This window comes from Vigna umbellata, chromosome 3, assembly GCF_029865625.1.
Source record: "Vigna umbellata cultivar VRB3 chromosome 3, Vumbellata_1.0, whole genome shotgun sequence".
Classification (NCBI taxonomy): domain Eukaryota; kingdom Viridiplantae; phylum Streptophyta; class Magnoliopsida; order Fabales; family Fabaceae; genus Vigna; species Vigna umbellata.
In genome coordinates this window covers 32,603,469-32,674,416 of record NC_142167.1, presented here as the reverse complement: position 1 = coordinate 32,674,416, position 70,948 = coordinate 32,603,469, and the positions used below count along the sequence as shown (strand labels likewise).

The following is a 70,948-nucleotide window of genomic DNA, read 5'->3' as shown; positions in this document are numbered from 1 at the left end:
CACGTACCTAGTAGGGCAACAGCTAGTCTTGGTTGTGTAATATATGATTATGCAAATACGTCATTAAGGGAAATATGAGTTTTAACTATTTTTTATAAATACCTTTAAGAGGAAAACATAGTAAAACTTAAATGATTTTTTTTATAATATAAATTAGTCTACATAAATTATTATGTAAAAAACTAAATCAAATTTCTTTTAAAAAAAAATTGTTAACTTGTATTTTAACATATAAAATAACAGCTTGAAGTTTAAGTAATAAACATGTCCAACCATTGTTTAAGAAATCCAACATTATCGCTGAGGCGGACTTTATAATCAGAAGAAATCCGTGTGAAATTTTATTAAAAATATGTGAGACTTATGTCTTACAAGAATTAATTTTAGTTAAAAGAATTATTAAATGGTGTGAAAGAACTTCTTTTTTCAAAAACAAAGTTACACGTCTTAAAGTATAGTCGGTAGCTTTTTTCATATCAATACTTGACAGTTACTTTTTTTTTTCTTTATTCCTATATTTCACAAGTTTTCATACAATTCCCAGCGAATTATAATTGTAAGAATCTATAAGAACGATACATACATAATTACATATTAAAAATAAATTAAAACTTTTGGAGTGCATTAATTTAAAACGTATGCAGATTATTAGGTGAGTTGTCTTTTTCTCATTCAGATTATTACAGTTTTCTTAAGTTAAACCTGAAAAGTATGCATATTGGAAGGAAGAGAAAGAGACCGCGGTAGATGTAGGGAATGGTGGTGTAAATGTTGGTGTAGAAAAGGGAAAAAGGGAAACCAAGGACAAGGAGGTGGCACTGATGTTAATGTTGGTGGAGGAAACGGTGGAGTGATTGTACACACTGAACCAAAGGGAAATTTCCTCTTCTTGCCATAACACAGAAAGAAGAAGCTTGAGCGATGATAAAAAGAAAAAGAAAACCGTGAAGGGGAAATTTCCTCTTATTGCCGTCGTGAATGATTCTCCAAACCCTAGTGCGTTTGAAGTTCTTGAAAACGCTTCTAAAGAGGCGGTACTTCCTCTTCTCCTCCTTGTGCACGCAACCCGGCCAGTCGCAAACGTACAGGATATCATTGCGGAACTGCCTCCCGAGCAGCTTGCTCCCCTGCTCCCGGCTCAGGCTCCAGCTCCCCGACGCCAGGTGCGACCGCCACGATCGCGATACCTTCCGCTTCTTGCACACGCCATTCGAAACGACGTCCGCGCTCACGAAGTGATTAACTAACTTAATCTCAGTTCAAACACTTAAACATCCAACGTGGCAGACAGAGAATAGAGCAGATCAGTGATCACGTGGCAACGCCGTTTGCCACATCCACTGAAACTTAACACCGTCCAATTTTAAGGACTATTACTCAGAGTTTCAAAACAATAAGGACTAAAAACCATCAAAGTTCTAAGTAGGGACTAAAACCAAAATCGCTTGATAGTTCAGGGACTAAAAACATATTTAACCCTTATTATTATAATATAATTCATAAATTTATGACAGTTATATTACATGATTGTGATAACCTATAAACTATACATGTTAGAATGTCATACTCTATAAAAATTGGAGTGTATATCTGTGATATACATTTTTAATTTTTTATCATGATTTCAAATTATTACTAATTAAATACTAATGATAATACGTTAAAGTTCAAATTAAATAAAAAAAAATTAAGAATAGTTATGAAGGTGATCTCTATTGCATTAGAATAAATATAACAAATACACAAAATTATTGCTTAAAATTTAAATTAGACACGCTTCATCTCTAATGCTTAAAATGACTTGTTTCAATTTCTAATACTTAAAAGAAAAATAGCTGCAAAATATATTAGTTAATTAAAGAAAACTTACGACATACGTTTCAAAACTAAAAAAATAATAATTTTATTAGTGCTGTAAATTCAATACCCATGCACCATCAAGCACGCAACATAATTTAATACTTATGTTCAAGAAATATAAAATTACAAATTTTATCCTTTTAAAATTTTCCTCAATTTTTTATTTTTTTAATTTTGATCTATATATTTTGAAAATATTTAATTTTATATACATTATATTTTATTATAGTTAAAATATAAACCTAGTATACACGATTAAGATTAGATAAAAGATAATTTAACAGTTAAAATAAAAATAAAAATATTAAATATTAGAGATTAGAGTAAAATTATGATTCTTTAAATTTTGAATTATATTTTAATAAAAAAACAAGGCTGCAAGTCAGTGTTGGATGGCCAACCTTCCTGTGGCCGGTAACCTGATTTAGAAAATAATTTTAGTTTATTAAAATAAAAAATAGAACAGTTATTTTAAATCTAGTACTTTCTAGTTAAATAATTAGATTCACATGCTTTCACGGGGGTATGGCAATTCTTTCAAAGTAAGGTTTTACATGTTTACCTACTTTATTGCCATTGATTTATTTTTTCTCTATTATTATTATTATTATTATTATTATTATTATTATTATTATTATTATTATTATTATTATTAGTATAATTTGTGATAACTACGGTTAAAGGAAACTTAAATACGGTCTTTTAAATCTTTCAAAATTTTCGTGTAAAATTAATAAATATACATATTATTGAAAATCTACGATAGAAATATACTAAAATCATTAAATATTATATGTTTTAAACTTTATTATCTTAAAAATATAATAATTGTTGTTGTTATTATTATTATAATTATTATTATTTTAATTGCAGCATTTATTTGGAGCTTTACTATATTTTCCCATTAAAATATTTTCAACTTTCATTGAAGCAGCTTTGGAAAACCCATCCAGCCAACAGGTTTTTTCCAACTCTTGAAATTTTCAAGTTGTTTTAAATTTTCGGAGCAAACGGTTTTTCACTTTTTCTCTGCTCTTTTTTCTTTTTCCGTGTTTCATTTTTCATTTTCCTTTTAATTTTCACTTTCTGGGTTGAGTGAGCAAGTTAAGTTCTGGAAAGAGCTGAAAAAAAATCTTAATACAATATTGCAGCTTCAGAAGAGTCTTGCTGAAGTGTGTGGAATCTTTGTGACTGGGCATGATCTTTGCATTCTGAACAGTATTCAGTTTTATGTTGGTATGTAAAAAAAAACCATATTTTTTTATTATTTTAAATTTTTTGTGAACTGAATTTTTTCTTCAGTTTCAGCTTTCTGTCTTTTAAAAGTTTAGGTAAATGCTTGGTACGAAGCAGGTTTATGCAAAAGGGTGCTTTTCATATGTTTTATAAAGTCATTTTAGTATATTTGGTCGGTTTTGTTTTGTTTTGAGTTCGGAGCTAACAAATATTAGAAGTAAATGATTGATTTTTTAACCAAAATTTGCATGATGTTTTAGTTTGAGTTTGTTATTTTCAAGCATGTTTTCACAGTTATCTTACCTGTATTTGTTTCAAAATTGTATTAACATAGCCAAATAGTCACTGTTTTTTCTTTTCCATTTCTTTTAATGGCTATTTCATCGTCCTTTATGTTACAAATCGAATTTCTGGTTTCAGTACTTGAAAGTTGAATAATTGATAACTGAGCAAGTACCCATTTTTCCTACATGGAAACAGAAAAGGAAAAAAAAAAACCTTGTAAGGAAATAACTGCATATTTTTTCATATGATGTTCTTCTACTCAAACCAAGCGTACTGTGAATTCATGGCTAAAGTTCTGAATGGATCTGCTAATTCATCTGAACAACTTCTAAAGAAACCAAAGTCTTGTCTTTTGTTTTTCTTTTCCCTAGTTTGTTGGAATCCTTTGATGGGTTTTCACTTTGGCTTCCTAGCATGTTCAAGAAGGTTCAAATTTTTGGTTTTGCTAAAGACTCCAACATTTGCAATTGCATGTTCTCTCTAATGGGCCATTTTGAATTCTGACATGCAGATGCTGGTTTGATTGAAGGGACTAAGGAAAGGGAAGTGTTTGATATATGCATGGAAGGAAGAGAAGGGATGAGTTCTGGGGTTACAGTGATAGGAGCAGAAGCTCCATCAGCCTATCACATGGCACCAAGGAGTGAAGCTCCGAGTCAGGGTGGTCCTCCGGTGCCTGAAGCACCAGCTGCAGCTATTGGTGTGTCACCAGTGAGTGTGGCATTTGATGGAACATCAGTTAAGAAGAAAAGGGGCAGACCAAGAAAATATGGACCAGATGGGTTGGTGAATATGGCATTGTCACCAATGCCAATCTCATCTTCAGCACCATTTTCTAATAACTTTTCATCTGGGAAGCGGGGGAGACCAAAGGGGATGGATTACAAGCTGCCAAAGAAAGTTGGAGTGCATTATCTTGGTAATGAGATTTGATACTTGTTCTTAGCCTTAACATTTGGTAGTTTCTTTCTTTGTTTGACAGGGAAATTACTTTTCTTGCTTCTTCAAGTTTGATTCTGATAAAACTTAGACAAAACCTTAATATTCTGCTGTCTGCAACACATTAGCCACCATGCTTGAATACATGGAAAATGTCTGTCTTTTTTTTATTTGCAAATACTTGAAAGAACTCATCCTTTTCGTTCTGTGGACTTTTTTTGAAAGAGGTGAAATAATTTGTTTCCATGAATAGAAAGGTGTTTTCTACGTTAGTAAGGGAGTGTTGAATTGCTGTCTGACCACAGTATTAAGGTTTTGTTGGTTGCTATAACTACATGAGCTGCATTTGCCTCTATTCTTAAGGTTTTAGAAGTCTCCTCATAGTTCATAATGTATGTATCCTGGAACAAATATGTATTGTTCTTACATACTATATTATTTGACTGCTATTTTTGAAATTTATAACTAATTAATTACTTAAAGTTTCAACTAATTTCGACTAACATCTATTGCTGCTACTTCTGTAGGTGGCTCTGATGGTACAAGCTTTATGCCCCATATCATTACTGTCAATAGTGGCGAGGTATGCTTTGAGGGAAGGGAAAAAATAATATTCTATCTTCATTTGAAACATGAGTTTGTTTAAATTTCTCTCTTAAACTACCATATATTTCATAACTTTGAGTGTCTGAATTGAAATATATACGTTTTAGATTTCTGTCATTAACTCACCCTGCATATAAGGATATTGTGGCTCGAGGAATCATGTTTTGTTTCCTTGATCTATTTGTTTATATGGAATGCAAGGATGACGTGGCTTGAATTTTTGTTTTTCTCTGATACCATATTTATGTTTGCTATAGAAAGTGATTGGGAGAAAATAAATTCCGTTAATAGTGTAAAATGAATTCACCCCAACTTTAACAGAATTACATCATGTGCTTACCAAGATCTAAGTAACTGATAAACTGTGAGTAACTTACAAAACTGACTAACTCTCGTAGTAACTAACAATGTTATATATTTGAACAGACTAATCTAATGCTATACAAGGTAAAATAAAATGAGAAAACTATACTCCAATAGTTATATACAAGTTTTTTGTGCTTATGCTGATAATTGTTGTTGCATAGTATATTGGTGTTTGGGATGTTGCACGCTTATATTACTTTGTTATGAAGTGCGTTTTCTTCTCAAAAGGATTATATTATTTTGTTCATTAGTTAAATTAGGTGTATAATATTGAACAAGGACGAAGTAAAAGATCTATATTGGGGCCTTAAAACATTTTTCGGAAGTGCAAAACATGCAGTGTGGTTTGTTTTCAACCCATTTTCTTTTGTCAAGGATTTTAGCTCAAGTGTAATGTATTTGTTGCTACACTTCGGTTCTAGATCTGCAGTATGGCACGATGAACAAACAATAGTTGTATGTGGTTCTATTTCATCATGTGAAGTCAATACAAATTTAGCTGTATTTATTAAATTTCAAAACAAAAACTGATCAAAAGAGATAAGTTTCAAGTGTTTTTGCATTCCTATCTCTATTCAACAGGGAAAACCCTGTATTTTGATATTCCCTTAACGTGCATTGTACACTGTAATGTTTCCTGCAGAATAGACAATTGAATACTGTTATTTGTTTTGCACTATTGTTGTTTCAGGACATAGCAATGAAGGTCATATCTTTTTCTCAACAAGGACCGCGTGCTATATGCATCTTATCTGCTAGTGGTGTAATTTCAAATGTTACACTTCGTCAGCCTGATTCTTCTGGGGGAACTTTGACCTATGAGGTGCTGCTGTTAATCGTCTAATTAGTACATGTTTTGTATTTTATTTGAGTTTAAACTTGCCTTTCTGTAACTCAGTTCTGAATTTGTTTCTGTCTCACATATCATGCTTTTGGAAATTAGGAATGAAGTAGGCATACCCTTTTGTAATACTAGAATTAAAATAGCTGCTCTGGTAAGGACTTTTGAAATAGGAGAAGCAAAACCTTTGGTGTATAATTATGTCTTGTTGGCAATTTGCAAATTGTAATATTGTATATGATCATCATTCACTTAGAAATTGTACTTAGCCATTTGATTTCTGATACTAGGTTCATCATGAAGATGAAGGGTGCTGTTAATCGTATGTTTACTTTTCTTTTTCCTTTTCTGTAGGGCCGTTTTGAGATACTTTCCTTGTCTGGATCATTCATGCCTACTGAAAACCAAGGAACAAGAAGCAGGTCTGGAGGAATGAGTGTTTCATTGTCAGGTCCAGATGGTCGTGTTGTAGGTGGTGGAGTGGCTGGTCTACTTGTAGCAGCAGGTCCTGTGCAGGTGAACATTCCTCACTCAATGTTATTCCCAATGATGAATGTGATCATGTGTATGGTTTGAGTGCTAAGGACTAATGTTGAATTCAAAAAGTCTTCAACATACCATATTTTCTGTGTTGTCGAAAGCTTCATCAAGAAGTTAGACATAGCATTTCATTCCTCAAGGCTCAAATGAAGGATCACTTGGATGCCTTTATGTTATCAGGTGGTGGTGGGAAGTTTTTTGCCATGCAGCCAGCAAGATCTGAAGCCAAAGAAGCCAAAGTCTGATCATGCACCTGCTACTGTTACCCCTTCCATTGCAGTGTCTTCTGGACCACCACCCTCTACCAATGGTGGTGAAAAGGAGGTTGTCATGGGTGGACACATACTGCACAACTCAGGAGCAACGCTTAACACAAACCTATCTCCTCCCTCGGCCTTTCGCCGGGAAAACTGGGTTAACATGCACTCGATGACAGACTCAATGAAGTCAGCCACTGATATCAACATATCCTTGCCTGATAGTTAAGTAGATGATCAACCTGCAGTTGCAGATTCTCTTGTGTTGCTGACAACATTCATGACTGAGCTATTTATTTAATGTTTCCAAAGTTGTTCTCTGTGCGTAGTTTCCACTTGTTTCAAAACCTATTATCTGTTGTTTATGACCATAGGATGAAATAGTTGACTAGCAGTGTAAGTTGCAGCTAGGTTTCTACAATTTTCTTTGCCTATCAGAGCATCTGATTCCTCGGCTGATTAGGTAGATGCTGCATTGTGCAGTATTATGAGTAGGCTAATTCGGATGTAATCAAAATTAATTTGCTTATTTTACAACTCAATTTGTTGGAACTTTTATGTTCATCTATCTAGTCACTTGATGTTATGACTATACTTGCTTTTAATAAGTTTAATGTTGTATATATTTGAAATTTCTAGACTTGGAAAGAATGCGTAAATGTAGACTGATGTAGGTAAGTGTTGGTATTTTCATATGGGAAGATATCAAACTGTATTTATGACAGCACTTTCTCATAAGAAATAAATAGGAAAACTGAGAATTGTTATAAATAGAAGTTGGTTGAAAGAAATAAATGGAAGAACTGAGGCAATAATGAATACAACTTTAAACATTCAACAAAGATGACAATCTTCCTGTCTGCATCTTTGGTTCAGAATTTTAGATAGTTAACCAATATGATCCTGCCACCTGTAGAAAATAACTGAGTTTTTGCACATTGGATACGTTTAAGTAGACTAGTTCCTAAAGTTACCCATTTTTCTTTTGAAAATGATATCAGTTAGACATTTTGGTTCAAATGTTAAGAGTTCATAATTTGAACTTTTCTCATTGTCCTTTATTTGAACTGAATTCGGTATGCATATATTAATTTGGCCTTTGACTTTGGTTTACATTAGTAGGTTTGATTTCTTGGATAAAATTGACTGATTTTGTATTGTTAAAAATCGAATTGATCTTCATTAATGAAAATGTTTCGTTACATATAATAGTTTTATATCGTTTAAAAGTTAAAATCAAGTATAATTTAATATATTTTTCTTCTTTTTAACTTTCTAATGTGTTTTTAAAAGATAAAATGTTACAAAAGTTATAAGTTTCAAAATAGAAAATATCTTAAATACAATTTGTTTTTTTATAAAAGTTATAAGTTTTAAAATGGACAATATCTTGAATATTTAACAAGAATAATTAATAATTAAACTTTGTATTTGTATTTTTAGTTATTTCATAGCTCATTCAAGTTTTAAAAATATATAAAGATGAATTTGTCAGGTTAAAAACTAGAATTGACATATAAATGAATGAGCAAGCATATGAAAATCTTCTTTACATCTTGCAACTCTATTCATATACATGTTTATACTAAATAGATTAAAATGAAGATTGAAATTCATGTTTAAGATAAAAGCCATATTTAAACTTCTTATTTAAAAGTATGTCGGAAGAAGCCCTATGATTCTAGTGTGAAGTGACTGTTTACTATTTAAAGTAGTTTAAATCAAATTTTACCAAGACAAGCAAATTATCAAAACAAAAAAAGTAACATTCCACAAATTTTAAGCATACCTAATCTGAAATCATCCTCCAATTAGTGACTTTCTACTATGATGTTAAATAAATGTGTTTAAATGGAAGTTCTTCCCATTGTTGGTATCTTTGAAAATTAGTAGCTAAACTTTTTATTCAATTGCTTTATTCTAGGTCTCATTCTCCATTCATTTTCAAACTAAAATATATTTTGTATAGAGCAATCTTCATTGCTTGAAGTACTAAAACACTAAAAAAGTCGTGTTTATGTTTTAATAAAACAAACCCTTGGATAAATACTAACCATGAATTATTAAAGTTGAGGTCATCCCTTCAACATAAATTTATATAAATAATATTTTTTGAAAAATTCATCACATGTATTATAATATTATCTCATTTAAATTGATATGTCAAAATAAATTAATTATTTATCATCACATAAAAATATTATTAAAAAAATAACAAAAGAAAAACACATAAAACCAAACTAAACTTACATATATAACAATTTTTTTTTTCAAAAGAAGTTAAATAACAAAAAATTTATATCTATTGTGAAAGAAATAACCATGTTTATGAAAAGTAAAATAAAAAGGTTAGGTTGAGTTGAAATAGAAGTGTTGCATTTAAAAGAATTAAAGAAAAGATGATATGTTTTTAGGTATAAAAAAAGAGTGAAAATAAGATAGGATAGAGTAGAGGTTGCTTTTGTGTTCCCTAGAAGTTAAGCTAGTTATGGAAGGAAGGTTTATAGGAAAAGAAGAAAAGTGTAAAGTGTAGTTCACTTTTTCACAAGAATAAATGTTACATACGTCAAACACTTTGATTGTCACCCACTCCCTATCAAGAAATTTGTGCCTTAGCAAATGAGTAATAGCATTAATGTCTTCATTTAATTTCACTTTCTTTCTTCAACCATAATCAATGCACAACTCTAATTCTTTCATAATTTTTTGTACCAAACCTTAAAAGAATTCGTCCTTTCGTCTAAAAATGTAATTGAAGGTTTTTTATATAAATAAAAAATAAAAAATTCAACAAAACTTTTAGGGTTAAATATGTTTTTAAGTCCCTAAACTATTGGCCGTTTCTGGTTTTCGTCCCTCTTTCAAAATAAGGTACAATTTGGTCCTCTTTCTTTTCGAAAACGTTCGTTTTAGTCCTCGAAAACTAACACCGTTAAAAATTTGGTCCTATTTTGTCATCAAAATGAGGACTAAAACCAAAGTTTCGAGGACTAAAACGAACGTTTTCGAGAAGAAAAAGGACCAAATTGTACCTTATTTTGAAAGAGGGACGAAAACCAGAAACGACCAATAGTTTAGGGACTAAAAAGATATTTAACCCAAACTTTTATTTCCTTTTCTTTCTTTTATCTTTTTTTAATTAGCTTCCTACGCCCAAATTTTTATAGACCCGTTTCACACAGCCTCCTATTGGGAAATGTACCTAGAAGAAGACAAAAAATATAGGCATTGGATAAAATGATATCCAATGGTTGAAAACAATTGGCTAGTTTGTGCATAATATTTATTACTATAAATAATAATGAAGACAGTAAAATATTTCAAATTCATTAATATACATATTTTTTTGTTCCTTTTGTTGTTATAATTAAAATGATTGAATTCTCCTTTTTTTTTTTCCCACAAAGACTCTAAATATTTGAATCAATTCATTTTGATTTTCTTTATATCAGAATTTACTGATAAAGAATGTTATATTTTAACTCAAATTTTGGGTCCCAATTTTTCTGTCTTCAAAATCTTACCTCCCATCACGAAATCTTAATAATTATAAAAGGAGGAAAATATAAAGAATAAAGTGAAGTTATTTAAACTAGATTGAATTTGAGTTACAAAATGTAATAAACCAAACAAGATAATGTTTTTTTAAACCTACGCTATTATTTTTTCTCAACATTCGTGAGTCCAAACCGTTTGTTAATTTTTGTTTTTTTTTTCAATTGTAAACTTCAAATTATTTAAGTAAAAAATTGTTGTAAATAATAGGTTTAATTAAAAAATTAAACTAAATTTGAGTAAAATAATAGGTTTAATTACATTTTTAATTCTAAAATATAGGATAAATATATTTTTAGTTTCTCAATTTTTAAAAAATATATTTCATTTTAGTCCTTCAAAATTTAGTAAAAGGTAGTTTTAGTCCCTAAATACTAAATTTCAACAACTTTAAAACAGTTTTAAGAAAATCATTTTAGTCCCTCAAATTTATTATTTAAGGAAACTCGTGCTCTTTTCTTTCCATTTTATTGGAGTAAAATAAGTTTTCTTTTTTAGTTTAGTGGACCACAACAAAAACCATTATAAATTTCAAGATGTAAAAACATAATTAACAAAGAATTATATCAAAATCAAATATTAACTTCTTTGATGTATCTCTAGTTGTACAAAAGGTAGCACAATGTAAAAACTTAGAAAATAGAAAAGTGATAAGTGTTTTAAAATAATAAAATCGAGTATTTTATTTTAAAATAATTCAATAATATAAATAAAATTTCTTAAACTCGTCTCATTACTTAAAACAACAACTTTTCTCTAAAAGTTTGTTCCTTGATGTTTTCTATCTTCTCTCTAAGATATTTGACTCCTAAATCATATGTTTGACAATCAAAAAGTGCCTAGGAGATCACAACAGAATAATCTACATTTCTATTCGATCAATTTCTGGTTTAGAGCAAGTAAGTTTCTACCTCTTTTTTCTTTTAGTTTTCTATTCATGATCATGCTTATGAACTCCTTCGCATGTGTCATTGGTCTTCTATTTCTCGTTCTTTGTTAATTTGAGGTCCTAAGGACTCACTTCAATCACAATTTGATTATTTGTAGGCGTTTCTAGAGTTCCTTGCGTTTGAAGCAACGAGTGTGCATGTTTAGAATGTGGTAGCGTTTCTGTTTAAGGTAAGGAGAGCTAGTAACCTTTATTAATGTTATTTCCAATTCATGAGTTTAGTTAGGTTGTGTTGAATTCGGTTAAAATAAGAATTTTGCATGCTATTGTGTAAATTGTTATTGGAATGGTTTAAAATAGTTAAATTGATTTCTTGTTACTATGATGAATATGTTTGGAATGAATCTTGATTGTGAATTAGTTATGCTTGTGAAGTTGGTATGTAATGGTATTGGATTAAGAAGTTGGGAAGAGAAGGATAAGCTAGGTGGTAAGTCAAATTTGGGTCTACAAATGATGTTTTACTAGATGACTTTTTGAAATAATGGTATAATGAAGAGATGGTGATTTAGGAACTATTTGGTGTTATTTGAAACTTGGTTGGGAGATGAATGTGCAAAGGAATTGGTTTAGAAATGTAAAGTAAACAATAAATGGTGTCTTGAAATGGAGTTTTGGTGTATTTTAGAGGTTTTGGATAGTGATATTTTGAATTAGAGGTTCTGGGTCAAAATGGAGAGTATTGATTAGTCATTTCTGACTTGTTAGAGTTCCTAAGTTGGTTAAAAATGAGCTGGAACTTGTGGAATTGAATTTTGGTTTCCAAGATAAGGATTTAGTTGTTTTTGAGTTAATACCTTGTTGTAAACAATTGGTAATTAGTTTAAGATAGGTTATACACATTTGTTTAAGTCTATAGTAGTTTAGAATCCAATCTAGGATTGTTAGAAGTTGGTAAAAATGGTTAGGACAGCTCATGAGTGTTTTAGGGGTGTTATTTATGCAGATTTCGTGATGCACAATTATGCAACAAGGCTAGGCGAGCAAGAGGGGTTCGTTAGGCGAGTTTAAGTGAGTTTTGGCATTAAGTTCCAGTGACTAGGTGAGTTAGCTAGCTGGGCTCTTAGAGCTTGTTGTTTTGGTTCTCGCTGGAAGAGTGGGGACTACTCGTTGGGTGAGTTTTTAAGGTTTTAGGCAATGAAGTTTAGGAGCTAGGCGAGATCCCTTGTTGGGCTTGGGAAGCTCCGTGTTTGGGTTCTCGCTGGGCGAGCAGTTTGTTGCGAGCAATTTGTGCTTGTTGAGCGAGCGGGTTTGGGCTATTTTGAGTATTTTGTTTTCTGTTCTCTTTTATGCCTGGTTTCAGATGTTGGAATGTTTTGCATGATGCTCAGTGATGCGATTTAAAATGATATGATGGTTTGAAAATGTGATTGAACTCTAAATGGTTTGGAAAGAATTTCTAGGATGAAATTCTCAATGGTGGTTTCAAGTAAGTGATGTTTTGATGTAGGGACTCAATCTTAGAAGTTATCCTAACGCTTTAATAATCGCACCATCTTAGATAGAGAAGGGGATTATGTGGTGAGGAGTAGCAGAAGATACTAGTCTATGGTTTGGTGTTCTTTGTCCATAAGTGGTAGAGAAATTAACCTTGTGTGATAGCTTGGAGGGCAGCTGTTTCACCACTACAAGTGTTAAACTTGTCATAGTTTGATATCAATACATCTATCCACATAAGTTTGTCTAGGTCAATAACATGATTAGAATGTTTGATTTTTTTTGAATGAAATGGAATGTATAACATGAATCTTAATATGCAATAATTTTTTACTCTTTTTATTATTAGCTCACCCTTCTTTTATATTCTTTGTTGTTTGATTCAATGTGTTGATTTTTTTGTGATGATGATCATCTGATGAGTATGATCAAAGGTGAGGATGTGTCTCTGGTGCAAGTCTTGAGTAGAGATAGTATTGATATATAGATAATATAATACTTATATGTTTTTTCTTTTAGTTGTATTTGAGGATCTTTCTACATAATTTTGAACTAGAATTTTGTATATAAAGTTTAATTTATAATTATGTTTGGATAACTATATTTATACTTTATATGTCTTGTTAACTCTGTCATGTTAGACTTGTAATAATTCCTTAATAATATTTTACACTATTTATTTTGGATGTTACAACATATGTAATAATGGATATATTTGGAATACAACTTCAGTGCATACTTTTTACCAAGTATAACATTTATTTAAAAGGTATAACAATCGTCAAAACTTTATTTGCTCTTAGATATTACAACTTAAACAATGATTATGAATTTGGAACAGCACAAAAGGTTTTAAGCCGAGATAAAATGTATGTCAGTCACACTCTTACAGTTACATGCAGAGGAAGCAAACGTGACAGTATAAATATACATATTAGGCAAAAAATGTTTATGTTTATGTTCTACTATGAACTCAGATAACTTTCTTTTTTCAATCTTGAGCAATCTGACTCAGATATTAGGAGAACCAATCCTTCTGAAGCTTCTCACATGTTCCCTCCTCCATGGAGATCAGTTCATATTTGCTCTCACCATGGCTCTTGCCACATTGCATTGAATCTATCAGCCTGCAACTTCTTTGATATTTTCAAGGATTTAATTAGCTGATATGTTTATAGAAGGATAAATCACCATTTTTGTCCCTAAATGTATAAATCGAGGACAATTTAATCTCTGAAAGAACAAAAATTCTGATTTAATGAAACTGATGTACCCTTTACACATTCAGAAACAAAATTAGAACTTAAGTTATTTCTGGGTACTGAATTCCATATTTGCACATTCAAGAACCAAAATATGACCCTCATGCAAATGGGTAAATGAAACTTACATCAGGCATGGAAGGCGAGCCACCAATTAATTCACATCATCGGTAAGGGTCCACACCAAGCTAAAACATTTAAGATGAGAACAAAGTCACCAATTTTCCTTTGAAATAGTACAGGATAATTCACAAAAAAAGAGTGCATTTCTACTGTAATACCTTACTACAGCGATCACAAATACTGCAACAAGATATGCAACTTTGAACAGCAGCTTCTTTCTCTCAGAATTCAGCTTATTGTATATTTCGGTAACATCTGCTAAGTGTTCTCTTCTACTGTACCTGATATTAGGTTCCATGTCATTTGTAATAATATATATCAAATAATGTGCATAGGTGATAACAGCACATGTTTTAGACAGATAAAAATGATTGAAATTCAATGCTTTCTGGATTCCATTTATCATCTCATGCAGGATTGAACTGTGCCACAACTGCCCAGTTTAATGCCAAGATTTTGAACTCAATTGCAATCTAATTATCGATATTTCAGACCATACTTGAATGTAAATTTTACGCTCAAGATATTTTTATGGATGGCAATGCGGACTATTTTACAGATAAGAAGCAAACTCAAGGCAGAAGGATTAAATTTCATGTCAAAAGTGTTCCAACTTCTAACATTATCTAAACTGCGATGCATTTTCAACTAGGCAACTCAAATTTTGATAGTCCTTCATTACATAAGCTTTTAATCATGTCTTGTAACTTATTCGCTGACAGTCTTCTTGTTTCGCCATATTATGTGCCAAAAACTCAGGTATTTGAGTGTTTGCTCAACAGTTTCAGTTTCAAGGATATCACTCAGATTACAACATTGGAAACTTGAACAACCACTTGAAGTTCATTCTTCTTTAGTTTTTCAAATGCAAGCCTAAAAGGTCTGAATACATCTCATTCAAATCTTGCAATCAGTACCATATTAGTCGTTGTTGTTTGTGAGCCACCAAAACACAATGTTTTGAACCAAAATCAGAGACACACATTCATTCCATTCTATTGAGTTTTGCTTCAAGGTGATCAACATTTTCAACCACTAAATAAACACAAATTTTCCCAATAAGAAGATTGAGAAGCTTAGTGAAACAAATACAACAATTTCAAATTAACAACAACACAACTATATTAAAAGGGCACCAAAAGTCATGGTATGTAAGGTTCTGGTGATAAAATTGATTCAGTTTCAATTTAAATGCTGCAATTTATGTTTCATGTGAAAGAACTAAAGCATAGCTATTTCATCTTTACACCAAACTTTATGGTCTACAATATCATATAAAACAAGATTGGCTCCCTTACTTTAATCCTACCTTGTATAGATATAAGATCCAGCAGTTTTAACAAGACAAAATCAATAACGCACAAAGTTATTGAGAAGGAAAGCAAAAGAAAACTTACGATCTCACATTGTAATACAGGGAAGGGAGAGATATGAAGAATATAAGCCAATGTCCAGCTATAAGATTTACGAAGCATAAGATTCCTTGAACAATAAACTCTGGCACCACAACCTGGTTTATCTGAGATGTTGAATCATATGGATTGATATAATCAAACTCCAAGTCCACCAATAACAGAAGCTGCATAAAAGTTTCAAGGAATGAGACAATTTTTCATAAATAGTAAGCAGCGTTTTTATTTTCACTTCATCAATGTAATTGGTTGTAGTTTTGTAGGTAAAAATATTCATTTCACTTCTAGTACATTACACTATCTTTATAGACTAGAAAAATATAGAAGAACAACTTGGAAGGAACTAGGAATTAATACACATGAGAACTAGGACATTGCAGAGCTCCACCTATTTGGAATGGCCAAATACAATTCAAATTGAACTAAAAACAAAAAGGTTCTTTAATCTTTTTGCACACAGAAACTACAAAGAAGCCTTTCAAATAAGGTAAAAGCCAAAACAAAAAGGTGAAATAAAGAATAATTATGGTGTGATTCCTACCAATGTATTTTCATCTTACCTTAAGGAAAATATTGCTTAGTTTTCAAACTTTTGTAAGACAAATGTTGAAAATAACCAATTACCTCCCAAAATTTAATATACAAACATTAATTTTTTCAATAAATGACTAACCGCCAGAACGTTGTTCTAAAATCTGAAAGGCTCTCCACCCAAGACAAAAAAAATTAACCACATAATTATATAGAAAAGTTGATACAATTATTTTACCACCCCCACAGAAAAAAAAAACAGCTTTTCCTTCCTCTCCTATTTTGAAAAATTAATTATGAAAATATACCGAGGAAAAACAATGACAACTGCATTATGAAGATTAAACCAGAATTAAAATAATGAAATGCTGCTCAGGATCAATAATTTCTGCTTCTTCATTACAGTTATTATACAAAAATCAATATAGGGCAACAACAAACAAAAACCTTGAAAAGAAACAAAAAAAAAGGAATCTTCTAAAAACAAACAGAAAAAGAAATTGAATGATAAAGAAGAAAAAGGAAAGAATGAGATGTAATAGTAAAATACCTCGTAACCAAGGATACAAAGATGGGTCAAAATGAGGACAAACGTTGAGATCCAATACAGCACCTCCGCCATAACGCCCACCACTGCATGCCGTTTTCTTTTTCTTTTTTTATCTCTTCCTTGTACAGTGTTTTTCTAAAACGGGATTCCTTGGAAATCAAATTTTACCCTCAATTTTTACGAATTTTCCTTTACATAAAAAGAGTGATTCCTTTTTTGGGTAATAATTACAATCATTACCGAAAAAGTTGGGCTGGGAGAAAGTTTTGCTAATAATTTTTTTAAAACTAAAATTTATGCATTTTAAAAAAATAAACAATAGTTATCAACTTACAATAAATTATCCTGTATTTCATAAATTAAAGCACCAGTTATATAAAAAATAAGTATGTTACGTAAACATAAAATATTAATTTATATTTACCTAAATGTTATTTACCATCATTATAAAAAAGAAACTTTAGAATTTTCATAAATGTTCATCCGTTTTAAAATCACCCAGTAAATAGTGATATTTTCGTAATTATTTCATATAACCAGATGCTAAATTTTTCTTAAACAGATATTTATTTTAAAATTGACGTTAATTAGGTTTAGAACTAATGCTAATTGACGTCTATTAGTCTTAACTCTAATATTATATGTTGGAGAGAGTTCAATGTTCAGTATGTAAAATTTCACTTTGTGATTTTTCTTCAATTTTATTGTCATTGATGCTTTGATCCTCGTTTTCACCAAATAATTCATTCTAACTTATTCATTTTCGCATTAAGGTTAGTTTTCCCATCTGAACGCGAGCCTTCATTGGAGAAAGGCGATAACAACGATGAGCACTGGCGTGCAGTTGAGGTCCATTACACTCCTTTTCACTTCATTTTCCTCCCATTAACACTTGTGGTGCTTGTTTTCTCCAAAGGATTCATTGTATTGAATTGGTCTTCGCATTAAGGTTAGTTTTCTTCAATTTTGCATTATCATTTCTCTCTTGTCTTGAATGTACGATGACATTGGTTATTCCTGGTTGATTGCATGTGTATACTCTTGTATTATATTTGTGCGAGAGCTTTTTTGTTGTAATGGTTTTATTCCTTTCCATCATGGTTTTATGCTTTTAGAATGATATTAGTTTAATATGAATATTTATTTTGGATAAGTTATTTTTATCTTAGTTTTGGCACAATGTGTTATCATCTATTCATCTGTGGTATAGTGATAAGTTATACATTTTAAATTTGACATGAAGAAGTTTCACACAAGCCTATGACGTCACGAGGAAATTATATGAGCGAATGAATGAGTGATTATTTAGAAGACATGACACGTGATGTTGGGAAAGAAAATTTTAGAAGAACTCATTTATATGATTCTTTTAAGTTCGATTCAGAGGAATAGTTGTACCCAAAATGCGCTAACTTTACATGACATTCGAAAACTTTGAAATTGTTCAATTTAAAAGCAAGGAATGAATGGACAAAAAGGTTTCACAAAATTGTTGTAGTTTTTGAAGAATATGTTTTCAGAAAATAACACATTACCTATCCGTAATTACGACGTGAAGAAAACTTTATGTCGAATGGGTTTGAAATACCAAAATACACATGCATGTCTCAATGATTATATATTATACAGAGACGAGTTTACTTCACTGAAGGCATGTCAAACATGTGGTTTATCATGTTTTAGAAAGAAAATTGATAAAAATAATGGTGATGAAGACAAATGTGGTCCACCTCCTAAGGTGGGAATGATTTTTTGCCATTAAAGAAGATGTGAAGAACCTTAAGTAGTACATTGATGGAAAAAAGTGTGATAATTTTCTTCGACACCTAGATAATTATTCAGAATGGAAGAAAATTGATGAAACATTTTATAAATTTGGTGTAAAGTCAACAAACTTAAGATTTGGAAGTGCTATAGCTGGTATGAATCTTTATGAGAACTTAAGTAGCAAACATAGTTCATGGCCAATTTTGTTGATGATTTACAACCTATCTCCTTTGTTGTGCATGAAGAGAAAATATATAAGTTGTCTATGACGATATCAGGTCTTAGACAACCTGGAAATGACATGGATGTGTATACCTAACCTGTTACACTATTTCTAAAAATGAAAAATGTATTTTTTCAGTGTTTAAGCAGTGTAAAAGTTTCACAAGGTTATTATTCAAATATTAGTAGCCTTGTTTTTATGTAAGATTTAAAGTTAGATGGTTTAAAGTCTCAAAATTGTCGTGTTGATGCAACAACTTTTACTAGTAGCTATTTGAGCCATCTTACCTACTTTTGTTAGAGGTATTCTAACAAGTTTGAATATGTTCTTTAATTCCATGTGTGGGAAAGTTATTAACCTTTAAGTGTTAGATGATTTGGAAAATGGGGTCATCAGACTATTGTGTCAATTGGAAATGTATTTTCACCCTTATTTTCTATATCATGGTGATGAATGCATATTTATGCCCACATTTTAGATTTAATTTCAAAATTTAAGTGGAATAATTATGCTTAAATGATTGATTTAAAGTGAATTTATGATGATTGGGTTTATTGGGTTTGGAAATCCTTAAAATGTGATTCTTAGTTGCATAAATTATTTTGGATGTTCTAATGTTTATTTGTGCAACTGAAGTTAGAATTTTATTCTTTTAAAATAATGAAATTGAATGGTCAAAACTGGTCAAATCAGGGTTCGTATGAAATTTTGAAAAGAAAGAGAAGACTAAAGTGCAATTAAAGAAAAAATTTGGACTTCTGTGCAATTTTCAATAAAATAAAAAGGGTTGAAATGTAATTTTGAGCAAGTTTAAATTTGTTAGATATTTTAAAAGATAATTTGGAGAAATTATATCTCAAGACATTTTATTTGATATGGTTAAATAATTACCTTATTTAACTATATCAATAAATATCAAAATATAATATTTGTCAAATCTTTTTGAATCTAGAAAATATATTGTTAAATATTCTCAAAAACTGATTAAATCTGTTGAATATTTGGAAGATATTAGATATAAGATAAAATATTTTATCAACAGAAGATTCAGAGTCCAAGCCCAATCAATAAAGAAACCCAGGAGAGGCAGAAATCATAACTCATTCATCCATCACTCCTCTCACTTTTATTCTGTCTTGTATTCTACTCCATCATGGAGGGCTAAGCTCTTAGGGCTATTCCACTGTAATTTTATTATAGATTTTGAGGTTAAGTTGAATTTATAAATTTGTTTCTTTTGATTATTGATTTGAGTTATCCTTCTTCTATGTCTTTCATCTCTCAATCATATTAAAAGTAATGATTTTTGCATCATAAGGTGTTTGAATCTATATGCATATTAATCATATGAGTTCAAGGGTTTCTAGATTTAATTGAGAATTTACTTTGATTAAATTTAGGAACTTTCATATGATTAAATGAGTTTTTGCTATCAATTGAGAATGTACTTTGATTGGTGGTAATAATTTCAACTATAATTAATTGAGAATTTACTTTGATTAATTAGCTTTTAATTTGGTTAGAAGATTTAAGAATAGGCATGATTAAACACAATAGAATTTGATTGAGAATGTACTTTGGTTGAGTTTATTGTGAATAATCTAGAAAGGTCTTGCCTTTGATTGAGAATCTACTTTGGTTAACTGCATGATCGTTCTCAAATTAATTAAAAATGTACTTTAATTAATTTGAAACTTGAATAATAATCAATTGAACAATGATCTATGGATAACCGATGATGAATCTATCTTGGAAAAGCAGTGGAATTAGCCTATTTCATCATAATTGTTTATAAGTTTCCTCATTGTTCTTCAAACATTAATTCCATTAGCATAGTTTCTCACTTTCATTCTTGAGCATTGCATAACATTCATAAGATTCAAATATTGAAAAGCAATTCCATATTCGTTGGGAGACGACTCAGGGTTACTTTAACCTTATCTACTTTCTTGACTACTGACTTGGAAATACTGAAATTGCCTTGAAAAATAGTATTAATTTGATAGCTTCAATGACAACGTATCACATGTCTCATTTGATAGTTCAACTAATGGGGGAAATTCGATTATGTGGACCAATTTTCTTGAGATGGATGTACATAAAGATCTTAAAGGGATATGTAAAGAATCAGTATCGACCGAAAACTTCAAGTATAGAGTTATATATTACAGAAGAAGCCATTGAATTTTTGCTCGAGTTATATGCTAAGTTGTGACTAGTAGGAGTTCCTAAAAGTAGACGTGAAGGTAAATGTGCTCAAGGAGTGAAAATTGAAAGTGTTAGTAGAAAATAAATTGATCAAGCTCATTTGTATATCTTAAATAACACTGTTGAAATGATTCCTTACATTTTGTAACATAATGATGAACACCTACAAATGAGTGAAAAATGGACACTTAATTTACATAAAAAAACTTTCTTACCATTGTTTAGGAGAAAGGTTTACGTGATTTCAAATGTTTATGAAACTCTATTGAAACTAACTTGTGGGTTGAATATCGATGTGATCACATATGGTGACTACTACATAAATAATTATCGTTTCTATTCAAAGGTGGAAGATGACAAAAATAGAGTTCAAAATAGTGGGGTTACGCTTCAAGATAAGGTTGTACATTTTTTCAATTCTATGGAAAAAAATTCAACTACAACATCCATGAGTTACTTTGAAATAATATAAGAAATATGAGAAGTTGGCTATGAAAGTTTTAGAATTCCAGTTTTCAAGTGTAAATGGTTTGATAGCAATTCAGGTGTGGCACAAATGACATCGACTTCACTTTGGTGGAATTTAACAAGATAAGTTATACAAATGAACCATTTATTATGGCTAGTCTAGCAAGACAAATATTATATGTCACTTATCCAACTAATCAAAAATAGTCCGTCATATAGGAAGAAAAAAGCATGCACAAAAATCATGATGAAAACTCTCTAAATATACTTAAAATAACACCTTTCTCATTAAGAACCATTCAAGACAAGGTTGATGACATTGTCGACAATAGTCATGCAATTTGAAGTGATCACATTGAAGGCATATGGGAGAAAACAATACCATAATAGATGTTTATTTATTAATATTGCCACATTTGCAATTTTTTATTTTACCTATTCTAACCTTATAGAGCAAATTGGTTATATTTTTCTTATTTACATTTTCCAACGATTTGTTTTTAGGTATGATGAGCTCTAAATCAAGAAAGAATAGACCTGGTAGATCTGTGACTCGGTTTTCGGATGTCACAACCCAAAAGATTTCCATGAAGAGGTTAGTGGTCGAGATTGATCCTCGATCAGGTATACCTAAAAGCCCATATATAGAAAAGTTTCATAATTATTTGCCAATGTTGACTAAAATGTATGTTTATATTGGAACAATGAAGTTATGACCTACAATAGCATTTAAACTTTGCTTGAAAATTATGTAGGATAAGATTTTGATTATGAAAGCTTTAGTTTTGTTTTAATAGTTTTAATTTTGATAACTTTAGTGTTAATAGTTACATATTTTGTTAATAGCTTTAGTTTTGATATTTAATATGTGATGATAAATTTTCTGAGCAATGCTAAAATATTTTATGCATTTCAAGTTTGTGTACACTAGTGCAAAAAAGACCTTTAACGTCACCCTTTAGACGTCTGACCCTTGAATATCCAACGTAAAAAATGACCGGTGGCATTTTTCGTAAATAAAACAACTATTTAGACGTCAGTTATGGAAGGGCCTAACGTCTAAATACTCATATACGTCGGGTCCCCCGAATAGACGTCAAAACTAATCGAAAAAGTTAAAAAAAATAATTTTTTATTCTATTTAGACGTCTGTTATGGAGGGAACCGACTTTTGAAGCACTTTAGACGTCTGTTAATTGGGGGAACCGACGTCTAAACCCTAAACCCAGAAATTTAAAAAGTCATTTTTTAACTCCATTTAGACGTCTGATCCCGCCATTCTGACTTCTGAAGCACTTTAGACATCTGTTAATTGGGGAACCGACGTCTAAACCCTAAATCCAGAAATTTAAAAAGTCACTTTTTGACTCCATTTAGACGTTTCATCCTGCTACTCTGACTTCTGAAGCACTTTAGACGTCTGTTAATTGGGGGAACCGACGTTTAAACCCTAAACCCAGAAATTTAAAAAGTCACTTTTTGACTCCATTTAGACGTCTGATCCCGCCACTCTGACTTCTGAAGCACTTTAGACGTCTGTTAATTTGGGAAACCGACGTCTAAACCCTAAATCCAGAAATTTAAAAAGTCACTTTTTGACTCTATTTAGACGTCTGATCCCGCCACTCCGACTTCTAAAGCACTTTAGACGTCTGTTAATTGGGAGAACCGACGTCTAAATTTTGGCATTAAAACACCGTGAACGCGAGACAAGCGTTACGCGCACTCATTGTTCATCATCTTCGTCGCGTTTTCTCTCTACGGGTTACGCTTTTCAGGTTCGTTTTCTCACTTTTGCACCGTTTTAAATTAATTTTACTCCGATTACATCACTCTTTAATGCATTATCTTTCATTTGAACCGATTAAAATGCGTTTTCATTGGGTTTTGGTGCAGTTATTCTCGTGTCTTTAGGCGGCGTTCTATGGCGGCGATTTCTTGCGTTTTGTACTCCTCCAATTCCCTCCACTACGTTTTTAAAACCATCCAATAAAAAAAATGTACAATACATTCTCTTCAACTAAAATATAAAGTTGTAAACTCGAATCACCCTGAGTCAGGAGCAACCTCAGAGACGTCTAACCTGTATGGATCGGACGTCTATAGAGACGTCTGACCTAAAGGGTCCGACGTCTCATTAACGTCACCCATATAGACGTCGGACAAAGATCAGACGTTAAAAGCCCAAAATAACAGGCGTCTAAAGTCCTTTTTGCACTAGTGGTAAACTGTAAGTATGAACAAAGCTTTAAAAAAAGATAGCATTTGACGTATTTAATGTCAAATGTTTTCCAATTTTAATTTGAAATGACAATTGAATGTCAATGTATTATGATATTCATTGTTAAGGGTCGTCAAACTCTCACATTACCTATGTTCTTAAACATATGTTTTCAACTTCAATATCAATTTGAAGTTTCTGGATAAAACTTCAAAATTTCCTCATAAGTCAAAAATAGCACACACACACACACACACACACAAACACACACACACACACACACACACACATACACACACACAGGGTATTTTAATAATTTTCATTCTCAAAACTAAAAAAAAAAAAAAGAAACCCCCAAACCCTTAGTCACCTCTTTCATTCCTCTCAACCCTTTCTCTTTCCTATTTCTCACTCCAACCTTTTCTCTATCATCCCTATTGTAGCCCCAATTGAAAAAATCAGAAACACTTTTCGTTAAACAATCTTACAAAAAAGTGATTTTATAATGAGTTTTCATCTTATAATTTTTGTCTTATCTAATTTTTTCCAATTTTCACAAACATAAAGGAATTGGTAATTGACTTGGAAAAAATCAGAAATACTCGCTGTTAAACAATTTCTTATAAAAACTGATTTTATAATGAGTTTTTATTTTATAATTTTTGTCTTATCTAATTTTATCTAATTTTCACAAGCATAATAACATTAAAGGAATTGGTAATTGGCTTGGAAAAAAATCAGAAACACTCTGTTGTTAAACAATTTCTTACAAAAAATGACTTTATAATGAGTTTTCATTTTATAATTTTTGTCGTATATAATTTTATCTAATTTTCACAAGCATAATGACATTCGAAAGAATTGGTAATTGGCCTGAAGGGTTTTTTTAGAGATGATGATTCAACCTATGATGAAATTAGAGAGGTTAGTGAAGATGGTGAAATTGAAGAGATCTTGAATGAACTTTTGCCTTATGTCAATGACTCAACTCTTTACAAAGGCAAATTTTTTAAAGGCAAGTGTTTCTGATTTTTTCAATTGGGGCTACAGTAGGGATGACAGAGAAAAAGTTGGAATGAGAAAGATGAAAGAGAAAAAATTGAGAGGAATGAGAGAGATGAGTAAGGGTTAAGGGGTTTCTTTTTTTTTTTTTTAAGTTTTGAGAATGAAAATTATTAAAATACCCTTAACCTTAAAACTTAGAATCCATGATATATAAGGATATTTTTGTCTACTAAAATCCGCCACATTGCTAAAATATATCAACTGAAAAACAGGTCTACGTGCATTAACAAACCCATATATATATATATATATATATATATATATATATATATATATATATGTCTACATATACATATATGTATACATGTATGTACATATATGTATGTACATATATGTATGTATATATATCAAAATTAGTTTTGTTGGAATGATACTGGCATGATACTATGAAAACCTTCAAAATATTTATAAATAATATTTTATGATATAATGTTTTATCATTTTAAAATATTGTGGTATAATAATTTATTATTTGAAATTTCTAAGGAATTATAATATTAAAATTAATTATATACTATATTTAAGATATAAGATTTATGATCGTCAACTAAAAAAATTTATTTAATATATTTGTTTATTCATTATATAAAAAACATATAGATACAAAATTAAAAAGAAAAAAGAAAAGAAAAACTTACTCAAGATTTAACTCACTTATATTTTCATATACTTTTTATCCTCGTTATCAAATATTTAATTTTTTTCTGACATTAGATATATGAATTTTTTCTGGTTCTCTTTAAAACACTGGAATTTTCTTTACCGAGAGACATCTTAAGCTCTTAAAACATTCATAGAGAAATCCTTAAGCTCTTAAAGAATTTCATACTCCTGGAAAGAATTCTTATAGTTATAATTTTATTTTATATGTATGTGTGTACTATCATAATGCACCGGCTTTGAGACAAACTAATAAGGAAAGATAATATTATTAATACTCAATTAATATGTTTAATGGTCATATTAAATGCAAATATACATTATTTATGAGTGATTGACATGTCATATTGTATAAAAATATGGTATTAATAAACAATTAGCAGGTATATTAATAAGTTATATTGAATTTATTGCTAGATCAGATATAAATTAATGAGCTTGATTGTCATAAGTTCTATAAATATAAGATTAAAGCCTAGATAAAAACATTATTTTCTGTCCTAATAAAAAATATAGATTTAAACATATTTGATTTAAGTATCGAAATATCTTCTATAAATCAACAATTCATCAAAATAAATTACATTTTTGAATAGAATTAAAGATGAAAAGAGAACCAGATAAGAAAAAACTACGGATCCTCGAACCAATTTAATTGATTTGTTTTGGTTACTTAAAAAGTTATTTGAAATGATAATATTTTTGTTAGGTTCCTTTGAATTCAGGAATTGTCTCTGTTTTTGTCTCTTTCCGCCGACACTTTGCAGCATGCAAGACCATGCACCGAAGGAGACAAACACGTATGGTTCTCACTTTCACTGCATATGCATCTCAATGTTAAAAAGATAAATATGAAAAAATTTAAACAATGTGTTATTGTTTTATTAGTATGTATATTTAAAACGATCAATCATAAATTATTACATAAATTATTCGTAAAAAATCTTGTAAAAGAAAATTATTAAAAAAAATTATTAAAAGAATATTTTCCTTTAATATTCCCTGCAATGTTGAGAGTCATCTTTGTAATGTCCATTCTCTCTTTTTCCACCTTAAATAATGCCACTCAACAATGTTCTCGAAACATCAATAATATTAATTTTGATATACTTTTAATATAAAATAAGCAAGTGTAAATCTTACAACAAAAAATATTATAACAAGAAGTTAATGATAAAAACTTTTACATCCATTACAAATAAAATGATTTTATAATATATAAATGATGTAAGTTTAAATAAATTTGTTTTATAAAATTAAATTAAACTTAATCATCTTGTCTTAATTGATGTATAACTTCTAAAATTCACTTTATAATTATTATGATAAAAACGATAATAATAAAAGTTTTAACAAAAAAGAGAGTATGGAATGGATAGTCATAACTTAAAAATAATATTATGATGATGATCATAATAGTAGAGGACGATGAATTGGTGCCAACAATAATATTAATAAAGATAGAGAAAGTGATGATAAGTACAAACACAAAAACAATGATGAGAATGATGTTTATGATAATGGTAGTTGTGATGAAGAGGTTTAGGAAGATTGTTGAATCTACTGTCAGTCACCCCTTAAGATAATAAATATATTAGATATGATAAATGATAAAATAAGAAAATGGATTCCAATGTTATTAATCATTATATCTGCTGATAAATAATTTGTTCCATTGTCATACTTAAAAAAATATCAAACTAATTTATTCCCATTATTTTTATAAAAAACTTTGCTCATCACATATAAATCTTTTATGAATGTTATACATTAGTAAAACACATGTCTACATGTTTGTTTGTTTTTTTATTGATAAAATATAATAAGATTATAATTATAAAAGTAAATATAAATAATTTTTATAATTTTATTATATATAAATTTTATTTATTTTATAAATATTTTTCTTATAAAAATATTGTACTTTAAAATATGATTAATTTTAAAAAAATATGACATTTAAAACAAAAAAAGTCACTCGAATATTAAAAATTCATAAGATAACTATTTTATTTTTAAACATTAATAAAATTTTGAAAAGATATGTGTATACAACAACATGATAAGGTCATATATCAATAACATAATATTTTAAAAAATAATTTTTATTCAAACTTAATTACTAGAATGATTTTTATTTTAGAGGAATGTGTCAACATTATTTTTAATTTTGTTCAATTTCATTTTTAAATTTGTTAATTACATTAATCAAATCCATTTTTATTGACTCCATTTAAATTAATATATAATATTAACTGATTAGGCATGTTTTTTTTAAACATAAGAATTATGTAATGTGAAAATTTGGATTGATGAAAAAGATAAAAAAACAAAAATTTTGGCGACTTTAACATATATATAAAATTATTTAAAGTTGTGTATCTAAAGCCTTAAGAGGTCAAAAGATTGTTGGAGAGCTGGTATATGGATAACTTAAATAGCTCAGCAAGATATCTAAAGAACTCAACTAAATGCATGGAGAACTAAAATAACTCGGATAGACATATAGAGAGCTCAGTAAAATACATAGATAAGTCAAATAACTCGGCAATACATCCCTAAAGCTCGGTAATGTCCATCAAAAAATCAAATAGCTTGGTGGAAAGTCTAGTAAAGGTCGGTATAAGGTGCAAGAAACTCAAATAGTTCAGTGGAAGTTCAGATATGGTCTGACTTTTCCGAGCTCTCCGGATGTATGATCGAGCTATCTGACTTCTTCATGCACTTTACGAAGTTCTCTGGATGTTTTGTCGAGTTATTTGAGTTTGTCATACACGTAGTCAAACTATCCATATGTTTGAGATCTTCATGCTCTTAGCCAAGTTCTTCGGATGTCTTGTAGACCTTTCAACACTTCCATTAATTATGTGGTGTATAACTTATTAAATTTTGCAAATTTTTACACGTATACATTATCCTTTGCCACATCATCACACTCTTAACATAAAAATTAACGACAAAAACTTGATTAATACATGTTAACAAAATTAAAAACAAAATTAACACAAAATTAAAAATAGGAACCAAATTCACACACTACTTCCAAAATACAGACTATAAGAATAATTGAGTCTTTTATTTATTATTCTTTAACAAACATATCCGGTAGCAACATTTATTTACTTTTTTAAATGAAACAAAACATGAGTATAAATTCAATCATATTAAAATAGAAATACATATACAGTGTGTTCTCAAAATGTCATATTTTCAATCATAAATAATGTATACTAACACCATGGTTAAAAGAAAAGAACTCCCTTAATTAAAAAAAGAAAAAAAGTTGATGGAAGAATCCACTAAACAAGTAATAAATGAATACAACAAAAAAGTTAAGACATTTTATATATCACTAAAAGCAGTCATTAATACATCTAAACAAAACATTTCTCTTGCACCATCATTTTCAAAGAATAAGCTTAGTCATCGGAATCTGTATATACACTCCTATTTCTCATCTTCCTCTTTCTCAGTAGTTTTCTCATCTCTCCCAAATAATCAGAATGCTTCCTTACCATACCCTTCAAGAAGCAGAAGTTGCCCTAGGAAGACGACTAACCCTTCCTCAGACAATATGGTTCAAATATTCTGCAAACAAACCTGATTTTCTTCTTCATTGTCACAACTCTCTATTCTTGTTGTTCTTTTATTCTATTGCTCCTATTCCATTCTTATTGATGGAGCTTGGTGGGAACCACATACTAAACAAACACAAGATTCAGCCCAAGGTCAAGAGAACATTCTCGGAAATGTTCAAATGCTACAAAGATGTCGTGCACACCTTTGTCATTGCAGTTACTCCTCTTCAGATCATTTCTTATCCCACCATAAAGGTAAGTTCTTTCTTTCTTTCCGAGTCTAATCTTCATATATCATGTTAGTATAAAGACTTTTGCATTTTATTGCTTAAAAATCATTCTAAATATAAGTTAAACATATTTAACCATTAAATTTATTAAAGCTATCATATCCTATGTTAATGTTGTAATCCAATCTACTTTACATAATTATTACAACCTTAACAATCTTAATTTTAGATCATTCACAAAACAATAGATGATTTTAATATTTTCTAATATATGGAATAATTTATTATTAGATAAGATAGGAAATAATAAATACAGTGAATCCAATCTTAGACTAATAACTCTTTTAACAGCATATAAGTTAAACATATATATTAACCATTTAATCATTAAATTATAAGATGTTATCTTAATGATGCATACGAGAAGTAAAATATTTAGTCATAGATTATGAATCTGTGAAGTTTTTATTCTCCTAATCCGAAAGTAAAACATTATTAAGGTTTGAGGATAATCATAAGACTCTATCAAAGTGACATATATATTTTCATTAATATCCTAACCTTTGAAAATAATTTATTCGTATAATATGTTTTTGATTGTTCTAATTTATGAGAATTAATTGATCAATTAATATTTCAGTAGGGTTGTTCAAACCATCAATTCATCAATTAATTTTTCAGTACGGTTGTTCGACTAAAAGAAATTAGCTTATTATGAATATGTAAAAGTTTAGTGATAGTTTTCTCATCAAACAAATTCATAATTTTTTTTTGGAAACTACTTTATCTGTTCTCATATTTAAGAAGAAAAATATAAACGATGTAATTTAGTGTAAGATTTTATCTTAAATATAATAATTTTTATTTTTACTTTATTTAATGACTTTTCTTTTAAAAAAATATATAACTAATGTCTTGTCTTTGGTTGCAATATTGAATGTCTCATCTTTCTATGTAAAATAGTTGTTTATTTATTTTTTAACTAATTTAATAATAAAGACACTTTAGGTAACAAATAAATATTTAAATTTAATGCAATTAAATTATTTCTCTAATTTATGTGAATTTAGGTTTTTTTTTCTTGTAATATAAATGAATAGACAAAAACATCAATATCCAGGTGTAAGCATGAATCCAAGTGGTTTCGATAAATTTCAATCAAATCACAAAATTTAAAATCTAAGGAAAGTGTCGCACTCACCAACATTCCTCTAAAGATCTATATATACCAATGATTGTACTAAGTTTTTTCCACAAAATAAAAATAAACTATAAATACACCACTTTTTAATCAATTTTATTATATTAAGACAGTTAAAATAATTAATTTAAAGAAAAGTTAAATAAAAATTAATATTACATTGAAGTTGAGAATATTATTATTGTTTTAAAAAATAATAATTTTTGAAAAAAATAGGTTAAATAACCTTTTTTTATTTAATCTTTTAAATTTCTTCTCTTTAATTTGAATGATTTCAATTTGATTTTATATATTTTTTTAAAATGAATAAATGATTTTATTTATAGTCATGTTATGGTTATTGTATCATTTGTTATTTTTGTACTGCATATTATTATTTTAACATTATAATTATCAATTATGATAAAATTATATTAACTTTTTTTAAAAAAAATATATCAAATTATCAACTCGGAAAGTGAAACAAACATAATAATATATAGATAAGAAAAACTATTAAATCGAACAAAATAATAGAGACAGCATGTGAAACAAAGTGGTAGGTATAATTTACTTTGCAATTAATGGAACTTTGAATTTTATAAAATAATTCTAATTTGCTATATAAAGTTTACAGCAACAAAAAGTAAAAAAAATAAAATAAAATAAAATCTTTATTAATAAAATTTTATACATTTGTAGCTCGTTCTTGCCTAAAGAAGAAAAAAAAACATACAATTGTCATTATAATTTGTTAATTCCAGTTTACAATATGATCTGTTTCAACGATCAGATTTTCTTTAATGTTAAAAATATCAAGCAGGACATGTGAGCCTGTGTTTTATTTATAAGTTAAATATAAATTCATGATTTACATTTAAACTAAAAATTACTTTTAAATAAGTTTTACTTTTTATATCTAAAACTCTAGAACTCTAATTATAATCTCCACTATACTACATTAATTGATGCATAAAATCTATCAATTAAATTAAATTTTAAAATTGATTTAAATCTCTAAGTCTTATTAAGAAAAGTAGTTACAAGAATTAAATTGAATTATGCAATGATTTAAATAAACTTAACTCAAATATATAATTTTTTTAATGAATTAAAACATTTTGTATAATATCTGTTGTTTCAGTTATCTATGATAATCATGTTCGGTATTGACAATCACTCTAGTTGAGACATTGAAAAGTACCATTTATTTCAAGGCTTGAGACATGGTCCCCTCTAACCTTTTTATTAATTTTTTTTAATAACATTTGCTTCATTAAAGTTTGATTTCCAAATAAATATTAATAATTTTATTAGTTTTTATAATTATGTACATGTGTAAATTTATTTTTTGTAAAAATTTAGTCACACATTTAGTTTTTTATTTCAAATTTAATAGTTTTAATTTACCATTAGTCTATTGATTTTGTGTGTGTATATGTGTGTATATATATTGTAGAAAGTAGGAAATGTTAACGTAACTATAAGTGATTAAAATAAAAAAAATATTAGCTTAAATATTAATATTAATGTTTTAAAAAGTAGGTTATTATTTATATGATATATTGTGTTGGATCGAATTCTTTTAAATTGAAAATTTAAAAGATAAAAAAAGTGATATTAAAATGTTGTAAGGATTGAAATTGTAGTTTTCCTTTTTCAGTGGATTGGGATCAGAACTGGTTTGTCACTGCCATCGGGCTGGGAATTATTTTGGCAGATATTAGTTTACTTTGTCATAGAAGATTATTTGGGCTATTGGGTTCACAGGATGCTCCATTATAAATGGGCCTATCAGAAGATCCACAAGGTTCATCATGAATATTCGGCACCAATTGGGCTATCAGCACCTTATGCCCATTGGGCTGAGATAATCATATTGGGTATCCCCGCATTTATTGGCCCAGTACTAGTACCAGGCCACATAACAACCTATTGGTTATGGTTCATTTTGCGCCAGATAGAAGCCATTGAGACTCATAGCGGGTAATTATTTTTTCAGGAGATTTCTTTTTACACCCTTCTAATTTCTTCCTGCACCTCATAAATATTAAAATTTCTGCTTTGTCCTTATCATTGTCCAATTTGGAACAAGCTTTTGAATTCAATAGTCACTTTCAAACTATCCCATGTGATCTTTTCTTTTTGGAAATAACTTTTAAATTATATGATTTTTAGAATTACTATTTCCATTTATACAGTCTAAAATTTCAAGAAAGAACAACTCAGACAAGAAGAGTGTAAATAAGAAATCCAGTTACTGATTTTTATGGTTAATTTTTTATATTACATACTCTTTTTCATGCAATTACAAATATAACCTTCATTAAATTCTTTTAATAATGTTTAAAATACATAAACTAATTATTTTAAAATGTTATTTATCTTATGATATGGTTAAGGTATGATTTTCCTTGGAGTTGCACAAAGTTTATACCATTTTATGGAGGAGCAGCATTCCATGACTACCATCACTATGTTGGTGAAAAAACTCAAAGCAACTTTGCCTCAGTATTTACCTATTGTGACTACATTTATGGAACTCATAAGGTAACCTTCATCTTTCTAAATAATTGCTTTAAGCATTAGTTAATGTTTTTATTCTATTTATATATATATATATATATATAACATTTGAAAATTTCAATATTTCAGTAAAAGATAACTCATCATTGTACTAATGGGGTTCCTACACCTTATTTTTGCAGGGCTACCAATACATAAAACAGAAGGGAAGGGAAAATTCTACTTACACCAAAAAGTACAAGATGAAGTAGCTGTGTTATGCTTTCAGCTTTAAAATTGGCTCTATGGTCAAATAAATAAAGAAATAAAGTTTGATAAATAACTTAATTGTTCTCTAAAAAAACTTAACTATCTACGTGTTGTGTTCAAATTTATTGATTAATTATATTTTTATTTCAACGTTATGATCTAATTATATTTATATTTAACACAATAGAAACTTACATTGTGTGGTTCATATTTTCTATTTTCCACATTTATGCTAAAAGGTTTTTATACACATATGTTGTTTATAAACTAATAGGAACACCGAATTACACAATATTTTAAATATTGATTGATATAAATGATAGTGATGTGTGTCCTTTAAGTAGATTAATAATTTATTTATTTCCAGTAAGAAAATTATTAACTTATTTACTATTAGGTTTTCAACCTCTCTAGATATTTTAGTTTAATCCAATAAAAGGGAGTTAATTTACTTATGACAGTATATTAATTGCTTTTTTTTCCTTTTAAATTATTCGAGCTGTAACAACTTAAAAGGTTAAAAAAATTAATAAACCTTATTAACTCGCATTTCAAAAAAAAAATTATGTGGTGTTGAATTTTTAGATTTGTTAGTACTTGGGTCTGAAATGTTTTTTGCAATTCAAAATTATAATTTTTGTCTTCCATATTATGACGGTTACATATTATAGTTTTATAGATTTGTAGTGGTATTGAATTTATGCTACTTAGGTGTATAATTTGACTGACTTAATATGCATAAACATGTTTTAAGAAGATATCTTTTTTTACTTACAATGCAACAAAATTAGTGACGACTCACAAATATGTTTTCAATTCAAATTCTAAAATAATTTTTATTTAGGTGTACAATGTATAATTTTTATACCATTTTAGCTCCATAATTTTTGAGTCTGTACTTTTTTTATTATCCTTAATTCTTTGTTTTCAGTTTCTAGGTTGCAACTTCGGTTGTACCTTCGTACTTACTTTTAACCTAAACAAGAGTTTAATAGTTCGGTTGTGGACTTGTAGCACAAAAATGCATGAAAATGATTTCTTTTGATGACATAAACTGTAGTCACCAGCAACACGTCCATTATGTTCTCTCCCACAGCACTAAAACACTATTCTCGCATCACTTCATGATTCATGTCAACCTCACTAGCACAACCAAAACCAAACCCAACAACATTATCTATGTGTCTATAAATTATTTATCACAAAAATTCGGAAATGTACAAGTCTAAAGCAGCAACTAAAGGGACTTTGTATCATTTAAGCTCATCATAGTTTCTCATTCATCTTTCAAAAGAGACCATGCAGCTCTAATCAAGTTGTGAAGAGAAACTTTTGAAGCATCTGTCTTTAATGGAAATTAGTTGTCAGTGCGAGCATAGGAATGCTAATGATGGCAATTGGTGCACTAGCTCAGTGGTTTACGATGAAGGTATAGACGGAGATGCCCACAACTTTACTTTCTTGTCAGCACTGGCTGTGGCCAAAACCAAGACTTTATTATTTCCTGCAAAAATTTGTGTGGAAATTTGTTAAGAACACGGTAAATTATGTGAAGGACCAAAAGGAATGAAGTCAGATTAGCGTCATTACCCATTGGAATAGCTTTAGGAGACCAGGAAACGCAAGAAATGTCACCTTCAAATGAAAACAATAATCAAGGACAGGAAGATCACAAATAGAAAATTACTTTATATGTTGCAAGGGAACAACTAAAAGAGTTGATGATTGGACATACTGTCATGGGCTTTCTCAGCTGTATCCAAAACCTTTCCAGTATCAACAGATAACCACTGCAATGTGGAACCATGGGTAGCAGCCAAAATTTTTCCATCCGGGGAAATACTAAGGCGGTCATAGTGCAAAGTAGCACCAGAAGAATCGCGAAGAGGAATAGGGAACACCTTCAGTGTCTTAGGATCCTCATCAAAGTGATATCGAACTTCAGAATACAAGGAAAATAAGGTGAGATGAATTGAATTAATTAACAACCTAGTCCTTAAGACAGCACATATGAACATTTGGATAAGAACCCTACTTGCCCAAACCCCATGGAGGAAATAATACCATTGACTGATCAAATAACAAACCCATTTATCAGGTCAAATAAATTAACACGCACAAAAGAAAACATGTCCGTTTTCAGCTATAGAATCTCATCAAAGTGCTGTTTTGAATTCTTTACTAATAGCATGAGGCATGACCAAATATTCTTGTCTACAATCTTTAAAAGTATTTGCAACAGCAGTCGACATCAAGAGTTTGCTAGAAAAATAAAACCAATTATATAAGTAAAAAAAATAATCATCTTTCAGAATGTGCTCACCATTGATATTCCATATTCTCATTGTACCATCCTTGGATGCAGTGATTATTTGCTCAGAATTCGGTGTAAAGCATAACCAAGTCACAGCACTCTGACACACAAGTAATAAACATATAATCATAATAGTCAATATTTAAATGCAGGCATGCCTTCATGAAAATTGTTCATGCACATCATGCTCATGAAATTTCCATTGACCCAAGATATTCTAATATAATACATGAAATATAAGACTACTGCATAAAAAGTATATGAAAATTAATCTACAGTGTACCTTTTATATAAACAGAGTAGCAATGCATTATAGAAGGAAAAAAATCATCTTTGAATTTTTTGGCTTAAAAGTCTATATAAGTATAAATGGGAGATTAAATTAAATTTTAAGTCACCCCAAATAATAATGCTAACCTTATGCCCCTTGAGCTGCATAACATTTAAAACTTCCTTGGCAGATCCATCCTTCGCATAAACAATCTCCCAGACCTGCCAAACATTGTAAACAAGAAAAAATGGAGAATACATAAAGATATGTTTCAAAACAGAAGCAATAACATTCTAATAAACGTTGCCAATCAAAAAATATAATACAAAGCATAGTAATGAATAATGGTGTATTGCGAAGCTCCCTGAGGTCATCTAACAAATTGTTAGACAACTGTATTCTATTCATGTCAAAGACAAATTACAAGTGATTGCAATATTATATTTAATTTGATTTATTCTGGCTTTCACAATTTGTATGGTGCAGTTTCAAGTGATATATACTTGCTGCTATCTTGGTTCTTGAATAGGCAAAGTTATTGACAGATTATAAACAAAAAAGACTTGATTAGTAATTTGATCCCTATATTTAAAATATGATTCACTTTGATTTATATATTTTTCTTTTTGACTCAATTGAGTCTCAATATGTTTTAAATAGAGTTAATTTGGTCCTTTCCATTAAATTAGTATTAACCCCGTTTTGAAAGTGTCACATCCCCCGTTTTATCTCCTTTTTGCTTTAAGTAAAATATTCTTCACAATCCCTGCTTTTACATTTGTTTTTCTACCTAAATAGATGAAACAGACTAATTAATTTAGTTTCTAAAGTCAAGTTTTCTCCACAAATTCATTTGTCTACACTGGTCTTACAACATTAGAAATCATTTGGCTAAAACTGTTCATTGACCATTGACAAAATTAAAATAAAAGCTGTTGTGTATACATATATATGGAGAGAGAGAACAGTGAAAAAGGAAGGTGATTGGATATACAAACTTCACATGCTTAAACTTCAACCCTAGCTAGTTAAAAATAAAGCTTAAAGGATACGTCTTACTGCATAGTACTAGTTGCCCCTCTATGGGTGCACACATAATAAATAAGTAATTCAAAAAAAAAAAAAAATAGATGCGCGCATTAAACCTCACCTTCACATCTGCAGTAAATGCTGCTGCAGCAATAAAACGACCATTGGGTGATATAGCAGCCATGTTATTTTTCAATTGATTTGTATCCACATGACCAACACTCTTCCCGGTTTTTCCATGCCAAACAATGATATCAGTCCCTGAATTAGAAATCAAATTTAGGATAGCTTAGAGAAAGCCAACATCAAGTATTAAATTTCAGCAAAAAGACAGACAATAATTTCATTAGCAACTTGAATTAAAAGTACAATACAGTGCCTTTGATTTATAAGCAGCATAAATCTCACACCACATCCAAATTTCAGTTAACAATTCAATTTTTCTTACTCAGAAGTTCCAAGGTTATATGTCAGACGGTATAGGTAGCTTAGATGTTTGCTGTATTTAGTGGTGAAATAAATATGATCTACTTAAATCATTTTATGGACCCTTCCCCATATATGGGTTTATTTTCGTGCAAGCTACTTCTGATTAAAATTGAATTCCCTTCATAATCGCAGCATACTATTAGGTGAGAAGACCCTGAATATATAAATAAATTATGACAGACAGACAGAACATTTTCTTAGATTCCAAGGGAAATGGTGTCGGAAAGATACCTTCTGAACAAGAGGCAATAATTGTGCTTCCATCACCACTTCCATAAGTTGCTGAGGCTCCAAACATGGTCAATATTGACTTTTTATCATGAACTTTGTGATGCTCCCACTTAATTTCTGGTAGAGGAAGTTTTGTTTGTTTATTTTCTGAAGATACAGGCTTCCCTTCTCCATACATATATAATGAAGAACCAGAAAGAGTATAAGATGACACAACAATGGAGGACGCATCATCAGAAAACACAACTGCTGTTGGATGACCACCAGCAGGTAAATTAATCCTTAGAAACCTGCAAAAGAGTAGAGACAATAAAATTTATGCATATGAGATATGATTGACATTTACTTTATATGATGTCCCAAGAGGCTTATAAAATTCACATACTTGAAACTTTTACTTGAAGCATCATCCAACTTAAACACTCTCACAACTCCATCAGCGCAAGCTGTTTGCACAGACAATATAAAGTAGGAATGTAAGAAAAAAATTCCACATAATGCTTAATTGCTTGAAGAGGTGAAAATAAATAAAGAACAGAACCATAAGAACATGAAGGAATCTTAGGTCAAAGAAATCTACAAAGGAAATTAGAAAATCAACAATGATGGTTGAAAAGTAAGAGTCAATACAAGTGATCACTTTGAGACAGTAAGGAACATTAATAAGGAGGCTGCAAATGCTGAGCACTACTTTTGCAGTTCCTCCTTTGTCATTGACTAGAGTGGTTTGTCTTTAAAAAAAGTAAAATTTAAGCCTAAGTCAACTTTACAAAATCGATTTGGTAAGGTGACATTTTCATCTGTTTATATACTATAATTTGGTTTTATCTCTAATCAATATAGGTTCTTCAACAGTTTGTCCACAACTTCAATGATATACCATTGTCTCTTAAACATGTTATGGCCTATGGGGAAAAAATATTTTTATGGCAGCTCAGGTCATGGTATTTTAAGTACATATAGTTTCTTTTTGTGCAGAAAGACTGCTTGAGTCAGCAGTGTTTTACAGCTATTTTGGTCCTTTGGTTTTGGTTTCGGTTTCGTTATTTTGACAGGTAATATATTGTCCACCTAGTATTATTTTCACTTATCTACCTGATGAAGTTTCTTGATTAACAAAGTATTCAGAATAATGAACATATCAACAATGAAGTCAAGATGGGTTTTCATTTTTAGTAGAAAATAAGTATAACTAGAAATTTTTAATTAAAGACACACATAGGTTCGTAGAAATGGAAATATTTGTACATAGATCCATACTTCCATGCAAGCACCAAATTTAGTATCCATCCTCATATCCTATGCATACCTGTATACCCCTGGCTGAAAACATACTTGATTTTGGCTAAATGACATATGTTTGCACTTTTAACATATCTTCTTTTGACAAACTAATAAAGTAAAAAACTATACTACCAATATTAATATGAAAAACTTCACAAAACCACTAGCATTAATAAAAAATGCAACATCTAACTCATATTCACTGCCACTAGGTTCCAAACCCAATTGTCACCCCATGCTTCTCGCCCACATTGTAGGATTCTTTGAGTGGACATACTGGGAATAGTTGGTTCAGAACCTGGGAGTTGTAGATCCGATGATTCCCAAGCCATGATCCAACCCATACACAAGAGACTTGACACCACCTCTAATCCAAAACCTTAAAAGAATGAATTTATGGGTCTTTCTTCTCATTCTTCTCATATATTGCTCACCCCACTCATCTCCACCCAATGTGGAACTCCCAACTCCACACTTGAATTCCTCACAATCTCACCCATGAATGTGAGTCTCCATACATTACAAATTCCCTCTCTATCATGAAAGTGTTCTACCCATGAGTCCTCTACTCAATAACACTTCCCACATATGACGCAAATTGTTGGGTTTCTCGACTAGACATATTGAGGAGAGTCGACACAAAACTTGAGAGTTATTGATCCAATGAGTCCCTCCGGAGCCATGAGTGAACCCATAACCAAGAGACTTGACACCACCTCTAACTCAATACCTTAAAACAATGAATTTATAGATCTTTCTCCTTATATATTCCTCACCTCACTCATCTCCAATCAACGTGACTCCTGACCTCACCAGAATTCCTCACACACTTCATAATAGTCTTAAAAATTGAGTTTTTCCTCTTAGAAGTGTTTATAGAGAAATCTAAATAGGCCCTCACTCGACCCACAAAATTGAATTATACGGTAAAAGTTATTATCCACTTATATACTATATTGTGAAACTATCTCTAGTCAATTATTCAATTATCTATGGTCAATCAACACATAATGCAAAGAAAAATAAGTGAACTAAGAAAAACAGAACTTACAACTGAGGAAAATAAGAGGCACAAGAGAAGTGAACTAAGCATGGCAATGAAAATTGACGAATTCATCTTTAAAAGGAACCGTATTACACCTGTTGCCAAATTGCGTCCATCGTGGGAGAAGCATATCCCTGTTACCGCATCACCATGGCCCTTCAAGGTATTCAAATCCAACGGATGGTGTCGCTTGTTTTGATCCTAAACCCATAAGAGAAACCACATTTTCTAAACCAAAGCAAACAAAACACGGAAATGAGAAGAAGTTCAGGATTGGAAGCCACCTTGTCGGAGGAATGGGGTTTGGAGAGAGGCTTCTTGGGAAGAGGTTTGGAGGTAGGGTTGGGATTGGGATCGAGATTGGGTTTGGCGATGGATCGAACTTCGGATTGGCGCTTGCGGATGTAGGAGTTGAAGAAGAGAAAGGCAATGATTGCACCCAACACGAGCGAAAGCGCTACGATGGGTAACGCTGGATCCATTTCAGAAAGAAGAAGAAGAATAACAAGAACAAGGACTAGAACAAGGGTTTGATTTTGTCAAGGTAATGCTTAGTGTGTGCGAATGTTGTTGCTGTAGCAGTTGCACGCGTCGATTCTTAATCAAACCGTGGATTTGCGCGTCGTGCGCAGAGATATGCAGTTGCAATTTGCATACATTTTTTTTTAATGATTATATAAAAGTTAAAATATTAAGATTTATACAACATTTTATGTTTTGTAATTTGATTTAAAATAGATTTATACATTAGAAATAAAAACTTTCGTAGTAAATGAAAAGTAAAAGAAAGTTTCGAACAAATAAAATAAACTAATATTTTGTTCCTTCAATTTTGTTTTTTAGGATTTTCAAATTTTTAATAAATTATTAATTCTAATTTCATTTTCGTATTTTATGTATTAGTATTTAGTCCTTATTGATCTTATATTTCGAAAATATGATCAAAATTATGATCCTCATGGTTACTTGATATTACAAAAGTATAAATGTTTCAGAGGTTGTGTGAACGTGTAAAAGTTTGATGATAATTAAGAAAATAAACAATTTTTAATAGTTTGGAGGAGATTTTTCTATTATATATAATCGTCTTTTTCCTTGTTTTAAAGAATGGTATTCTTTTTATAAAACTATGGAGGGATGTCATTTGTTGCATGCAAGTGAAAAGTGTATATTTGAAAACATACAAGTTAACTTTTACAAAATTAAAAGAATCCTAAAAAATACCATTGGTAAAAAAACAATACTTTGTGATAATAGTTATAATCTTCTAAAATCCAAGTCAAAAGTAGTTGAGGTTTTTAAGATTTGGAAAGTTGAGATAGAAAACGAATTAAGATTGAAAGTAAAAAAAACATAGAAATAACAATAATAATAAATATAAAGATAATAAATTTAAGAAATTTTGTTATAAACACAATATCATAACGAAGAGAACTATGTCAAGTAGGTCTCCACACAAGTTGAGTGTAAGAAATGAATTTTAACTTAAACAGTTACGAGTTTGTGTTTGTAATTAGACTTATCAAAGTAATTGTGTAGAAGTAGCTAACATAACAACTTAATTAATCAAAGTCATTAATATAATAACATTGAACTACAAAATACCATAAGAGGTATGGAGTAAAGAAAAGGTAAATTTTGTACATTTTATAGTTTTCATTATGTAGTATGAGTACATTAGTGATTAAAGAAGAAAAAAAACTTTGATCATTAATGAAAATAAAAATTACACTTTTATTGGTTCTGTGAGGATGAGTTTGGATATTATTTATGAAATAATAAAAATAAAAAGACTATTCATAATAGATATATGATCTTGATTGAAATAGTAACCAAAACCAACAAAGATGTGTCTTTTGAATAAGTTGAAAATATATTTTATTTTTGCTTGGCATTTTTAGCTTTTAGGTAAGAAAACTAGTTACATTATCTATGAATCTCAATTTAAAACTTAAGTGAATCTATCAAGGATCTCTCTATATATAAAAAACTAATTAAAAAAAATTATGTATTTAACCATCTCCAAATCAAACCTCTTTTGTAAATTATACACTTAATGATTTAATAGCATTTTTTTTGTCTTTGTATTTATAACAGTGATTCAAAATTTTCTATTTTTTTTAAAGATTCAATATAAACATTTTCATTAACGTTCTTTGGACAATGATGATCTGATATATCTTAATATAATTATCCACTCTTTAAACGTTTATTCTCCAATTCCAAAAACAAATTGGAAGGAATAACATTAATATTAGTCTAACATAAAGGATCATATAAAGGATCACAAATGAATTTTGTTTAAAAAGTATAAGGACCATGTTCAGTAAAAAAAATTTAAACCAAAACTACTATTACGCCTACATTTACTTAAATTATTTTATATTTTTTTCATTAACAAACTTCCGACCAAACAACTATAGGCTTTTTACCACATCTTAAGCTTTTATCAAATAAAATATCAAATTAGCAATTCTAATACATGTCATGCTTGAGAAACCAACACCAAGGTAAATTTAATAATAATATAGTATTCCTATTATGTTGCAAATTTAAAACATAAAAGTATATTGCAAAATATCTAATTTAGTAAAGTTCCAAAATATATTTTAGTTTCACTATATTTGTACCTAAATTTAAAAATTATTTTCGAAGTATTCAAGTATGTTATTCTCACAAGTCAAACCAAAAGCACTTAGTACATTGCTAATTGAAATCTCCACTATATAAGAATCTAAATTCAATCTACTATTGAACCAATGATATAACTATATACTAAACAAAATATACCTACCTATTTATCCACATGTATTCAAAATTTGTTCTCAAGCAAGACATTTTAAATTTCACCATTATGATAATTACAAACTTAACCAGAGCACCATTCAAAACTAAGTTTTTTCTGCAAGTCAAGACACGGATTTGCTCCAACATTCCATTTTCTTTGTTAAAACAGTTTTGATCAACTGAGACTTTTCCTGTAATCATGGGCTTTGAACTGGTTCGCATACTTTATAAATAAAGTGTTGTGTTTCTCCAAAATACTCTTTTTTTCTTTCTTATAAAATCTTGGGTTTACTATTTATTCTTTTTAGAGTTCTTTCCTAATTTTGATATTCTCATAAAATTCTTAAAAAGTTCTTATTATATTATATTACGAGAGTTTGTACAACATACTGTGGATAATTTTTAAAAAATAATAAATCTATACATCTCAGGAAATTTTATTCATAATTATTGTCCGCTAATTATAATAGTATGGATCATGTAGAATAAAAACACAATATGCATCAAAACATATTGTTTAATGATTTTGATAACAGAGTGATAACTCCAATTCATTGTTATTGAATAATCCAAATACACGAGTGTTTCCGTTGGATTTGGTGGGACCCTGCTAAAACACTCCTGATTGTATTGAAAAGTGGGTGGATGTTAAAGACCGGACGAACGAACACTGTTCAAAGCGCTTCAGGATGAAGACCGGAGGAGCTTTGTTCCAAGCGGGCGACCGTTAAGATCTGAACGAACGTTGAGGTGGACGGATGTAACTCGCTCTCCCTCCTTCTCCAAGCCGGATGGGGGCATACCTGTTAAAGGTGCTCCGACGATCAAGTCAGTAAAGTGACCGAATGGTTATAATAAGTGATGTAAGTAGTGCATAATGTGCAGTCTGCCCAGAAATCATACTGGAGACTCTTATTTATACTAGTTGTAATGGGCTTTTACCTTTTGTCGGCCTAATGACAACCCAATCACATCTTAATCTTCATTAGGGGCTTTAATGATTCGTTTATCATTTGCAGTCTGATCATGGGCGGTTGGCCAGAATGATTGGCCTGATGGTTGGCTCGGCCGGTCGGCTCGGAAGGAGACCGTGCGGTACCCAGGTACCGTACGGTACATCAGCTCCCCAAGCCCGAGCATGATGTTAATGATGCAAACGAGTTTTTGTGCATGGCCTTCCTGAAAGGACGGGTTCTTTGTTTCGCTTTCGTTTTTGAGTCCTTTTTGCTTGTTGAGTGGATGGAAAACAAAAACAAGCCAGAGGCCAAGGTTAGGCCAAGAAATGGTCAAGAAGTTGAGGCCGAGGAGGCCAACTTGGGGTCGAGAGGCCGAACGATTGAGGCCTTTGGAGGCTGAGAAGTTGAGGCCTTTGGAGGCCGACTGGCCGAACGATTGAGGCCTTTGGAGGCCGAGGAGTTAAGGCCTTTGAAGGCCGAGGAGTTGAAGTCGAGAAGGCCAATTTAAGGCCGAGGGGGCCGAACGATTGAGGCCTTTAGAGGCCGAGTAGTTGACGCCAAAAAATGGCCGAACGGTTGAGGCCACGAAGGCCGAGACTTTGAGGCCTTTGGAGGCCAAGTTAAGGCCTTTAGTTGTCAAACGGGTGAGGCCATATGAAGGCCAAGTTGAGGCCAAGCCGTGGCTGAACGGTCAAGACCTGTGAAGGCCGAGGCCGAGGAGTTGAGGTCGAGAAGGCCAATTTGAGGCCGACGGGGCCAAACGATTGAGGCCTTTGGAGGCCAAGTTGTTGAGGCCTTTGGAGGCCAAGTTAAGGCCTTTAACGGCCGAACGGGTGAGGCCATTCGAAGGCCAAGTCGTGGCCGAACGATCGAGACATATGAAGGCCGAGGCCGAGGAGTTGAGGCTGAGAGGGCCGAACGATTGAGGCCTTTGGAGGCCAAGTTGTTGAGGCCTTTGGAGGACAAGTTGTTGAGGCCGAGAAGGCCACGTTGAGGCCAAGAAATGGTCGAGCGGTTGGGGCCATTGGAGGCCGAGAGGTTGAGGCCAAGCTGACAGGGCACCCCTTTCATCAACTTGGTCTTTGTCTAGAGTCGGACATCAGTGCTTCAGCAAAGAACTTGCCGTTCACTACCCGGATAAGCTGACAGTGGTTCATTAAAGAACTCGTCGTTCATCAACTTGGTCTTTGTCTGGAGTCAGGCAACAGTGGTTCAGCACAGAACTCGTCGTTCACTGCCCGGCCAAGCTGACAGTGGTTCATTAAAGAACTCGTCGTTCATCAACTTGGTCTTTGTCTGGAGTCGGGCAGTAGTGGTTTAGGAAAGAACTCGTCGTTCACTGCCCTGGTTGTTGTGGCCAAATTGACGAGGCTAGATGGCGGAGGCTGGATGGCGGATGTACTTGGGGCCGCACGGCTAAATGATCTGACGTTGATGCCAATTTTCACCGTGTACCTGGAGGCCTGGTTTAAGAAAGTACCTGATTACTACGGCCGAGCAGCTGAGGTCTGTGGAGGCCAAGAAGGTCAAGTGGTTGGCTGAGTATCTGCGAGGCCGAACACTTGATCCCAGATTTGGCCAAGTACCTGCGAGGCTAGGTTCAAGGAATTACCTGAGATCAAGGTATGGCCGAACAAATGAATTCGAATGGCCAATCATAAAAGTTGAGAGGCCGTGAAGCCGAATGGTGTAGACCAAATGGCCGCGCGAATGACGCCAAGTGGTCGAGCGGTCGAGACTGAGTTGTCGGGTTGACGAGGCCGAGCGAAAGAGGCCGAAAGGTTGAGTTGATGTTCTTTTGAGGCACCACTCACTAGTTCCTTGTGGCTACAATAGGGAATACTAGCTCGGCCCCACGGTGGGCGCCAAAATGTTTCGGTCGGGTTTGGTGGGACCCTGCTAAAACACTCCTGATTGTATTGAAGACTGGGTGGATGTTAAAGACCGGACGGACGAACATTGTTCAAAGCGCTTCAGGATGAAGACCAGGCGAGCTTTGTTCCAAGAGGGCGACTGTTAGGATCTGGACGAACGTAACTCACTCTCCCTCCTTCTCCAAGCCGGATGAGGGCGTACCTGTTAAAGGTGCTCCGACGCTAAAGTCAATAAAGTGACCGAACGATTATAATAAGTGATGTAAGTAGTGCATAATGTGCAGCGTGTGCAGTCTGCCCAGAAATCATACCTGGGACTCTTATTTATACTGGTTGTAATGAGTTTTTACCTTTCGCTGACCTAATGATAGTCCAATCACGCCTTAATCTTCATTAGGGGCTTTAATGAGTCGTTTATCATTTGCAGTCTGATCATGGGCGGTCGTCCAGAATGATTGGCCTGATGGTTGGCTTGGGAGGTCGGCCAAAATGATTGGCTTGATGGTTGGCTCGAATTGGCCTGATGGTTGGCTCGGCCGGTCGGCTCGGAAGGAGACCGTGCGGTACCCAGGTACCGTACGGTACAACGAGATAGATATATTAAAATTTTTCCAGGATATATATTGATTGATGATATACATATACAGTTGCATAGTTGCTCCTTGTCCTTCTAAAGAACTTGACAAATTACCTATTTCCTGCACAAAAAGAACAAAGGACAAACTTAAGCTAATGTAGTTTTCTTAACACTAGTAATCTGAAATAGATATGATCATTTTAATCATATAAGGTGGCAAAAGTTTGAAATACATACACAATTAAAGTGACAAAAGTGCAATATTATATATTCTGTATATCAAATCTTTAATACTCAAGATTGCAAGAGCTTCTCAATATCTTTCTACAAGAGGAAAAATATAACTTAACTGACATACAATTTTAATCTTTATTTCATGACACTGGACAAATTCGGTTGTAGTTAAATGTGTTGGGTTTCAGTTTAGACTATTTTAGAGGAAAAGTAGCATTTATGCTAACAATCCAACAACATTCACTAAAGTTAAAATTAACCCCTTTTGTTTGCATCATTATTATATGTAGAAATCCAACTTAAAATATATAAACATGATAATATGTTTGGTTGAGAATCCAAATGTGAGTTTAAATCCATAAAAGTGAGAAAATGAAACACTCCATTAATCTATTGTTTTAAGGTTTTGAGTCGAGAGTGGTGTCAATATCTTATGTTATTCTCATATTTAATAACTTTGTGAAGTTCCACTTGATACCATCTTCAAATATTCCTCCTTTCTACTCTTTCAAAAACTTAGTTTCATTTTTTTTGGCAAAGTTCATGGATCACGTGCTTGGTACCAATCTATGTCGTTGATGAGGATGGCTTACCATCCATACCAACTCAATCATGCACAACAATTTTGTCGGAATATTGGTAGTTATCGAGCTATGCATAAATTTAAGATGTGTATTTAACTTTGATCAAAATTCAATTTATACAATCAGACATGATCTATATTAATGTCTAATATTCTAACTATTTAGAATGCAAATTTGTGTTTTGTAACTCACATAATACCAGGCTAAAGAATCCACCGTATTCGTCTTGTAAGGCTTGGGGAAGATCCAATGGAAAAAGGTCACAAATGGCTGAATATATGGATTAATAACATTCTCTATTGTATAAAAGCTGACAAAATCATGAGCAGTATTTCCTGAGGTGTGTAGATTCACTATCCTTAAGGACTTATCCGCAGTGTGTTGCGCAAGTCCCCCAGGATACAACATGAACTTCCCATAATATTTTTGAGGATCTCAAAACTAGCAAGGATCTGTCAAAGGAGTATAAAAATAACCCAGAATTATTTTAGAAGAGAGAAAGAGCTAAAGAATGAAACTCAAAAAATAGGAGAATGAGAAAGACTGAATTTGGTGTATTTTGGAATGGAGGAGGAGCTCCCTATTTATAGAGCTAGAAAGAATCAAGAAAATAAAAGAAATTAAAAAATCATAAATCATTTAATTAAAAAAATTTTGCACGTTGAAAGAAAATGAACGTTGCCACCCAACGTTCCAAAAATCAAGCTCATAATTTAATGTTTTTAAACAACACATTAACTTTTGCAATAATATAATATTAATATATTATAACAATCCCCCACATATTGCAAAAGAAGTAGAAAGAAAATTCTTTGACTCAAATAGTTCAAACACTAAAAGAAAGATAAGAAACTTTTATTCTAGGTCTCATAGGATGTAATGCATCAGAGCTGGTATAGCAAGCTATATGAACCAGTCTTAGATTTAGAAACTTAACACACAGTGTAGTTGATATAGCAAGCTATATGAACCAAAGACACTTGACGTGTGTTAGAGGTTTATCAATCACAATACACCCCCACAATCCTTGCTATTATTGTTGTGTTGTGCTTACTAGGCCATGTGCGTGCCTGGTATTCATGAGTGCTCTAGAGATCATGCCAAGATCTCATGCAAGCGGCCTCACTGACACTCATATAGGTGATTTCATCAAGTATATGTTGCAAATCATACACCACCTATAAGGGATATGAAAATCATTAAAAACTTTGTTTAAGCTAAACTTCTTTCACCACGTAGAATTTTAATAACAAAGTTTAGCCTCTCAATAATGCAGTCTCTAGCACTTTCATACACACCATAGGAATGGACATAATTGATTAAAATCAATATAGTGCTATCAGAACTAACAAGTGACTTGTTTTTACCCATATGAACCTTATTCATGGGATCTCCAATCACAAAGGTTGGGTTACCATCACTTGTTTGTTTGCAAGTGGCTTAAGTCTCATTCCCCTCGATGTTTCTAATATCATTTGTCTTCCTAGGGGTTTTGCAAGGATCTACTAGATTTCGTTCTGACTTCACATAATCAATGGAAATAGTTCCACTCTTTAGCAGCTGCTTCACCAAATTGTGTCTTAATTGTATATGTCTATTCTTTCCATTGTAATTCTTGTTTTTAGCTATAACTATTATCGATTGGCAATCACAGTGTATTGACACCGATGGGGTTGGTTTCATTCCTAGTGGAAAAGAAGTTTTTCAACCACTCAGCCTCACTACCAGCCATCTCAAGAGCGACAAACTCAGATTCCATTGTTGATCTTGCAATAATTGTTTGTCTGATTGATCTCCATGTAATCACACCACCCCCAAGTGTGAATACATAACCACTAGTGGATTTTGTCTCATCTAAATCAGAGTCCAGTTAGCATCAGTGTACCCTTCTAGTACAGCGGAAAATCCACTGTATTCAATGGCATAATCCATTGAACCTCTTAAGTATCTCATAAGCCTAGCAAGTCCATCCCAATGTTCTTGATTTGGACATTGAGTGTACCTACTCAGTCTACCTACTGCATAAGCAATATCAGGTCTAGAAAAGCTCATCAAATGCAGTAAGCTCCCAATTATCTGGGCATACTGAGGCTGAGACAATGATTCTCCTTTATTTTTCATTAATTTAGAATTAACATCATAAGGGGTACTCACTGGTTTTAGGTCATAAAACCTAAACTTCTTAAGAAGTTTCTCAATATATTGTTCTTGGGATAGTAATATACTATCTCCCTTCCTTATGATTCTAATACCTAAAAACACATTGGTTTCACTCATGTCTTTCATGTCAAAGTTTGATCCTAGAAACAATTTAGTTCTAGCGACAATCTCAGTGCGTGTATCAAAATTTAGCATGTCATCCACATACAAACATATAATGACACAATTACCATTTTCAAATTTAGAATACTATCAATATCATTAAGTGAAAAACCAAAATTTATTTTTTCGAGTAATTAAGTAAAATTACCTACACCCCCACAATTTTAAAAATATTTTTTAAAATTGGTAAACGAGAAAATACCTAGTTGTGCTTTTCCCTTTGTAGGTAAAGTATACGAAAATTTGCTTAAGTACCTCATCTTCTTCGTCCTCATCCGCAGTCCTTACAAATTCGATCAGAAGCCATCGTTGTTGCGAGCACCTTGGCAGCCTCCGAAGTTATGGGTTTCGCAAACACTATCTGAGTTCGGAAAACAAAGTTTTGATCATTCGGGATTGAGTTATTGATGTCAGCCATAAGTCCTTAAGATTGTTGTATAAAAGCTGACAAAATCACGAGCAGTATTTCCTGAGGCGTGTAGATTCACTGTCCTTAAGGACTTATCCGTGGTGGGTTGCACAAATCCTCTAGGATACAACAGGAACTTCCCATAATATTTCTGAGGATCTCAGAACTAGCAAGGATATCTCAAAGGAGTATAAAAATAACCCAGAATAATTTTAGAAGAGAGAAAGAGCTAAAGAATGAAACTTAGAAAAGAGGAGAATGAGAAAGACTGAATTTGGTGTGTTTTGAAATGGAGGAGGAGCTCCCTGTTTATAAAACTAGAAAGAATAAACAAAATAAAAGAAATTAAAAAATCACAAATAATTTAATTAAAAAAAAATTACACGTTGAAAGAAAATAAAGATTGCCATCCAACGTTCCAAAAATCAAACTCACAATTTAATGTTTTTAAACCACACATTAACTTTTTGCAATAATATAATATTAATATATATAACATTCTCATCAATATTTGATTGTGAACATGTGAATATATTCACACACATATGAATACAGAACGGATTATATGTATGACCATTAGCCAATAGTTCGTTGATGAGATCGTTGGAATATCTGATTCCTTCTTGGTTTATACCAGAGCTAATGTTTCCTTCTGCATATTTTTCAGAGCAGTGTAAATGATTTTTTGACTGATTGAAACCTTTAAACATGAAACTAATTCTAAACCGCCTGTAAATATTATATAATTTTATTTTTCTTCTAATATGGCGTCATTTTATTATAACTGCCGCTATGTAATAGCCACTAAAAAATTATTTTTCTGCTGGTGTTTCAACTTGCAAATATGAATAATTAATTTGCAATTCTTGAATTATTCAAGGCATGACATAAAATGACAAAATATGATTCAATATATATCGTGAGGGTCTTGCCCACAACAATTGGAATTATTAATGAACCAAATTTCAAACTGACTGAAAATAACAATGATGATTGTTTGATTGATTTACTTTTCTAAACATTATTTATTGTAATTCGTAAATATAAGTTCATGCATATTTATTAATGGTGGTTCATAGATGACCCTTTTGCTTGCAGCATTCAATTGCATCTACAAACATTTCCTCCATGCTATACTTAAACTCAAATCCAGCATCCGTAAGTTTCTTGGAGATTAAATGTGGAAGCTTGACATCATGAAATTTCTTCACCTCGCTAGAAGAAGAAAAACAAAACCAAAATTAAAATACAATTATAAATTTGAGAAATAACTTTGATGCAGAAGGACAATAGTTCAGAACTCACTCTACAGATATTTGAAAATTGGGGTATTTGGCTGAAAGAAGTTCTGCTATTTCTTCAACATCTGCAATGAATGGTGAGCAATTATACCTCCCTTTTGGATTAGGATGATGAAGGAGGAAGATATGTGCTCTCGCAATATCATCAACATGTACCATATGAAGACGAGAGGCACCAAACGGATTCTTCTTACCTGCACACCAGTAACAAAACTGACTTGTAAAATTAGCCTGATGAATCATGGAAAATACAGAGCAAGAAATGCTTAACGGTGTGACTATTGATATACAAACTATGGTGTACTCTGATAAGAAAAAAACTTCCATTACAAGGGAATTAAAGAATCATAGTTCTTTGTTAGAGGAAGGATTGATAAAACAAGATATGGTATAGATTTATCTACACATAAAATACATAAGAAACCTTTTAGAATGGTACCAAAGTAAATATGTGATAAAACCAAACTCATGAAGATGCTTTGTTTTAATCTTTTTAGGTCTACTTTTGACATGAGACAAATCAAAACTGATGAACAAAGAATGTTGAAAAGGGTCCTACAGATTGAGAGTTGCAGGAGTTACCAAATAAGAAAGAGAGAGTGGTATAAACTGAGCCAGGGAGTTTGGGACAGATGAAGGGTCCAAGAACAAAAGTAGGAATGAGAGTGACAACATCCAAACCATGCTTTTCTCCAAATTCAATAACTGCTTTCTCTGCCATTGTCTTAGAAATTGAATATGCCCAAGCAAAGGGCTTCAAATCTCTGAGAAGATTTTCATCACTCCAATAACTCTCATCCATCACATCATCTTCTTTCTCCTGCCAATAAACAGCAGAAGCACTGGAAGTGTACACAACCCTCTTCACTGTCTTTGAATTCAGGCATGCTTTCAGAATCCCTAATGCTCCATCAATGCTTCTTTGGGTCACCACTTCCTCTGGTTCATTCAATTCTATGTCAATTGGAGTGGCAGTGTGGAGCACACCAAAACACCCTTCAATTGCTCCATTGAAACTCTCTGGGTTGCTCAGATCAGCACTGAAAATTTTTAACTTTTCAGATGCTCCTGGAAGATTTGTGAGGAAGCTCAAATCCCTCTTGCCATCTGTCAAATACATAAACTCATTGTTCTACAAATTTGGTTTTATGCCCATCTTAACATAACACAATGAGAAATAAGAATAACAACATCATAAAATATCTTTCAGAATTTCATATCAGATCCACTGAGATGAAAGCTGTATAAATGATTTACCTGGATCAGGTCTAACAGTGGTATGAACAGTGTAACCATCCTCAAGTAGTCTCTTGATGATCCATGAGCCAATAAACCCTGTGCCTCCTGTTACACAAACTCTTCCTTTTCCTTCTTCCATTTCTGGGTTTTATATTTTTCCTGCTTCTAGTGTTGATGATTGTGCTTGAATCTTCATGAATGGATTCATATATACACACAAAAAATCAAACATTCCCTACATGGCGGCTTTTAATTGACTATTATACTGCTTTTTTCAGTCATGGAGGATAGATATCATTGCTCTTTCTCAAAAGAACAGATCAATTTTTTATTATTTTTTAATAAAGAGATCATAGTTATATATCTTTAAGTATTTGTTATTTGTTTTTAATTTTTGAAAAATTATAGTTTGATTCTTGATTTTCTCCTCTTCTTGTACAGACCTTTTGTTATTTTTTATTTATTTACTTTCTACCCTCTTTCAAAATAAAGAGCAAAATAAACACTCATTGTACTCAATGAAACTAAGTAGAAAAAATATGATATCTATATAGATTAAATGAGTGGGAGAAATTACAATGAACAGAAAGGTAATAGAATGATTATATGAAAAGGAAAAGAAAATGAGAATAAGATTATAATATTAAAAACATGTCAAATAGGAAAATTCATTATTTCTAGAAGAGAAAAGACATTTAAATATAAAATTGTCAAATTGACTCAAACAAAATTAATCAAATTTTCCTTCTGACTTTTCCTTCAAATTGTACTTTTCAATGCAATTTCTAAACCATTGAAAACCAAATTAAAGAACTGATGAAAAGAAGAAAATATATGTTTTTTTGTTGCTCTAAGCTTTTTAAAGTTCACAATTAGTCTATTTTAAAGCAATTGTTTGTTTGCCTTTCTTTTTCATTTATATTGAATAAAGGGTTGCAAATTAATGAGTTTAAGGGCGTTGATTCTTTGTTAGATTCTAAATGAAGAAATTTGGAAGTGTCTTACCTCAACATTTCCTGCCTCGTCTCTTTAATCATTAATCGCTAAGTTATATTGAATAAGCATAAAACTTTAATGTTGCATGTTATTAAGTATAAATCTTGGGATGTGAGTTTGAGGCAGTACATTTCTCCACTTATTGAATTTGCATGAAAAAAAAAAGTTGACTCTCTTTTCAATTTGCTTACAAAAGTTTAGGAGATGCTTCTTTTTACAGACAATGAGTGATTTGTTGAAATTAGAACTATGATTAATCTAATTATATTTGAATTATATGTTTTTTTATTGATATTCTATCTTGTACTTTCATGATAAGATTTTGGGATATTAAAGTGGTAATAAAATACATTTTAGTTTAATAATAAAGTTGCTAGTAAATATCATAAAATCTTATAGTTCAATAAAAAAAAAAGTAATAAAGAAGAAAAGAATAATATATGATTGCTGAAAAGGTGTATTGTGTTGTGAAAAGAAAAAGAAAAGAAAAAATATATGAGATACTAATGATAATAAAAAAGCCATAAGGAAGACATCTATTATAAATATATATTATGAACCTCGACATGATAAGTTAAACAACTCATGATAACCTCGGCAACATAACAATTCAATAACTCAGTTACAACTTAATAATATCTTAATAACAATTAATAACAATACAGCAACAATTTCTCACCATTCTAATCGATTTCATTATTTTAAAACATTTATTAATTCTAATACTCTTTTTCTAAATTTTTATAAATGTATGCTGTATTAATTTTACTACAAGCAAATTAATTAAGTCAGTTATTTAGTGGTGGTTTTAATGGCTACTATTTTAATTTCCATCCATTAAACCAGCCTTATAGAATTTGGTATGAGAAAGTATTATAGCGGGGATTTAATACAACCACCGAAATAATGTCATTAAAATTATTAGAGTCGGTTTTTTAACTATTTTAAAATTAATTTTAAAGAAATTTCATCTAGTATTTAAGGACAGACAGTTACAACGCTGAGAAAATCATAACTTTTTTTAAAAAAAAAAAAACAACTATTCAATATTTAGTGACAGTTTTAATATTGGTAGTTATCGACTTAAGATGTCTATTTAAATTTGATGAAAATTCAATTTATATAATCAAGCAATGATCTATAATTAATGTCTAATATTCTAGCTTTCTTGAAACCTTTAAACATGAAACTAATTTTAAATCCCGCTTGTAAATATTATATAATTTTATTTTTCTTCTAATATAGCGTCATTATATAGTAACTGGGGCTATGTAATAGCCACTATTTTTTTTCTAGTGTTTCAACTTGCAATTATGAATAATTAATTTGCAATCGTTGAATTATTCAAGGCATGACATAAAATGACTAAAAGAATATGATCCAATATATAACGTGAGGATCTTGCAGACAACAACTGGAATTATAAATGAACCAAATTTCAAATTGACTGAAGACAACAACTATAATTGTTTGATTGATTTACTTTTCTAAACATTTGCTGTTATATAGTATTTATTGTAATTCATAAATATAAGTTTATGCATATTTATTCATAGATAACCCTTTTGCTTGCAGCATTCGATTGCATCTACAAACATTTCCTCCATGCTATACTTAAACTCAAATCCAGCCTCCATAAGTTTCTTGGAGATTAAATGTGGAAGCTTCACATCATGAAATTTCTTCACCTCGCTAGAAGAACAAAACCAAAACCAAAATTAAATTACAATTATAAATTTGAGAAATAACTTTGATGCAGCAGGACAATAGTTCAGAACTCACTCTACTGATATTTGAAAATTCGGGTATTTGGCTGAAATAAGCTCTGCTATTTCTTCAACATCTGCAATGAATGGAGAGCAATTATACCTCCCTTTTGGATTAGGATGATGAAGGAGGAAGATATGTGCTCGCGCAATATCATCAACATGTACCATATGAAGACGAGAGGCACCAAACGGATTCTTCTCACCTGCACATCACTAACAAAACTTCCTTGTAAAATTAGCTAGATAAATCAGAACAAGAAATGGTCAGTAGTGTCACCATAGATTTACAGACCAAGGTATACTTAGATGAAAAAGGACTTCCAGTAGTTTCACATGAGATAAAATTATTAACATACATATATTTATATATATAAGATATTTTCATTATTGGTAAGAAGTAATACTGTAAACAAATTTGTGAGAACCTGACTCAAAGTTCACATTACGCAAAAAGTTAGGTATGTTATTGTGTTGATCGTCCTTACATGTATATGCTTATCGTCTCGGAAGATAAAAATTAACGTTTATTTTAAATAAAATGACTAAAATATATCTTATTTTCTTTTAAAAGAAGGATTAAAAACAAATTTATTTGATAATTTTGAAACTAAAACCATATTTAACACAAAGGGAAGAAATAAAATCACACATATGTAATGTTTTGTTTTAATCTTTTTAGGTCTACTTTTGACATGTGGCAAAGCTGTAACTGATCATCAATTCAAATTTCAACATGAGACGAATCAAAACTGATGAACAAAGAATGTTGAAAAGGGTCGAACAGATTGAAAGTTCGCAGGAGTTACCAAATAAGAAAGAGAGAGTGACATAAACTGAGCTAGGGAGTGTGGGACAGATGAAGGGTCCAAGAACAAAAGTAGGAATGAGAGTGACAACATCCAACCCATGCTTTTCTCCAAATTCAAGAACTGCTTTCTCTGTCAATGTCTTAGAAATTGAATACGCCCAAGCAAAGGGCTTCAAATCTCTGAGAAGATTTTCATCACTCCAATAACTCTCATCCATCACATCATATTCTTTCTCCTGCCGATAAACAGCAGAAGCACTGGAAGTGTACACAACCCTCTTCACTGTCTTTGAATTCAGACATGCTTTCAGAATCCCTAATGCTCCATCAATGCTTCTTTGGGTAACCACTTCCTCTGGTTCTTTCAATTCTATGTCAAACGGAGTGGCAGTGTGGAGCACCCCAAAACACCCTTCAATCGCTTCATTAAAACTCTCTGGGTTGCTCAGATCGGCAATGAAAATTTTTAACTTTTCAGATGCTCCTGGAAGATTTGTGAGGAAGCTCAAATCCCCCTTGGCATCTGTCAAATACATAAACTCATTGTTCCACAATTTTGGTTTTATGCCCATCTTAACATAACATAATGAGAAATAAGAATAAGAACATCATAAAATATCTTTTATAATTTCATATCAGATCCACTGAGATGAAAGCTGTATAAATGATTTACCTGGATCAGGTCTAATAGTGGTATTAACAGTGTAACCATCCTCAAGTAGTCTCTTGACGATCCACGAGCCAATAAATCCTGAGCCTCCTGTTACACAAACGCTTCCTTTTCCTTCTTCCATTTCTGGCTTTTATATTTTGCCCTGCTTCTAGTGTTGATGCTTTTGCTTGAATATTCATGAAGGGATTCATATATACACACAAAATGTCAAACTCTCCATTCATGGCGGCTTTTAATTGGCTATTATACTTTTTTTTTTGTCATGGAGGACGGCTATCATTGCTCTTTGTCGTGTTTAAAAAAAAGTCACACACAAATAATTGAATTTTTTTTCATTAAATATTGAACACCTTTAAATAGATATAAATAATTAAAATAAATACAAATAAGACTTTGAATAAAATACAAATAATAAAAATTAAAAAAAATAAACTGACTCAAAATAAAAATAATTATTTAATTTATCACTATTTTATATTAACAAAATAAAATAATACTTCACTTAAATAAATGAATAATCAAAACTATCTATTCTTATTTTATCTTATTAAAATCAAACTAAACATCATTATACTTGTAAGGGCCTCGTTTTCTTAAAGGGGTGGGGAGCATTAAATGCTGGGAGACACTAGTTGACACAGAGGGAGGTAGGTTTTGTCTTATTTGGAAAAATGGGGAGCTTGGATGTTGAAAAACTGCAGCAAAAGGGGAGCAAACGTCCGGATTTTACTCTCTTTGCTGGCACCTTTCAAAAGTTGGAGACGTGGGAGATAAAAGGGGGTGTTGGGTTCTGAAATGGGAGAGAAGTTCTTGCTGCAAAGTTTGTGAAAGAGGTGAAGCTTAGAGTGTTGGAATTGCTTGGTGCTGCAAGTTTTGGAGAAGATAGATCCAAAGATTTTACAAAGGAAGTCTTCAAGAGGTAAGGGGAGCTAGATCTTTTGTTTGATTGATGATATATGTTGTGTTTGATGCAAATCTGGGAAGGAAGGGATAAAAAATTGGGATTTCTGGGTTTTCTGGACATCTGGTACGATTCTGCAGAATTCTGCAGATCGCGCGTTCGTCCAATTTGGCTCCAAATTGGACGTTCGTCCAAATGGCTCGACCAATAAGTGGTCGGCCAAAATAACCTGAGCGTTCGGTTCTTGTTTCTGTATTAGCAATTCTGAGCGTTCGGTTTTGAGGTTTCAGTGATTTAAGCTTGCGATCTAAATTTGATATTCTTAGGTGTAAATCTGGAACGTTCGGCCTTTGGGTGTATTAGTATAATTTGATATTCTTAGTTTAAGAGCTTGAACGTCCGTTTTGGTGAATTAGTGAGTGTAGCATTCGGTCTTCATATGATATTCTAAGTTTGAATCGTAAACGTTCGGCTTTGGTGTATTAGACAGTATAAGCGTTCGTTCTTAATTTAGTATTCTTAGGTTTCCCTCTTGAGCGTTCGACATTGGTATGATTGTGATGTGCGCGTTCGGCCTAGGAACTGATAACGTCCGTTCTTGTAGTATTCAGGAATTAGCGTCCGGAAGAGAGCGTTCGTCCAAATGAGGTTCGGCCTTGATATTTTAGCGTTCGGCCAAATAAGTGTTGAATCCAATAGGACGGTCGGTTTTTAGCGTTCGGCCAAATTGTGTGGAATCCAATATGACGTTCGGCCTAATTGTGTTCAAGCGTTCGGTTTTAGCGTTCGGTCAAATTTTGTTAAATCTATTAGCGTTCGTCCTAAGTGTCAATATAAGCGTTCGGCCTGTTAGTAAATAGCGTTCGTCCTAAGTATCAATCAGCGTTCGGCCACATAGTGTTGAATCCAATATGACGTTCGGTTTTAGCGTTCAGCCTAATGATTCAGCGTTCGGTTTTAGCGTTCGACCAAATTGTCTGAGGGTTCGTTCAATTGGCATAGTTTGCGTTCGGTTTACAACGCTCGGTGAATAGTGTTCGTCCATCCAATGGTCTGCAAATGGTGATGGTTTTAAGGTCATTTCTCTTGAATTGAATTATGTGCAAAATGTTTGGAAAATATATACTGTAAAGGGGATTTATGTGAATGTATGAAATACGTTGGATTTAATGTGATATTATGGAGGTATCTGATTATTCATGACTTGGGATAAGGTTTAAAGTAACAGTATGATTCATGAACGTAATTCCATGATCCTCAAGGAGAGGATACATGGTGGTGTTTTGGGAGTTGTATAGAATGATTACATGATAGCTCAGTTTTGGGGGTCATCCTGAATCTCCAATGGTCTTTCTTCTCCTGTAGAGAGGATTGAACATGTGGTGAGGAGTAGCAGGAGGTCCTAGTCTTGGATGCTTCCATATGATCCAAGGTGAGTGATAACGGATTAACCTCGTGATTGTGGCTGGGCGGGAGTGCCCAAAAGTTCCACCGGGCGGGAGTGCCCAGAGTTCCACCGGGCGGGAGTGCCCAAAAGTTTCACCAGGCGGTAGTGCCAGGGCGGGAGTGCCCAAAGTTTCACAAGGCGGTAGTGCCAGGGCGGGAGTGCCCAAATTTCATAAAGCCACCACGAGTGCAAGACCCGCCATAGCTCGGTAATCATTCTAGTCCGGACGAGTCGGGGTATAAAGTAACAAGTCTCGTGATGTCAGTTTACTATGTTTGGATGAATGTTTACATGTCATGGGAGTGTGTGAAATATGGATCAATGATTATGCTTTAATTGTTCTTGATTGCATGAATTAACTGTGTTGTATGTATAACATGCTTTTATATCTAGCTCACCCTTGCATTGTTTGTGTTATGTGCTGTTTGGGTATGTTTCTTTGGCGATGATCATCCACTTGGATGGGAGTAGATGACGGAGAGGATACTTTGGAAGCGGCCCTTGATGGAGACGGAAGTACTGCAGCTTAGATTAGCTAGTATTATTTCGTAATTCTTAATGTTTGGTAGAACTCGTGTATGTTTTAAGTTTTAAATTCTCCGTGATTTTCATGGAGAAATTCTAATACTCTTGTTGTCAATTCCACACTATTCTGAGGATGACTGTAATCCTTAAATTACTCTTGACTGCTTTCCTATATTATGCATGATGACGTCTTTATTATATATTAATGATGTATATAATTGGGATGTCACATTAATGGTATCAGAGCAGTTTCTGTCCTTAGAGGATCCTGTAGGGTGTGTGTATGCGCTGCTTATGCTGTGTACTCTTAGTATTGTGTTGGACGGTTGTCCTTGTTTCCTTGGGTTGGACTAATGGTGTTTTTCTCTGTATGAGCAGAAAATGGCACCTAGACCACCACCACCTCCACCTTCTCAGCCTGAGCCTTCTGAGAACACCGTAAGATTGGAGGCTGTACTTGAGGCTATGGAACTTCAGAATGCTACTTTGGTGCAACAAAACACCATCGCCCTTCAAAACTTAGAAGCTGCAAGAGTGTCAGCTGAAGACACTCAGAAGTTCCTCAGGGAAATGCTGGTTAATGGAAGACCTACTCCTGATGTTTCTGCCCCTATTACCATTCCAGTCAAGGAGTGGAGTTTGGAGAGTTTTCTCCAACATCATCCCGACAGGTTTTCTGGCAAATGCAGTTCGGATGAGGCCGATCATTGGTTCCAAGATATGGAGCGAATCTTTGAAGCCAAAGGGTGTCCGGATGAGAAGAAGCTGGCCTACACCCAATACTTGCTGACAGGAGAAGCTGGACATTGGTGGAAGAGTGTGAAGACCATCATGGAGGGGAACGGGACTCCTATCACTTGGGAGTTGTTCAGAACTAAATTTTACACTGAATACTTCCCAGATAGTGTCAGGTTTGCTAAGGAGGTAGAGTTTCTTGAGTTGACTCAAGGCAACAGATCGGTATCGGAGTATGCAAATCGTTTTAAACACCTGCTTCGCTTCAACACCATGTCAATAAATGAAGAATGGCAGTGTCGTAAGTTTGAGAATGGCTTGAGGAAGGATATCAAGTTACTGGTGAAAGGATTGCACATTAGAGAATTCTCCGCTTTGGTAGAGATGGCCCGTGATATGGAAAAGACTAAGGGAGAACCAGAGGGACCACAGAGACAACAGAACCAGCCAGTTAGGGTTGGGGGACCTATGATACCCCGGGGAGGCTCCAGTTCTAGAAAGACCCCTTTCTCTAGACCCTCTTACTCCGGGTCCAGGGGTTCTTCCTCTCAGTCATCGGGGCAATCCAGTTTTGCCAGTTCCGTTAGATGCTTCAAGTGTGGTGGACCACACCTCCAGATGTCCTGCCCTCAGTTAGAAGGGTATAGGAGGTGTAATATCTGCAGGCAAGAGGGACACTATGCCAGAGACTGTCCTACTACTAGGAGGGCAGGACCACAGCCACGCCAGGCTGGCAGACCTATTCAGAGGGGTGGACACAGACCTCAGGCAACCGGGAGAGTATATGCATTGACTGGGGCTGAGGCAACCAGTGCAGGTAATTTAATTGTCAGCAGTTGTTTGTTATTTGGAGCTTCATGTGTGACGTTGTTTGATTCGGGGGCGACACATTCTTTTGTGTCTAAGGCTTGTGTGGAGAGGCTTGGTTTAGTTGTCAGGGAGCTTCCGTGTGACCTGGTGGTGTCTACACCAGCAGCTGGGTTAGTCAGGACATCTAATGTATGCTCCAGATGTCCTATTGAGGTAGAGGGGCGCAGGTTCAGAGTGAACCTTATTTGCTTACCTCTGCAAGGGCTAGAGGTAATTCTGGGAATGGATTGGTTAGCAGCCAATCGTATTCTTTTAGATTGCAGTGGTAAGAAGTTAATATTTCCCGGAGAAGATGAAGTTATGTCGTTATCGCTCGGTGTATTGAGGCAGGATATCTTCGAGGGTGCCAACTGTTTCCTAATCATGTTTCATATGGACGGGACTACTAATTTAAACTCTTTGTCGCTTGGGAACCAGAGTGTAGACCTTCTGGTTGTGAATGAATTCATGGATGTTTTCCCTGAAGAAGTTCCTGGTTTACCTCCTCCGCGAGAAGTAGAGTTCTCTATTGATCTGGTCTCAAGAGCAGGACCAGTATCCATAGCCCCTTATCGGATGGCTCCAGCTGAGCTGGTTGAGTTGAAGAAGCAGATTGAAGAGCTGTTAGAGAAACAGTTTATCCGGCCGAGTGCTTCGCCGTGGGGTGCGCCTGTGTTACTAGTAAAGAAGAAGGATGGTAGCTCAAGGTTGTGCGTCGACTATCGACAACTGAATAAGTTGACGATCAAGAACAAGTATCCATTGCCGAGGATCGATGATCTGATGGATCAATTACACGGAGCTACGGTATTCTCCAAGATTGATTTGAGGTCGGGTTACCATCAAATCTTAGTGAAGGCAGATGATGTGCAGAAGACGGCATTCAGATCTAGGTATGGTCACTATGAGTATGTGGTTATGCCTTTTGGTGTGACTAATGCTCCAGCCATATTCATGGACTATATGAATCGAATTTTCAGACCATTCTTGGACAAGTTTGTGGTGGTGTTTATAGATGACATACTTGTTTATTCTAAAACTCGGGAAGAACATGAAGATCACCTTAGGGCAGTGCTTGAAGTGCTGAGAGAAAGAAGATTGTATGCCAAGCTGTCTAAGTGTGAGTTTTGGATGGAAGAGGTTCCTTTTCTTGGACATGTGATTTCAGCTGGAGGAATTGCTATTGATCCCGCTAAGGTGCAAGCAGTGCTTCAATGGGAGAGACCTAAGACTGTTACAGAAGTCAGGAGCTTCGTGGGTCTAGCGGGCTACTATCGCCGTTTTATTGAGAATTTCTCCCGGATTGTGGCGCCATTGACACAACTGACTAGGAAGGACCAACCTTTTGTATGGACAGATCGTTGCGAGACTAGCTTCCAAGAGCTAAAGAAAAGGTTGACTAGTGCACCAGTTTTGGTTATCCCTGACACGGGTAAACCTTTTGAGGTTTTTTGTGATGCCTCTCATCAGGGATTGGGGTGTGTTCTAATGCAGGAGAAGAAGGTAGTGGCATATGCATCAAGACAACTCAAGGTTCATGAGAAGAATTATCCCACTCATGACTTGGAGTTGGCAGCTGTGGTATTTGCTTTGAAGATTTGGAGACACTACCTGTATGGTGCGCAATTTCAGGTGTTCAGTGATCATAAGAGTCTGAAATACCTCTTTGATCAGAAGGAACTTAATATGAGGCAGAGGCGATGGATGGAGTTTCTTAAAGATTTTGACTTTGATCTCCTTTATCACCCTGGGAAGGCTAATGTGGTGGCGGATGCATTGAGCAGAAAGTCAGTGCATATTTCATCCTTAATGGTCAGAGAGCTAGAGTTGGTAAAAAGCTTCAGAGATTTGAGGTTGCAGGTAGAATTTGAAGCTGACAGCATCAGATGCAGTAATTTGGTGGTGTCCAATGACTTGTTGAAGCGTATTAAAGAAGAGCAGTCGAAGGATGTTGAGCTCCAAACGTCCTCCAGTTTGATTGGGACTGAACAAGGAAAAGATTTTGCCTTGGGGGCTGATGGTATCTTAAGGTTCAAAGGCAGAGTCTGTATCCCTAGCAATTCTGAAATGAAGAAGTTAATCCTTGAGGAAGGCCATAAAAGTCGTTTTAGCATGCATCCTGGCATGACTAAAATGTACCAAGACCTCAAAGAGTCCTTTTGGTGGTCCGGTATGAAGAGAGATGTAGCTCAGTTTGTTGCCTCTTGTTTAACATGTCAAAAGGCTAAGATAGAGCATCAGAGACCGGGAGGTTTGTTGCAACCATTAGAAATTCCAGAGTGGAAATGGGATAGCATCGCTATGGACTTTGTTACCCATTTGCCACGCACTGTCCGAAGACATGATGCAATATGGGTAATTGTGGACCGATTGACCAAGAGTGCCCACTTCTTGGCGATCGATTTGAGAATGTCTATGGCGAAGTTGGCACAACTGTATATTAAGGAGATAGTAAGGTTACATGGGGTGCCTTCAAGTATTGTATCAGATAGAGACCCGAGGTTCACATCCAGATTTTGGCAAACCCTTCAGAGTGAGATGGGAAGCAGACTTCAGATGAGCTCGGCTTATCATCCCCAAACGGATGGGCAGTCTGAACGGACGATCCAATCGCTTGAAGATTTGTTGAGGACTTGCATTTTGGATCACCTAGGGATATGGGATGAGATATTGCCACTAGTTGAGTTCACTTACAACAACAGCTACCAGGCTAGTATCGGCATGGCACCGTTTGAAGCATTATATGGAAGGCGTTGCAGAACACCTCTTTGTTGGTTTCAGGATGGAGAAGCAATTTTGACGGGACCAGAGATAGTTCAGCAGACAACAGAGAAAGTGAAGCTTATACAGGCAAGGATGCGAGCATCTCAAAATAGGCAGAAGTCCTATGCTGATCAGAGGCGCAGACCGTTAGAGTTTGTAGCTGGGGACCATGTGTTTCTCCGAGTGACTCCAACTACCGGTGTAGGGAGAGCAATCCGGGCTAGGAAGTTGTCTCCTAAATATCTTGGCCCCTATCAGATCCTTCGACGTATAAGGCCGATAGCTTATGAAATAGCCATGCCACCTCAGTTAGCGAACTTGCATCCGGTGTTCCATGTATCCCAGCTGAGAAAATATGTGTCTGATTCTTCTCATATACTTGAAGTTGAAAATGTGCAAGTCAGAGAGGATTTATCGGTGGAAGTGCAACCCGTAAGGATTGAAGAGAGTCAAAAACAAACAACTTAGAGGGAGAACTGTCAAACTCGTCAAGGTCATCTGGGATGGTAAAATAGGCGACTCCACCTGGGAGTTAGAGGACGAGATGAGAGAAACTTACCCCCACTTGTTTCGATAAGCCAAATTTTCGAGGACGAAAATTTTTGTTGTTGGGGAGAATGTAAGGGCCTCGTTTTCTTAAAGGGGTGGGGAGCATTAAATGCTGGGAGACACTAGCTGACATAGAGGGAGGTGGGTTTTGTCTTATTTGGAAAAATGGGGAGCTTGGATGTTGAAAAACTGCAGCAAAAGGGGAGCAAACGTCCGGATTTTACTCTCTTTGCTGGCACCTTTCAAAAGTTGGAGACGTGGGAGATAAAAGGGGGTGTTGGGTTCTGAAATGGGAGAGAAGTTCTTGCTGCAAAGTTTGTGAAAGAGGTGAAGCTTAGAGTGTTGGAATTGCTTGGTGCTGCAAGTTTTGGAGAAGATAGATCCAAAGATTTTACAAAGGAAGTCTTCAAGAGGTAAGGGGAGCTAGATCTTTTGTTTGATTGATGATATATGTTGTGTTTGATGCAAATCTGGGAAGGAGGGGATGAAAAATTGGGATTTCTGGGTTTTCTGGAAATCTGGTACGATTCTGCAGAATTCTGCAGATCGCGCGTTCGTCCAATTTGGCTCCAAATTGGACGTTCGTCCAAATGGCTCGACCAATAAGTGGTCGGCCAAAATAACCTGAGCATTCGGTTCTGTGTTAACGAGCGTTCGTTCGTTTACAGTAATATATTAGACGTTCGTCCCATCTGTATACAGGAATTAGTAATTTAGACGTTCGTCCTCAAAATTGTATTCTGATGAAGTAATCCCGAACGTTCGGTCTTGGTATATTAGTGTGAACGTTGGTTCTTATATTTGTAAAATTAAATTTCAATCCTGAGCGTTCGTCCCTAAATCAGTAATTACAGAGAGTGATCTTGAGCGTTCGGTATTGGATATTAGCGATTGCAGTCGTTCGTCCTTGATATGAATTCTTAGGTTTCAAATTTAAAAGGTTCGGTTTTAGTGGATAAATGAGCGTTCGGTCTTGTTTCTGTATTAGCAATTCTGAGCGTTCGGTTTTGAGGTTTCAGTGATTTAAGCGTGCGATCTAAATTTGATATTCTTAGGTGTAAATCTGGAACGTTCGGCCTTTGGGTGTATTAGTATAATTTGATATTCTTAGTTTAAGAGCTTGAACGTCCGTTTTGGTGAATTAGTGAGTGTAGCGTTCGGTCTTCATATGATATTCTAAGTTTGAATCGTAAACGTTCGGCTTTGGTGTATTAGACAGTATAAGCGTTCGTTCTTAATTTAGTATTCTTAGGTTTCCCTCTTGAGCGTTCGACATTGGTATGATTGTGATGTGCGCGTTCGGCCTAGGAACTGATAACGTCCGTTCTTGTAGTATTCAGGAATTAGCGTCCGGAAGAGAGCGTTCGTCCAAATGAGGTTCGGCCTTGATATTTTAGCGTTCGGCCAAATAAGTGTTGAATCCAATAGGACGGTCGGTTTTTAGCGTTCGGCCAAATTGTGTGGAATCCAATATGACGTTCGGCCTAATTGTGTTCAAGCGTTCGGTTTTAGCGTTCGGTCAAATTTTGTTAAATCTATTAGCGTTCGTCCTAAGTGTCAATATAAGCGTTCGGCCTAATGGTGTGATCAGTGAAATAGCGTTCGGCCTGTTAGTAAATAGCGTTCGTCCTAAGTATCAATCAGCGTTCGGCCACATAGTGTTGAATCCAATATGACGTTCGGTTTTAGCGTTCAGCCTAATGATTCAGCGTTCGGTTTTAGCGTTCGACCAAATTGTCTGAGGGTTCGTTCAATTGGCATAGTTTGCGTTCGGTTTACAACGCTCGGTGAATAGTGTTCGTCCATCCAATGGTCTGCAAATGGTGATGGTTTTAAGGTCATTTCTCTTGAATTGAATTATGTGCAAAATGTTTGGAAAATATATACTGTAAAGGGGATTTATGTGAATGTATGAAATACGTTGGATTTAATGTGATATTATGGAGGTATCTGATTATTCATGACTTGGGATAAGGTTTAAAGTAACAGTATGATTCATGAACGTAATTCCATGATCCTCAAGGAGAGGATACATGGTGGTGTTTTGGGAGTTGTATAGAATGATTACATGATAGCTCAGTTTTGGGGGTCATCCTGAATCTCCAATGGTCTTTCTTCTCCTGTAGAGAGGATTGAACATGTGGTGAGGAGTAGCAGGAGGTCCTAGTCTTGGATGCTTCCATATGATCCAAGGTGAGTGATAACGGATTAACCTCGTGATTGTGGCTGGGCGGGAGTGCCCAAAAGTTCCACCGGGCGGGAGTGCCCAGAGTTCCACCGGGCGGGAGTGCCCAAAAGTTTCACCAGGCGGTAGTGCCAGGGCGGGAGTGCCCAAAGTTTCACAAGGCGGTAGTGCCAGGGCGGGAGTGCCCAAATTTCATAAAGCCACCACGAGTGCAAGACCCGCCATAGCTCGGTAATCATTCTAGTCCGGACGAGTCGGGGTATAAAGTAACAAGTCTCGTGATGTCAGTTTACTATGTTTGGATGAATGTTTACATGTCATGGGAGTGTGTGAAATATGGATCAATGATTATGCTTTAATTGTTCTTGATTGCATGAATTAACTGTGTTGTATGTATAACATGCTTTTATATCTAGCTCACCCTTGCATTGTTTGTGTTATGTGCTGTTTGGGTATGTTTCTTTGGCGATGATCATCCACTTGGATGGGAGTAGATGACGGAGAGGATACTTTGGAAGCGGCCCTTGATGGAGACGGAAGTACTGCAGCTTAGATTAGCTAGTATTATTTCGTAATTCTTAATGTTTGGTAGAACTCGTGTATGTTTTAAGTTTTAAATTCTCCGTGATTTTCATGGAGAAATTCTAATACTCTTGTTGTCAATTCCACACTATTCTGAGGATGACTGTAATCCTTAAATTACTCTTGACTGCTTTCCTATATTATGCATGATGACGTCTTTATTATATATTAATGATGTATATAATTGGGATGTCACAATACTCAAATTAATAAAATAAGATTCAAATAATATTATTAATAAACTTATAAAATTTTAATCTTTTATTATTTTTTAATAAAGAGATCATAATTATATCTTTAAGTATTTGTTATTTGTTTTTAATTTTTGAAAAGTTATAATTTGACTATTGATTTCTCTTCTTCTTGGCTATTTTTTACTTATTTAGTTTCTACCCTCTTTTAAAATTAAAGAGCAAAATAAGACACTGATCATTATACTCTATGAAACTAAGTAAAAAAAAAGATGATGTCTAGATAGATTAAAATGGGTGGGAGAAATTACAATAAATAAAAAGGAAATTGAATGCTTATACGACAAGGAAAAGAAAATGAGAATTAGATCGTAATATTAAAAAGAAGGGATATCAAATAGGAAAATCATTACTTCTAGAAGAAAAAAGAAATTTAAATATAAAATTGTCAAATTGACTCACAAACAAAATTAATCAAATTTCCTCTTGCTTTTCTTTCTATTATATTGTATTTTTCAATGTAGTTTTTAAACCACCAATTAGATTGAAAACCAAATTAAAGAAATGATGAAAAGAAGAAAATACATGTTTTTGTTGCAATAAGCTTTTTAAAGTTCACAATTAGTCATTTTTAAAGCAATTACTTTGGTTTGAGTTTCTTTTTCATTTATATTGAATAGAGGGTTCACTAGTAAAAAAAAGGATTTTAACTCGCGCATTAGACATCAGTTTAGTTGTAACCGAAGCAAAAAATGACACGGTGACATTTTTGTAATTATCGCAAACGTATATGTCTTGGTTCAAAAAGAACCGATGCCTAAAACTAGTACGATGACATTTCTGTAATTATCAGAAACATATATGCCTCGGTTCAAAAAGAACCGATGCCTAAAACTAACGCGATGACATTTTTGTAATTATCGCAAAGGTCTATTACCTCAGTTGTTTAAAGAACCAAGGCATAAAATAGTTGAAATTTTTTATTTTGTTTTTTTGAGAGGGTTTATGCATCGGTTCTTTATAGAACCGAGGCCGTAGACCTTTATTGCCTCGGTTAAAAAAATAACCGAGGTAATAACATCTATTTAGGGTTAAATTCCGCAAACAAACATGGTGTTGTGCCGCTCCTCTTGTTCTCCCATTTTCTTTCACGTTGCCAAGAGGGAGGCTTCCTTCCTCTTCTCTATTCCTTCCTCCTCTTGTTCCGATCCAACCTAGCCTAGGGTTCCTCGTCTCACGCGGACAACCAACCTGGAGGGATCATCAATGGCGCGACGGGGGCGCAACCGGGGCGCAAGGGCGCGGTGGCCACTTTTATTCTTCTTCTTCTCTTCGTTCTGATTCGCAGCGAAGGAGGAAGCCTCCTTCCCTCCCTTTTTTGTGATTTCGAATGGGTTGTTTTCTGTTTGATTGATTCTCTGCAGGAGTGGCGGTGTTTGATTGATTCTCTACAGGTGGTGGTGGGAGCGCGTCGTCCTTGTTCTTGTAGTGATTTGGAGGTTGCATTTCGGTGGGCGTTGATGGATTGCGACCAGGGACTAACGTCTGTCCTAGCGAATCGCGAAAAAAAAAACACACAACAAAAAAGAAAAAACCTCTCTAGTGCATTGGTTGGATTTGAACCGAGGCAAAAGCACACACCTTTTTGCCTCAGTTCAGAACCGAGGCAAAAAACCTACCCTTTTTTACCTCACATGTATATGCCTCGGTTGCAGAACCGCTGCGTATAAGCGAAAATAACCACTATCGTTTCTCTTTATTATACTAGTGGTTGTAAATTAATAAGTTTAAGGGCATGGATTCTTTGTTAGGTTTCAAATAAAGAAATTTGAAATTTCCTGTCTTGTCTCTTTAATCATAATCTCTAAGTCATATTGAGATAAATGAGCAGAAAAACTGAACATGTGATTAAGCATAAATCGTTGGATGTGAGTTTGATGCAGCATATTTCTCGACTTATTGAATTTGCATGAAAAGAAATGTTGACTCTCTTTTTAATTTGCTTAGAAAATTTTAGGAGATGCTTCTTTTCGGAGATAATGAGTGGGTTTTTGAAATTACAACCATGACTGTTCTAAATATATTTGAATTATATGTTTTTTTTATTTATATCCTCATTACTTTCATGTTACAATTTTGGGATATTAAACTGATAATTAAATAAATTTTAGTTTAATGATAAAGTTTTTAGTAAATATCATAAGATCTCGTAGTTTCATGACAGAGTGAGTTGTGTTGTGAAAAGAAAAAGAAAAGAAAGAATATATAAGATACGAAACATATCAGAAAAAATATAAAGAAGACATTTTTTTATAGATATATATTATGAAGCTCAACAATACATGACAAGCTCAACAACTCATGACAAGCTCGACAACATGAAAAACTCAATAACAACTCACATACACAACTCAACAACAACTCGACAACAACTCGACAACAACTCAACAACTCGACTACAGCTCAACAATAACTCGACAACACATGGTGATGGAAGAGCAGCTCCGAGAAGTAACTGAAGGAACGATGCAACTCCTTCAAAGCTTCCTCTAGTGAGATGAACGCAGTGGAAATGACAAATACACTCGATATTGAGAGCGAGACAGAGAAGAATGGTAGATAAACCCTAAGCGAGAAGTTTTGCTCAGGATTCCACATGAAGAACCCTAAAACCCTAGGTTAATGGAGGATCCCTAAATTGAACCGATTAATTGATTCAAATTGAAGAATGATCGGTGGAAATGAATAATGAACGGAGAGAAAATCGATTAAACTGTAGAAAATGAGTTTAATCGGTTTACGCAAGGTTTTAATCGGTGGAAAGTCAAAAATGGTGAAAGAAGGAGAAGAAACCCTAGGATGAAGACGATGTTCGGTGAAAATGATCAAATAGGGTTAGATCTAAACGACTATGGTGAGATCATTGAAGATCTCAAACTCAAAAGGTGTTTCAGTGATGCAAAGGATGAGGAAAGTATGCTTACCATGAAGAACTCTCGAGAGGAAGAATGAGATGTGGTTCTACGAGAGTGAAATTATGAGAAATGAAGTGAGGCTCTGAAAGAAGGATTTGGCAAGGTGAGGCTGATGCGTGCAAACTGTTAGCATAAAGTTGAATAGCAGAAATTTTGATGATGTCTCAAAGTCAAGTCTCAAGTGCTCTTATTGTAGGAAGATCTTCATGAAAACTTGTTTTTATATTAAAGCTTTTCTAATTTAGTAGATTTACGTATAGAATGTGATGTATCTTTGATTCTATGCATTGTTTGCCTTAAGTTGCGTTAAAATTTATTTTGAATCAGAAAACCTCATTTTATACTCAAGATAATTCATTATCAATTTATAATCGATTATCAGTAATCAATTATGACTTGCCATAATTGATTATAATGAGCAATTATGAGAATTTTTAAGCAAGTTTTTTTTACCGTTGTGCATTCATTAAATGCATAATTAATAATTATAATTGGATAATTGATTATCACACGTTAATTAGTTGACAACAGATTTTTGGAGGTATCCTTGAGTGAGATCTCTATAAATTAGATTGAGACTCTCATTCTAAAATACGAAATACGAAAATACCAAATAAGTGTATTTCGGAAAATCTTATTTGCAGTGTGCGGTGATAAGTGTTCTAGGGTTTGTTGAACGCTTGTGTTGTGGCTTTGAGAACTTGGCGTGTTGGCATAGAGCGAGAACTTTTACAAGAAGTGTGATTGAGTGTTGTTGTTGTTGGCATAGAGCGAGAACTTTCACAGGGAGTGTGATTGAGTGTTGTTGTTGTTGCAGAGTTAAAAGCCTATCATCCTTCGTGAAGCATTCGGAGGAAGTGTTCATCCTTTGTGAAGATTCAAAGGAGGTGTTCATCCCTTGTGGGTTACAGGGGAAGTGACTTGCATCTC

General features: G+C 33.1%; 6 protein-coding genes across 11 annotated transcripts; 2 read left to right on the top strand and 4 right to left on the bottom strand.

The window, feature by feature from the left end:
• The first annotated feature begins 2,763 nt into the window (after positions 1-2,763).
• Positions 2,764-7,522, top strand: LOC124846177 (AT-hook motif nuclear-localized protein 7-like). Of its 3 annotated transcripts, none has more exons than XM_088110263.1 (7): positions 2,802-2,820; positions 3,012-3,096; positions 3,893-4,300; positions 4,848-4,903; positions 5,984-6,115; positions 6,488-6,649; positions 6,854-7,522. In XM_088110263.1, the coding sequence occupies exons 3-7, from the start codon at positions 3,943-3,945 to the stop codon at positions 7,157-7,159; spliced, it is 1,014 nt and encodes a 337-aa protein (XP_087966389.1). In that variant the 5' UTR covers positions 2,802-2,820; positions 3,012-3,096; positions 3,893-3,942; the 3' UTR covers positions 7,160-7,522. The 3 variants fall into 3 exon arrangements, with proteins under 3 accessions (XP_087966387.1, XP_087966389.1, XP_087966388.1); XM_088110262.1 differs by lacking the exon at positions 2,802-2,820 and adding an exon at positions 2,855-2,873; XM_088110261.1 differs by lacking the exon at positions 3,012-3,096 and having other exon boundaries at positions 2,764-2,820.
• Positions 7,523-13,677: 6,155 nt separating this feature from the next.
• On the bottom strand, positions 13,678-16,911 carry LOC124846175 (protein cornichon homolog 4-like). Of its 3 annotated transcripts, none has more exons than XM_047323387.2 (5): positions 16,750-16,911; positions 15,654-15,835; positions 14,415-14,537; positions 14,262-14,321; positions 13,678-14,004 (listed from the first exon to the last, which is right to left on the bottom strand). In XM_047323387.2, exons 1-4 carry the CDS (start codon positions 16,819-16,821, stop codon positions 14,288-14,290), a joined length of 411 nt encoding a protein of 136 aa, XP_047179343.1. In that variant the 5' UTR covers positions 16,822-16,911; the 3' UTR covers positions 13,678-14,004; positions 14,262-14,287. The 3 variants fall into 3 exon arrangements, with proteins under 3 accessions (XP_047179343.1, XP_047179344.1, XP_047179342.1); XM_047323388.2 differs by having other exon boundaries at positions 13,678-13,998; XM_047323386.2 differs by having other exon boundaries at positions 13,678-14,007; positions 16,750-16,909.
• An 11,878-nt stretch (positions 16,912-28,789) lies between these two features.
• LOC124846174 (methylsterol monooxygenase 1-2-like) lies at positions 28,790-33,332 on the top strand. Its single transcript, XM_047323385.2, has 4 exons — positions 28,790-29,194; positions 32,013-32,335; positions 32,752-32,899; positions 33,058-33,332. Exons 1-4 carry the CDS (start codon positions 28,865-28,867, stop codon positions 33,124-33,126), a joined length of 870 nt encoding a protein of 289 aa, XP_047179341.2. The 5' UTR covers positions 28,790-28,864; the 3' UTR covers positions 33,127-33,332.
• An 814-nt stretch (positions 33,333-34,146) lies between these two features.
• LOC124846173 (Transducin/WD40 repeat-like superfamily protein) lies at positions 34,147-40,412 on the bottom strand. Its single transcript, XM_047323383.2, has 10 exons — positions 40,072-40,412; positions 39,883-39,988; positions 37,844-37,904; positions 37,459-37,748; positions 36,860-36,999; positions 35,856-35,930; positions 35,448-35,538; positions 34,860-35,063; positions 34,715-34,759; positions 34,147-34,628 (listed from the first exon to the last, which is right to left on the bottom strand). Exons 1-10 carry the CDS (start codon positions 40,267-40,269, stop codon positions 34,543-34,545), a joined length of 1,296 nt encoding a protein of 431 aa, XP_047179339.1. The 5' UTR covers positions 40,270-40,412; the 3' UTR covers positions 34,147-34,542.
• A 10,023-nt stretch (positions 40,413-50,435) lies between these two features.
• Positions 50,436-52,359, bottom strand: LOC124819945 (vestitone reductase-like). Its single transcript, XM_088109973.1, has 4 exons — positions 52,089-52,359; positions 51,414-51,938; positions 50,836-51,025; positions 50,436-50,745 (listed from the first exon to the last, which is right to left on the bottom strand). Exons 1-4 carry the CDS (start codon positions 52,207-52,209, stop codon positions 50,604-50,606), a joined length of 978 nt encoding a protein of 325 aa, XP_087966099.1. The 5' UTR covers positions 52,210-52,359; the 3' UTR covers positions 50,436-50,603.
• A 2,064-nt stretch (positions 52,360-54,423) lies between these two features.
• On the bottom strand, positions 54,424-56,492 carry LOC124819946 (vestitone reductase-like). Of its 2 annotated transcripts, none has more exons than XM_088108407.1 (4): positions 56,317-56,492; positions 55,642-56,166; positions 54,849-55,038; positions 54,424-54,758 (listed from the first exon to the last, which is right to left on the bottom strand). In XM_088108407.1, exons 1-4 carry the CDS (start codon positions 56,435-56,437, stop codon positions 54,617-54,619), a joined length of 978 nt encoding a protein of 325 aa, XP_087964533.1. In that variant the 5' UTR covers positions 56,438-56,492; the 3' UTR covers positions 54,424-54,616. The 2 variants fall into 2 exon arrangements, with proteins under 2 accessions (XP_087964533.1, XP_087964534.1); XM_088108408.1 differs by having other exon boundaries at positions 55,642-56,215; positions 56,317-56,488.
• Between the last annotated feature and the right edge of the window lie 14,456 nt (positions 56,493-70,948).

What these genes read in the sequence shown, in the direction of transcription:
- LOC124846177 (XM_088110261.1), top strand. Translation starts at nt 3,943, where the DNA reads ATGGAAGGAAGAGAAGGGATGAGTTCTGGGGTTACAGTGATAGGAGCA. An exon ending in TTACTGTCAATAGTGGCGAG is followed by an intron (nt 4,904 to 5,983) that starts GTATGCTTTGAG and finishes TTGTTGTTTCAG; the next exon opens with GACATAGCAATGAAGGTCAT. An exon ending in GGGGAACTTTGACCTATGAG is followed by an intron (nt 6,116 to 6,487) that starts GTGCTGCTGTTA and finishes CCTTTTCTGTAG; the next exon opens with GGCCGTTTTGAGATACTTTC.
- LOC124846175 (XM_047323387.2), bottom strand. Translation starts at nt 16,821, where the DNA reads ATGGCGGAGGTGCTGTATTGGATCTCAACGTTTGTCCTCATTTTGACC. An exon ending in CTGTATTACAATGTGAGATC is followed by an intron (nt 14,538 to 15,653) that starts GTAAGTTTTCTT and finishes ACCTAATATCAG; the next exon opens with GTACAGTAGAAGAGAACACT. An exon ending in TTTGTGATCGCTGTAGTAAG is followed by an intron (nt 14,322 to 14,414) that starts GTATTACAGTAG and finishes TAAATGTTTTAG; the next exon opens with CTTGGTGTGGACCCTTACCG.
- LOC124846174 (XM_047323385.2), top strand. Translation starts at nt 28,865, where the DNA reads ATGCTTCCTTACCATACCCTTCAAGAAGCAGAAGTTGCCCTAGGAAGA. An exon ending in TTTCTTATCCCACCATAAAG is followed by an intron (nt 29,195 to 32,012) that starts GTAAGTTCTTTC and finishes TTCCTTTTTCAG; the next exon opens with TGGATTGGGATCAGAACTGG. An exon ending in ACATTTATGGAACTCATAAG is followed by an intron (nt 32,900 to 33,057) that starts GTAACCTTCATC and finishes TTATTTTTGCAG; the next exon opens with GGCTACCAATACATAAAACA.
- LOC124846173 (XM_047323383.2), bottom strand. Translation starts at nt 40,269, where the DNA reads ATGGATCCAGCGTTACCCATCGTAGCGCTTTCGCTCGTGTTGGGTGCA. An exon ending in GCTTCAAGTAAAAGTTTCAA is followed by an intron (nt 37,749 to 37,843) that starts GTATGTGAATTT and finishes ACTCTTTTGCAG; the next exon opens with GTTTCTAAGGATTAATTTAC. An exon ending in AGCTGAGAAAGCCCATGACA is followed by an intron (nt 34,760 to 34,859) that starts GTATGTCCAATC and finishes TTTCATTTGAAG; the next exon opens with GTGACATTTCTTGCGTTTCC.
- LOC124819945 (XM_088109973.1), bottom strand. Translation starts at nt 52,209, where the DNA reads ATGGAAGAAGGAAAAGGAAGAGTTTGTGTAACAGGAGGCACAGGGTTT. An exon ending in CACTGTTAGACCTGATCCAG is followed by an intron (nt 51,939 to 52,088) that starts GTAAATCATTTA and finishes TGTATTTGACAG; the next exon opens with ATGGCAAGAGGGATTTGAGC. An exon ending in CACTCTCTCTTTCTTATTTG is followed by an intron (nt 51,026 to 51,413) that starts GTAACTCCTGCA and finishes ACTGGTGTGCAG; the next exon opens with GTAAGAAGAATCCGTTTGGT.
- LOC124819946 (XM_088108407.1), bottom strand. Translation starts at nt 56,437, where the DNA reads ATGGAAGAAGGAAAAGGAAGCGTTTGTGTAACAGGAGGCTCAGGATTT. An exon ending in CACTATTAGACCTGATCCAG is followed by an intron (nt 56,167 to 56,316) that starts GTAAATCATTTA and finishes TGTATTTGACAG; the next exon opens with ATGCCAAGGGGGATTTGAGC. An exon ending in CACTCTCTCTTTCTTATTTG is followed by an intron (nt 55,039 to 55,641) that starts GTAACTCCTGCG and finishes AGTGATGTGCAG; the next exon opens with GTGAGAAGAATCCGTTTGGT.